Below are 50,570 nucleotides of genomic sequence, written 5' to 3' on the forward strand. Positions count from 1 at the left end.
CAAATGATGGAATGATTGCATTTTCACTGTGCTTAGGATGGATTCATCTTTAATGCTTATTTTCTATTCTTAAATAACAATGTTTTTCATGAGGATGTTGTGTTATATCCATAATCTAAATGTCACACGTTAGGTAAACCATATTATTATGTATCTCATTTGTTCCCTTTGTGTTACTCTAGGCTGGAGGCTATAGATTAATATTTCAGCCTTGAAACAGTGCAGGAGATTGTGGAGGCCACAATGACTTATGTTTCAGTTGCTTTTACCTCCAAATCTATGGCCATGTGGTGCTTTCCTTTTCATATAAATTTTAGTAAGCGGAAAATGGAATCTCAGCAATTTTCTCAAGATTTTCTTGAATTATGTTTCACCTTCCTTTGTACCACACAAGTTTATTGAATATTATATATTAGTGATCGAGTAACTATGTTACAAAGTTTCTAAAGTAATTAGGAATCTGTTTATGGCATAAAAATATATAGAAATGTACATTTAAGTCATTTTTTAATGTTCATATAGTTATCTGCATTTTCTGTTGAAATGCATCTTTTCTTCTGTGCAGGGCGCTAGAGCATGGCTTCTGGGCAACTTGGTTCAAAAGGTAATTACTTTACTGGTTGTTCAATTGGTTCTTATGTTTGATTGCAAAAGGAAAATAAATTCTTTTCTGCACTTTTTTTCCCCTAAAAATATTATCTTATAGTGGGATTCTTACTTGAGACCCTGCATGGTGTGTATTTCCCTAGAAAGCAATATGTCATTTTCTCCTTACATAAGTTAAGGTCATAGATACATTTTTTTTAGAAAATAAGGTCATAGATACATATGCATATATACGTATGCATTTTTTTTACTAGAGTACATATATGAGCTTTTGTATGTAAATATATAATCGGTTTACCACAGCTAATATACATTGACAAACCTTTTGTATTTACAATCAACTATAACATAGCATATATGTATTTGTCAAGTATTATGCATTTGAGTAAAACATTTTTCCCACAAATGGTGGGTTTATTCTGCTAGTCCCAACTCCCAACTTCAGTTCATGTGCTTATACTGACAATATTTTCTTATAGTGCAATTTATCTTTGACCTTTAGTTTGGCCTAAACAATATTTATTTGTATTTTTTTAGAAAATGGATTAAAATCCAGCCTCTGCATTCACAATGGATGTACATAGCCTATTTAGGGTTAATTGAATCCATGCTAACGTAAATATGCCAGATTAGAAAAATACCACTACCATTTACAATATCGACTACGTACGTTCCACTGAAATTTAAGGAAATTGGAACCATGCCCACTTTGTCACGTCTTCCAGCCACTTTCTGTCATCCCCGTTAATCTGGCTAACTCCGGCAGCGAGCGACGGAGCAAGAAGCTGCGGAAGGAAGCGGAGATGAGCAAGAGCGGAAGGAAGCGGCTGTGCAAAGGTGCTTAACTGCCGGAGGCTGTCGGACAAGGCGTGCACGCACGCGGCGGCGTTGGCGGGAGGGCACGCTGAGGCCACCGAGCTGCCGAGCAACAACGATGAGGTGGCGGCGTCAGCGGCCTTCTTCTCCGGGGCCGGTGGCTGCGGCCCGCCCTGGAGAAGAAGACTTGCTAACTAACTAAATTTATAATAATTTTAAGCTACATAAATAAACTAGATAAATACTTATCTTAGTTAACTTTAATATAGAGTAAAAATTGCCTTAATACAGAGTAAAAATTAAGGGATGTAGTGATAGTGATGTTGGGATAGGGGGTGTTGGCACCCTCCGCCGGTTGGCGTCGCGGAGGTGCTCGACCTGCGTCCACAGCTCGCTAAGCTGTCGCTGCTTGCGCTTCTGCGACCGCCGCGTCAACTCCTTGTTTGACACCATCTGCCGCCGCCGCCGCTGAAGCCATGCCCTGCAGGCCGTAGCTGCATCCTTCGGAGAGGGCTACGCGTCAGACGTCCGATGCTTTAGGGAAAAATCGGACGCTGACGTCATGCTGACGTTAGTGTCCGATTTACGTGCAAAACTACTTTTTAAACTGATTTTTCTCTTAAATTACTTATCTAAATCATGATCCGATTACACCATTAAATTCGTTGTAATTAAATCTTCAAAACAAGAACACACATGGATATATTCCGATGAAAAAAAATTTAGCTTATTATTGAATTATTTTTAAATGTTGCACGATGTTCCACCAGGTATATCGGAATTGTTTTACTAAGTACATCGAAAATGTTTCACTCGTTTAAATCTGGTGTTGTTTCACCTTATATAAAAACAATGTTTCAGCAAATAGCGAAAGAATGTTTCAGTTCACTGTAACATTAGATCTATACATAGTGAAACATTATAAGTACACTAGGTGGAACATTTTTCGGTGAAACAAAAAATGAAACGAATTCCCTTAATAGGAGGTTTCCAAAATATGTGGGTTTTTTGTTGCAATGAAATATTCCAGTTCACTGCAACATTAGATCTATATACAGTGGAACATTGTGAGTGCATTAGGTGAAACATTTTTTGCGAAACAAAAAATAAACCAAATTCCATTAATAGAGGGTTTCCAAAATATGTGAGTGATTTATTGCAACGGCGCGTTCCACTGCAACATTTGATCTGTACACAGTGAAACATCATGAGTACACTAGCTGAAACATTGTAAAACTACTGGTTGAAACATCAAAGGAGACCGCATGCAACATTAAAAAAATCAATAAAAAATTAAAATATTTTTTGTCGAAATATAATCATGTGTGGTCTTGTTATAAAGATTTAATTGTAACGAATTTAGTGGTGTAAACAGCTCGTAGATTAAATAAATAGTTTAGGATAAAAAATCTTTTGAAGAAATAAGAAAAGAAAAGATTCTTTGCATGCTGCAGTGACAGATAGCGTCCGATTTTTCTCCACCCCGCCGGTCGTCCGGGTGTGAGCATTTTCGGCATCCTTCCCCACCGTCAGAGCCTGAGCTAGGCGAGCCATTGCCGCCGCCACTGGAGCCAAGACGACCCGCGGCCGCTTCTTCCGAGATGCGCTCTAGCTCAAACACCGCCATCGCGGCGGCGTCGTCGTCGCTGGCGGCGAGCGGAGCCGTAGCTTCTTGGAACGGCGGCGCCGGCGCCGAAAAAGGGAGGGTTGGGAGGCGAGAGGAGGTGGAGGCTCGCCACCTCGCCATGGCCGCCATGGTGGTGGTACATGATGGGGTCAGCCGATCGATCTTGCTCTCTGTCTCTTCTTGGCTAATTAAAGCTGGCGCGGCTGCGGTCCAAGTCCGGGTCCGAGAAGGACGACATGGACCGCGTGGACAAGCAGCGGTTCCGCGTGCTCGCCGCCAGCGCGTCGCCGGGGGACGGACTGGAGCGTGGAGGGCCTGCCGTGTGCGGCGTCCAAGATCGCCACGCTGCGGATGAAGCTAGAGGAGGACGACCACGACTGACGACAGTGCCGGTGACGACGACGACTTCGTGCGCAAGCAGCAGGCCCCGACCGGCACGCAAGGATAGAAAATGACGGGGATGACAGAAAGTGGATGGAAAACAGAACGGAGTGGCACGATTCTAATTTCCCCAAATTTCAATAGCACATAGCTAATATCGTAGTGGTATTTTTTTAATTTGGCATATTTGTAGTGGCATATATACGGGCACACATTTGAAGTATTAAATGTAAACTAATAACAAAACAAATTACAAATTCCGCCGGTAAACTGGAGACGAATCTATTAAATCTAATTAATCCGTCATTAGCAAATGTTTACCGTAGCACCACATTGTCAAATCATGACGTAATTAGACTCAAAAGATTCGTCTCGCAATTTTACATGCAAATTGTGCAATTGGTTTTTTTTCCACATTTAATGCTTCATGTATGTATCCAAATATTTGATGTGACGGAATTTTTGGAAGTTTGAAGGGAACTAAATACGGCCTCTGTTTAGTATCCTCAATCGCAAAATCGCATATATATCATACTCTAACTACTAAAACCATAGTAGGGTTTTGGGATTCGATTGCATAAAAAATTCGGAGTCCACCGAAATGGACAAATTTCGGAAATTCCGGATGAAATTTGATCAAATTTGAACCAAATTCTACTAAATGCATTTTAGAACCTAGGATATAGATCAAACTGATGATCATATAGATCAAAAGCTCATGTACCAGATGCTAATATCCATAGGCACATTTAACAATGTCACTAATGAGAAAAATAAGACGTACAAATAAATATAGAGAAAATCCATAAAATGTAATCGACAAGCACCCTAATCCCAAAATGCCATTGACGAACGCAACTTCCATTCAATACCATCATACAAGACTTTTTCTCTCAAAAATACCATCGCCATCAACCTACCGTCGATGTACACCATTTATAATTGTTAGAATGACCGAATTACCCTCAGTTCATAATATATCCTCCCAATTCACACACTCGAAAAAAATAAAATGCAAAAAAAAAAAAAACACCACAGCGGCTCCTAACCCTAAGATCCAGCCGGCTCGCCCCGGCAGCGGCGCAGCTCTCCCGGTCGGCGGCGGCGATGCAGCTCTCCAAATCGGCGACGGCGGCGAGGCGGAGTCCACGGCAACAGCGCCGCAATGGCCAACGCGGTGGTCCCAGGTGGCGGCAGTGCACTGCGGCGTGACGGCTCTGGTGCGGGACAGGGTGCAACGCGCGGGAGGCCAAGAAGGCACGGTGGGGCCCGCCTAGTTGGTAGCGGCACGCGATCGGCGATGATGGAGGCGTAGTCCTGCTGTGGCGTGGTGGGGCGCGACCGTGCGGCGACGACGTTTCGTCACACAGCGGTCAGGCGCAAGCGCAGGCGGTGGCGACCGTGCTCCCGGCGCGAGCACCACGCGGCATAGGCGCAGGACACGACAGCTGAGCGCGTTTGCGGCAGCCCGGCGGCGCGGCGCGGGCGCGGTATCCTGGTGGTGCGGTGCGTGCTGCTTTCGATTTTCTTTATTTTTCTTTTTTTTTTTCGTCTTCTTCTTCTTCTTCTTCTTCTTCTTCTTCTTCTTCTTCTTCTTCTTGTTGCTCGCCATCGACGAAGGCTGCGGCCATGGAGGTGCAGTGCCCGGCGGATCGGCTACAAGGTGGACGGTTGGCGCTGCGGGCGCGCAGGTGGTCGGCCCGGTGTGCGGGCATGGCGCTTCTCCCTTTGCTGCCGGCTCCTGCAGCCCTCGCACCGGCGCCTGCGACCCCCGCGCCCTCACGTGCGACCGTCGCGCCATTTTTTTTCTTTTAGCATGGATTGGGAGGATATATTTTGGACTGAGGGTAATTTGGCCAAATTTATGGTTGTAACGGTGTGGAATGAATGGTAGGTTGATGGTGATGGTATTTCTGGGAGAAAAAGACGTATTGTATAATGGTATTTTCAGGAAGTTATATTTGTTGATGATATTTCTGGGATTAGGATGATTGTCGATGGCATTTCATAGATTTTCTCTAAAAAAAAAATTTGAAAAGTAACTAAACACGGCCAGAGTCGAATTCGACGTTTTCCTGGAGCTATGGGCTTATGGGGCTGGGCATGGCCTGGTCACTAGGCCGTTGTTGGGCCACACGGCACGCACATAGCCCTAGGCCTTCTCTTCCTCCTTTCCACCTCTCTTTCCCTCTCGTTCGCCGCCGGAAGCTAGCGCCGCCTCGACTTCTCCGGCGGCTGAAGTCAGTGGCCGAAGGAGCGGCGGGGTGTTTTCCCGCCTCGAAAGCTCACCGCCGGCAGATCAGGCGGGAGAGAAGGCAACCGCCGCCTCGGGAGCTCCGCGAGACGATCTCCGATGTCCGTGCCCTCCGTCAGTCTCCTCTTTCCCTCGTCGCTCCCGTCCACGCGAGCGGCGCCGCCTGTATCCTGCTGCTTCCTCGCTGCCGCATCCTCGCCCGTGACCACCCGTACGCATATCCTCGCCTTAACCTTCGTAGCAATTACAGTTTTGTTTCCGAAAATATCGGGGGTTCAACTGAGCCCCAATGCTTTTCGTGCTGCTACTGATGTGATTCCTTCATCCCTCCACTACCTTGGTCAATCCAGTTCTGCATCGGTGAATGTCTGGGATGGCGGATGGGTCATTTCTTGATCGGATGGTGTCTCAACTTCGGTCAGCATGCAGGTTAGTCATCTTTTCTTTGTTCTTGATATGGAATTTTTCGGCATGCCATGAATCTTTTATTTGGAGAAATTGAAGGCATTTTTGGAGAATAGTGACACCAGAAATTCGGGATAGAAAAAAGGACCTATAGAAGTAGAGACAACAATGACTGCCATTTCGGCAAGAGATGTTTGCCTCATCAAACATCATATAGGATCTGTGAAATAATAAGGACCTAATATCGAACTAAAAGTCACACCATCTTTTTTAATCATGTCTGTTTTGATGAAATGGCAGGTACTACACTGGATATCCCAAGGATCTCGGGCCATCAAGAATTATACCATTCACGTCAGAGCGTCAATTCGTGCAGCTGTTGCATGAAGGCCGTCCAGTAGTTGTTGCCTTTACCATTAAGTATATCTACCCTTCCTTTGTTTGTTCTTGATTAAGAAGCACTGGCTGGAATATTTAGTCTCATAATAGTTAGTAGATTTGCACATAGTACACATAGTAATCCTCAAAATTGCTTCTGTAGGTGCACTTATACTCATCACCTTGACAAGGTACTGGAGGAGGCTGCTGCTACATTTCATCCACACGTAAAGTTTGTTCGAGTAAGCTACTTTCTTTAATTCTGCGGCCTTAATGTTCAAACACCATTGAATTGTTGTTAGAACACTAGTAATGTCACTATTTAGTTGGAAAAGGTGGATAACTACATGTTTAAATAGCACTGAAAGCCTTGCAAGTATAAAATATCAATTGATTTATAATTGTCTGCACAACATAATCTAGTGTAACCTCTGTGGATGTCCAGACTCCAAAATCCATAGATAAACTTAAGAGTTTCAATCTATTACTTTGTTTCGTGTTCACTCGTGAAATCCCTGTGCTTTATTTCTTAACATGTTTCCATATTTCTGTTGATATATTTATGTCCTACTTTCTGTCTCATTCACAACACAAGCAGCTCTGTAGAGTGTTTAGATATGTAAATGGAATGAACCTTTATATAATTCTTGATTCTTGATAGATTTTATGAATAAAATATGCTTGATCAATTCAAAGATGAAACATAACGCCTAGAAATCTTCAACTAATACTGTTCCATAAGGTTTGTATCATTTGTCAAATCATTCGATCGATTTTTGATTTCCTGTTTACTTTGGATGCTTCTCTGTTTATATAATAGAATTTTCTAAGAAGTTAGATCATGCTGTTCATCCCGGTTATTACCATTTCATGGTGCTACTGCTGTCACCTGTTTTCTTTCCTTTTCTCTCAAGTTGAATATTTTTTCTGTGCTCAGGTTGAATGCCCAAAGTATCCCGGATTTTGCCTCACGAGGCAAAAGAATGAGTATCCGTTTATTGAAGTATTTTACAACCCAGAACAGGTTATAATTTGTGTACTTAACATTTTCTGGTTTCCATTTTGTCCTCTCAAATTTGTGGTGTACTTCTGTTTCATACTCTCGTCATTTTATTAACTTCCTCTGGCCATCTTAATGTGAGTCCGAGTGGCAATATGATAGATTATGGTGCTGATTATCTTGTTTTTTTTAGGAATATATAAACAAATTCAATGGAAATTGTTCATTTTGACTTGTTGGATCTTTAGTGTACCTTTTCCTACAGGATCTTTACTTGACATCTATATTCCATATCTCTTGTTTCTGAGCGAACAGTTTAAGCATGACCTAATATAGTTTGCTCTCTGTCTCTTTATTTTACTTGAGATAGTATCTCTATTTCCCGCACTGGAAACAGAGTAACCTCCCATGGCTAAACAAATTCGTAGTTTGTTCCTAGATTTTTAAATATGGATCATTTTCTAATTATGAAATGCTTAGCTGTGTATACGCTGGGGTGAGATCAGCTACACGTGTGATGGATCCAACAGACACAACTGTTGCTTTCAGGAGACAATCTGTTGCACAGATAATTGCGAACAATTTCTGACGTGATGTGGTTGGCTAAGGCTGATTTAGGGAAGTAACTGCGGTTAGTGGGTTCCAGTTGTATAGGAATATAGGATTCTATCCAGGCATATCTTATGGCACCAGGCATATCATAGGGCATATAATTAAGTCCATCTTGTTTATCCCTATGACTGAATTTTGTTTTACCTAAGCATCTTATTAGCCACTCCCTCCGTCCCAAAAATAAGCCAATCGAAGCAACGGGACGGAGGGAGTATGCATGAATAATTTTGACCTATGGTATTTGTAATGATTTGTTCTGCACTTTCTTAGGCTGCTAGCCCAGGAAAGGCGGTGGACCCTAATGTCACAAAGTACTCAGTGAAAGTTCTCCCTGTAAGTAAATTCCCAACTTATGGTACATAGTCCTTCAAATTTGAACTTTACTGCATGAGTGGTTTTAGTTACCGCAAAGAAGAGAATACTTGTCACTTGTCAGTCCTATGCTTCACAAACTGGCTGACGTTTTACAGTTGAACTGATGTGATGGTTTGTACTTTCTGCAGTTCAACTATGACCAGAGCGTGTATGGATTCCGGGAATACTTTAAGAAGCACGGATTCAAGTATTTTGAAACAAATTAGATCAACTATTGAAAATCGTTGTGATGAAACATGATACTAGTTAACAAACTATCTTTAGGACGTTCGTTCCGCCTGTACTAGAACGCTCCTGTTAAAAGCTTGTCTGTATGTGCCTATGTGGCATTACCATAAAATGCTTGCTAATCGGTTCTCAATGAAAGATGGCCAGGCAACTATCGATCTCCAGTCTGCAAAGACAATTAACACTGGATAGGTTCTATTTTGCTGCATGCCCATTTTTACTGTAATGACTAGGCTTTCAAATTCGGTTGTAAATTCAATGTCTTAATTAATGGCTTAGTATGCCTCAACCTTTGTTACATCCCTTGTGGAGTGCAGGGAAGCCGTTGAAGTCTATTAGTATTACATATTGGCATATTAGTCATGCAACAATGCCCACGTGTTTTTAGCATCGAATTGGACGTCGATTTTGATCAAGGGAATATTTAATAAGGGTGATTAAGGGAACATTTGCGTAACAAATACTCATCAGAAGTTAAGGGTGATTAGGGAAGATTTGCGCAACAAACACTACTCATCAGATCAGATGTAGCGAAGAGGATAAAGGGTGATTAAGGGAAGATGCCAGGTCTTTGGCAACCACCAAATAGAGTGAAGAAAATATACAGAAGCAGCGGCATCCATCAACCCAGCGGCGTGTTCACTTTGTTGCTCAAATCGACCTTATCAAATTTTGGTAATGCAAGTTTTGGTATAGTTTGGCACTACCAAATTTTGGTCGGGTTGGCTATGTTTTTAGTTTGATGTCTTTATCAAATTTTGGTACAGTTTTGAGAGGAATATTCTTTGATAGGGTACTAATGGTTGGAGTGTATTTAGTTTATTGCCCGACCAAATTTTTGTATTTTCAAATTAGGGCGCAGCTCCGTATGGGGCTCGTACTGCGGAGCTAGTCGGGGAGTCCTTTCCACTCATTGAGGATTCTATCTAAAAAAGAAGGTAAACGGGGGAGACTACAGTAGCTCGAACTCAGACTATCTACGAAAAAGGTAAAGTCGTCTTTCCTAGGGTTCGACCGAAAGGAGCTGTGTTCTATGGTTTGACGTTGTGGAGGTCCAGCACTCTTCTAAACGAAGAAAGAGGGGATTCCCTTGCCCCTCATTCTTTGAGAATCAGAAGGATCCTTTTCGAGTTTCCATTTCTTCATTTGGAATCTGGGCTCTTCTATCTTCGACTTATTTTTTTTTTGCTTTAGGGTACTAATGGTTGGAGTGTATTTAGTTTATTGCCCTACCAAATTTTTGTATTTTCAAATTTTGATAAGGTTCTAAGTGGCAACAAACTAAACATGCCCTTTTGTTTGTTCAGCCTAGACGTGGTGGGCCGATTCGAGCACGGCAAACTTTGAGAGTAGAACTTCTCGCTTCTGATTATCGGTCATATCGTCCTTGAGCTGAACATGCAGGGAATAACTCGTCGAGTTAACTTGAAAGAATGGTGTCCATGCGAACTGACTAAGGAGAAGGGTGTTTAACAAGTGGCTATACGGATTAAAAGTCCAATAATGAACCCCGGCTATATATAGCTTTTTTAAAAAAAACACAGACAGCAAAATATTTGTGGGATGTTTTTTTTTCTGACGAATCGACGAGCCGCCAATTTCATTGAATAGAGTAGAAGAAAAGTGTACAGGAACAAAATATTAAAAGCTTAGGACCGTGTCCCTATGCCCTTTGACTATTTACAGAGTTAGCCAAGTAGCGAGGTCTCTCGCACTCACCAGGCCTCATGTCTTTGCTTCCTCCTTGTGCTGATTTCATCTCCAAACTACTAGCACAGTCAGCGTGCATAGTGCCTTCTTTGGCGCTTCTCTTGTGTTTACCGTGGCCTCCCACCACTCTTGCACCATTGAGGCTGGTTGCCATAGAGTAGGGCTTAGGTGATCACATGTTGTCCAATGCGCAATTTCATCCCAAATTCTTCTTGTGTATCTGTACCCTGCTAGGAGGTGAAATGCCGTCTCGTGGGCATGGCGACATAGTGGGCAAGTGGAGCTATTTGGACAGCCTCTGATTGCTAGCCTGTCTGAAGTCCAAACTATGTTTTGGATAACTAGCCAGGCAAAGATCTTGCACTTACGTGGCACCTTGGGCTTCTAGATGAGGGCGTTGAAATTGGATGTTGTTGTCCCTAGGAGTTGCGCCTTGTAGACCGACGTCGTCGTGTATTCAACGTGGTTGCTTAGTTTCCATGTGATTTGCACTTCTTGTTCTGTGAACTGTATGTTCCGAACCGCGCTCCAGACGGTGATGAGTTGATCGATCATCTTCGTTGTCTAGCCCTCGCTGATTGGTAATTCAAGGTCAGCAGCCATTGGTCCACAAGAGCGGCCTGTTGGAGAGCAGTGCTCTTCTTCTTGGAAATCGCATAGACTAGCGGGGGCAATATCCTTCAGCCTTCTCCCTTGTAGCCAAGCGGAGTCCCAGAATTTCGCGTTTGCCCCATCACCAATTTGTATTGTTGCTGCTGCTACGAACAGTAGCTTGTCGGTGTCATCGCATGGCGTTTCAGATCCCATCCACGCTTTCTCCAGTGACTTCCATTCATGACAGAGCCACTGTAGCCGGAGAGCCCTTGCAAATTTCTCGAGACTTAGGATGCCGAGCCCTCCCGAGGCGATAGGGAGGCAGGTCCGTGTCCAATTGACTTTACACTTCCCCCTGTGAAGTTTTCATCCCCTGCCCATAAGACTCTGCTTGTCCAGCAATTCGAGAGATTCCTTGGATGCTCTCAAGCCCATCAACAGGAAGATTGGTTGGGATGTGAGTATGGATTTTACTAAGGTGGAGTGCTCCGCTAGGCCTATATGTCTCTCTCGCCACCTAGCCATGCGGCTCACTGATTTGTCATAGAGCGGCCGGAGGTTGCATCTGCGCAGCCTTCCGGTGGATAAGGGAAGTCCCAGATACTTCATTGGGAAGGCTGCTCTAGTAGCTGGTATGCCATCCAGAATGTTGTCGAGGTCTAGGTTATCACAACTGATTGGTGCAACCTGCAATTCCTGCAAATTCATGCATAACCCTATTATTTTGCCGAAACGGCGAAGGAGCTCTGAGAAGGCCCTCACGTCCCTTTTATCTGGATTTATGAAGACAGTCGCGTCGTAATGGACATGCGAAAACACACGGCTTGGCCTCGCAGTTTGTTGATTACACCTATCTCAGTGGCTTTGTCCAACAGGCGCTGTAGTGGGTCCATCACGAGGATGAAGAGGAGCTGGGATAGAGGATCACCCTGTCGCAGTCCCATGTCGTGGTTTATTGCCTCACGCGGGATTCTATTCAGAATAATCTTTGAGGTGGAGGTGGATAAGAGGCTCGTTATCCAGCTTTGCCATTTGCTGCAATCCTCTATTTGGAAGAAGGGCGAGGAGATAGTCCCATCTTACCGAGTCGAAGGCTTTGGAGATGTCCAGTTTAAAAAGCAAGATCGACTGTCTACTTTTTATGGTGTTTTCTCACCATGTTCCTGACATACAAGAAGTTATTATGGATAGTCCGACCATGGATAAAAGCGCTTTGATTTGCCAAGATCAGCAAGTGCATTAACGACCTTAGATTGATGGCTAGGACTTTGGAAAAGATTTTGGCAAAGCCGTGAATCAGGATTATCGACCTATAATCTCCAATCGCTTTGCCCCCTCTTTTTTTTTGGAACGAGGACCATGTTTGCTGAATTCAGCAGGTTTAGGTGAGTACTTCGAGCGTCATGCAAGGAGTTGAATGCCGCCACGATATCGTCCTTGATGATGTCCTAGCATGACTTGAAGAATTTCCTCGTGAAGTCGTCCAGATGTAGCACCTTATCAGATGGCATTTTGTTTATTGCCTTACAAATCTCTGCTTCTATGAAGGGGTCATCCAGACTAGACATCTCTGTCGGGGCGATCCCTATGGAAGACCAGTTGAGATTGTATGTCCATGGCTCCGGCCTGTCCATTACTTGGCAAAAGTGCTCCGTGACAGCAGACTCCTCTGCGTGTGTGACTGCCCACCCATTGTGCTTACAGAGCCAAAGGATGCGGTTCTTCCTTTTACACGCATTCATTTTGCGATGAAAGAATTTTGTGTTTGAATCAACTTCTTTGATGTTAGTTACGCTCACAGCCTGTTTCTTCCTAGCTTGCTCTATGACTCGGAGCCTTAACTTCGCTTGTGTTAGATGCCGGTTCTCTTGAGCCACGTTGAGCCGTTTAATTATGTCCAAAGCCATATGGTACTTGAGTCTCATTTCTGAGCATATGCTTCTTGCCCATCTTTTAAGAGCCAACACGGTACAACTCAATTTGTCAGCTAGGCAATGAAAGGGCTTGTGGTGTGTCGTCTAGCCTGACTCCATACAGCTTGCACCTCATTCTTGAAACCCGGTAGCTTTACCCAGCAGTTCTTGAATTTAAAGGTTTTTGGCCTTCGTGGCCCTGTCGGGTTTGAGAGCAAAAGCTGGCAATGGTCAGACGTTCCGGAGGATAAAGCATGGAGGATGTGATAGCCGAAAGCGAGGTCCCATTCCTCGTTACAGAAGAACCTATCCAGCTTTACTAGGGTTGGCCGGCGCCTTTCATTGCTCTAGGTGAATTTTCTGTTTTGGAGATAGATTTCTTTGAGCTCGTAATGGTTTAATGTCACTCAGAAACACCTCATTCGTCTTATATTGATGTTGATGTTGTTTTTGTCGCTGGCCCTGTAGATCATGTTGAAATCACCAATTAGTAGCCATGGCTCATCATCGTCCGGCTTTAATCTCCTAATCCGCTGAAGGAAGGCCTCTTTTTCCCTGTGCCTTGTGGGACCGTAGACTGCCATCAGGACAAAACTCTGTGTGCTGTTGAGCAGTGTGACCCTCGCTGTGATTGAGAAACGTCTTAACAACTTTATAGCACTCAACAAAATTTATACAAAATCTGTAGCACTCAACAATATCTACAACTTTGTAATAGAATACTTTTTCATTTGAGATCGTTTAGGGGGTCAAATATTAGTTTAGGGGGTCAAATATTAGTTAGTTCGGCACGATATACAAATTTGTAGTTGATGACATTTTTGTTTGATGTAATTTGTAGTTGATGACATTTTCATTTGATGTCATTTCTAGTGCAAAATATGTGTTGCAAGTTTTATGCAAGGTGAAATCCTATCCATAGCTCCTATCCTTAGCTTTGAATTACTTCATAGGTGAGATGGTAGGAGACCATGCGCGTAGTGTTCTCAGGCTCGAATCCTATATACCGCACGCGAGTGTAAAATTGCGTTACTTGCTACCCTTTTTTTGCACGTAAAATCACATGACACGGCACCGTGCATAGATGCCTACTACAAAAAAAATTTTGAGCTTTTCTACAACTAAAAAATAAAAAAAACTGAAAATTAATTTTCAAGGACGGGTCGTTAAGTTTCCACATGCTGTCGGAATTCTGCCCAAGTAAATATCACGATTTCCATAGGCCCTTGGAACTTGGTTGCAGGCAGGTCCAAAAACACCCATCTAAACCACTTATGAGCTGCATAGACAAAGTATTTTTAAGTAGTGCTTCCGTGTTTCTTAGTCATAACTCCATAAGTAAATATAAAATGTTTGCGGATGTTGAATAAATGCTTCAATAATAGCTTTTGCCAATTCCTTTATAGGTTTCCGAATTTTTCTATTAACTTTTTCTATTGTTGATGTTACACCACTAGCTCTTAAATTTCTGGAATTGGTTTGGGAAACATTTTCCATCATTTATTCAAAATGAAATGTGCGTGTTGCTCTAATAACTTTCACTGCCATCTCACAAGGTAAAAGTGCAGAAGCAAAGTTTATCCCCGGCCTGATGAAATTCGATAGCTAGATCATGCTGGTCCTAAATTATGGGACATGGTGGCCGTGACAGAGGTATGGCATGAGAATTCCGGCACTATTGATATGTTGTCTGGAGAAGTCAAATCCAATACGAGATAATTTGATTGATTCATTCTTGTACTCTGACACAACATGGCTTGAAAAAATATTTTCGAATTGAAGAAGGAATAAGCATCAGATCAAAACAGAAACACATTCATTTGTAAAAGAGAGGAACTCAAATTGAATCAGATAGCTAAATACCACCTTTTCAACTATAAAAAAACTGGAAAGCATCATGTTTCTGTCCAATTATACCGGTGAGCTTTGAATAGGGTTAACCACTGAAACTTTTTGCAGGAAAAACACACTTCATTGGTTGATGAGTATGTTATTTTTTTTTTCAGATAATGGATAGAAATCCAGCATGGATATCCACATTTGGATATAGTTATACGCAGCCAATCAATAGTATGCTAATTTAGCCTCTTATATATAATTTTATTTCATTATATTATTGTTTCTATAATCTGAAACTGGTCTAGAAAGATCAAAATGGAGCTTAAAATGTCATTGATTAGGCTCTGAATAAAGTACAATCAACCACTAGATAAACTTTAATTTGTCCTAGATACTACAGGTGAAAAATTTACCTCTCCATAGACACATAAGCTGAAGATACTAGAGTGTTTCTCAAATGTTTCATGGAAAAACAGTAACCCTTCTGATGTGATTGATCTTCATAAGATATGTGTTGGAATAATTTGAGTCTTCTTTTTGCTTAAGCTTCTTCGTGAGCTCTTTCGAAGCTCCTCGCATATATAATTCCTCTAGAGTTATGAGATGTTCAATGCCATCAGGGAGGGTCTTCAGCTCTGGACAATCAATGAGTGTTAATCGAATAAGGTTTTGCAATGCACTTTGTTCTATTACAACATCATTGAGCTCCGGAGCATCTGATATTGCTAGTAGTCGGAGCGATGGAAGTGACATGGCATTGAAATGCAGTTTCTTCCCTTCATAAGCCTTATCAAGCCAAATTCCCCGTAGACCATTTAACAGCAAGAGACAAGAAAATGAGTTCTCATCAAGTTTAGACAAGGCTAAGGTCAATAAGGTGAGGTTACCAAGATCTGAAAAGGATGAGACAATCCGAGGCATCGATTCCTTGTCCAGCTTCCCTCCTAATTCAAGCTTTGAAAGAGATGGGGGTAAACGGAGTCCATCCAATTCGAGTGTTTCCGTCTCATTTATAGCCATAATAGAAAGACTAGCAAGATGGTTCATGTTCATGATAGCATTGCACAAATCAGAACATTGTTCTCTCCTCACCTGGGTGATGGCAAAAGTTCTTAACTCTGTCAGAGCACCAAGATGACACAAAGTCTCTGAGTTAGCCTCAACAAGTTGTAATGCTTGCAAGCTTTTCAAGTTCCTTATGCCATTAGGCACCTGAATTCCAATCCAGGGAACAACTCCTTTAGTACCTTTCCTTGGATCAGTAGCTACGTAAAGATATCTCAACTTATGAAGATTTGCTATACTCTGTGGCAAACTGACTAGCCTCGCATTGAAAGCATCCAAGACTTCTAATTTTTGTAATCTTCCAACTGTTTCAGGGATATCTTCAACGAAAGTGTCTCTAAGACACAGAAAATGCAGATTGAACAAGTTAAAAAGCTCTTTCGGTAGCTTCCTGATTTGGGTACCTTGCAGATCCAGAGTTGATAGCAAGTTGAAAGATTTCAAGAAAAACTTCAGTGAATCACTAGTCACCAACTCATTGAAAGCATAGATTGCACGGAGATGGACCTCACTAGAAACAGTGAACTTCTCTATATCAGAACTTTGGATTGATAGACGACGTGTATTTTGTTTTGAAGTAGTTCTGGAGCCATCATAAACACTACAGAAGCTTTCCTCATTTGATTTGGTCAGAGCAAGAATACGAATGATATCATGCATTCGACAACTCCGCACTCGTCCACTTTCATTCCTCTCCACTACCTGCAATAAGCTTCGGTTTACAAGTTCATACAAATAACCCTCAGCCACATCCTCCATTGTCTTGTGTTCAGTAACTGCGATGAATCCCGCTGTGACCCAATGTCTAATCAGCCTTTTTCTCTTAATCAAATAGTCCTCCGGAAATATTGTGCAGTGTAAAAAGCAGTTTTTCAAAATATATGGAAGGTCGTCCAAACTGAGCTTTAGAACAATATTAACATCAAGAATCGCATTATTGCTCAGCTGTAACTCTAGTTCTTTGTATAAATTTTCCCATTCAGAGTAACATGGGCTTTTGCATGACAGCAAACGACCTATACATGCAATAGCAATAGGTAAACCATTGCATTTATCCACAAATCTTTGCGCCAAATTCTGTAGATCCAATGGGCATATTCTGTCCTCGTTTTTCCAAAATGCTTCTTTACAAAATAACTCCCAAGAATGGTGCGCTTCTAGGGGTTTCAACTCAATTTTATGATTTCCAGTTGCTATTAATGCTATGTCATGGACTCTTGAGGTGATAACAAATCGACCAATGCTATTGGCAGGAAAAGCCTCTCTAATCTTGAACCACATATCAACACCCCAGACATCATCCAGAACCAGCAGGAACCTTTTCCGTTTTAAATAATCGCGAATGATCTCAACCAGGGTCCTCTTTTCCATGTCAACAATGTCAACACGGAGTTCACTCTTTAGATCATTACTATTGAATCCCTTGATAATCTGCCTTAACAATTCCTCAACCTGATACGCTTTTGAAACAGTTATCCAAGCTGCACTGTCAAAGTCTACCTTCACATTGTTGTAAACATGGGCAACCAATGTGGTTTTGCCTACTCCTCCCATCCCACACACTGTGGTAATTACACTCTGCAGTTGCGAATCACACCTCAGCCAATTCATCAAAAGCTTTTTATTATCATCAATACCAACAAGATCTTCCTCAGTTGGAAAGTATGATGTATGATCAGTATATCTGCAATTAGCATCACTTTGTTCTGCATTTTTCACCAATCCTGTCATATCATATCGGACCTTTCTCCTATCAACATTCTCCAGCTTTAGTTTGATATCTTGAAATTTGAATGCTAGACGGTGCCAAGTTTTAATGTGACAAATCCTCTGCTTTATCTTTGAAGCCAACCCACCTTGTTTCACCTCCATCTTGGAGGTGAACTCGTCAACAACATCCTCAATCTCGAAAGCAATGCAACGGATCTTCTTGATGAAGTTGGCCGTGGTATTGTCAGTATCCTTGAACCTCTCGGCTCCTTGTAGGAAGGATTGCATGCTCTCCAACTCCTCCTTCATATCACGGATCTGACTAAAGATTCTAGCAAGGGCAGAAGCCTCATGGCAGAGCCAGTTTCTACCAACCCTACTTGTGTCTGTTGCCAAGGCTAAACCAAGCTTCAGAATTATAATTCCAACAACACCCTCTGCCATGGTAATATGTTATTAGACCTTGAGCCTTGACTTCTTAAACGGGGAAAATGTCTTCAACCTGAAAGAATAAGGGTGAAAACAAATCAATATAATGGAATGAAGAACTAAAACCATGCCTTAAACAAAGGGATAAATTAAAGTTTAATAATGATACCAGATGGCACAGATATATAGGCCATTGCCGACAGGGAAGTATAGACTACATAATATGCTCTTCAAAACTTAGTGTGGTTAACCTGTGGCCTGGTCGTTTAATAATGTGCTGCCACAGAGATTAAAAGTGCATTTAGTTCTCATCAACTCCATAGGGTTCCTCCCACACTCAACTCTAAGTGTTACTGTGGGTGAAGCTGCATTTTTGACACCCCTCATCTTTTTATGGAAACTCAAAAGACATACCTTCAACATATGGATTTTGTTTGCCATATGGGGTATACAAAAGTGCCATTTATAAAAGATAGAAGAATCAAGCGCGCTTGTACAATGGTAAAGTGCCCAAGTTGATGGGCAGCCGACCCAGGCTCGAACCTGGGTTTCACACAAAAAACTGCACTCGTGCATTGCAGGCCGTAGGAGAAGTGTGCTCCTATGTCAGGATTAGTGTGTCTGGTCACACACCACATTCGGGGGTTAGGGATGCAAGTGAGGCGGGCAAGCGGGTTTTTTTTTTTCCCGCTTATTCCACATCTAGTCTATTTTTTCTTCTAAATTTTGTACTACCATGTGGGAAATAAACTAGTACGCGGGTTTTATGCGGGTAGTGAGATTGCCCACTTGCATCCTTATTTGGGGGGATTTTGATTTAATTAAATGCAGCGGGACGTGTTAACCTAGTGGTCGATTTTTTATAAAAAAAAGTAGAGGAATACAAGAGCTTCAGCTTAGTGGAATACAAGAATTTAGAAACTTAGTATCACCAATCGCATGTTTTTTTTTTTTTTGAAAAATCTTCTTATCAACCCATAGCCCAGCCAACTGTACTGAGCAGAACATGAGAGACAAGAGGCAGAATAAACAAACACGCACAAGAACCGAACAACATAAAAACAACACACTAGATATTACAGAAAGTTTAACCATTCCCCATTCAAGTTTCAAAATACAACCTATATCCTCCTCTTCTTAGTCCCTCCCTCAAAGACTCTGCACCATAAACTTCAACGGATCTGAAAGCAAAAGCCAGGGCTACACAAAGCCGAACCTCTATATCTACTAGCTTCTCCAAATAAATTTTATCAGGCATAAGGGACTTAAGACTTGTGGCCTGAGGCTTAAACGATGTAAATCTTTGACAAAATAAAGTTACGTCAAAAGAAGCTACCCATCCCCTGATGCTCTCACACATGCAACTTGACACTACACGGGACCAAAAGTTCAAAAACATATAAGTAAACCAAGGCAATTAGTGATCAAATTGAGGCTACTAAGGCTCATGGTTATAAGATTAAATATCAACACACTTTGTACTTTTGATATACAATTTATTGTTTGCATGGTTAGTATAAATATTACTACTGCGTTGGACCATAAAACAAAAGTGTTAGGCCATTATATGTGTGTTTTTGCACTGTTTGTTTCTCGACCACTACATTTTCAGGGATTATAAACATGAAAATATATGCGTGGTGTAAAAAGAAATATCATATCTCTCCTCGTTCTAAACATATATTTTTTGAACTAATTGCATTTGTCAGATGAAAAAAGATGTCGATGTTTTGCACAAACTCAATTAAATATGCAGGCGGTGCTAATGTGGTAGATGCAGAAGGAACAGTCAAGTCAATCTATTTTCTCTTCAAATCTTCCAAAAGAAAAATATATATTTTTTTTGGAATAATCACCGGAGGGGAGAGGTTCCCCACCTGAATTTCCATTTTATAAAGGGAAGTTATAAGTTACATGTTTGAAGCATGGACAGCTGCCAGCGGCAGGTCATTGCAAATGTAGAAAAGACAGACTAGTTGTAAAAATTGTAGTCCAAGCAGTGCTAACTAATCTGTCTGGCCGTTTTAGTCGTTCTGCCCAAAGCGATGATTCTTCTCTGCATCTGTTGAGTAGCCTGCTGAGGGAAGGTTGCAGGTTGCGGAAGACGACCTCATGACAATGATTTCAGATGCTCCAAAAGCAGAGGAGGTAGAAGGTTTTGAAATGTTTCGATGGGACTGCTGTAGTAGGAGCTAGTACATGTAATTGAGAGACATCTGTCACATTCGGAGCAATCCTGATTAAGTTCCAAAAGCTTGATGTGAATGGGCAGTGTAGGAATAGATGGTTGGCATCCTCATCACCTAACAAGCAGACCTTGCATTGAGCGGATGGAATGATAGTTTTGGTGTGTAGATTTTTTGAGGTCGGCAGTCTGTCTTTTGCAAGGAGCCAAGCAAAGAATTGAACCTTATGGGGAGCTGAGTTGTCCCAGACAAAACCGCAATTTGGGTCTGAAAGTAGGGTAGGCATAGTGGCATTATAACTGAAAAATATATTTTGTCTTCAGAGAACCCACAGCACCCTGTTCCGCTGGAGAGGCTGTCACTGATCTCAAAAGTGAGTCTGTGGTTTGGAGCCAGTTGAGCCCCTCTGAATTAGTTGATACAGATGGGCATGCACCCAGAGGATTAAATCGGCAACCCGTGCCCGTGAGGTTCGCGAAGTTAGGGTGAATTCAGATTGCAGATGATGCTTAGCAACAATCTCATTCGTTTGGATACAACTATTTCTGCAGCCTAAGACTAGTGAACATTATGTTGCTGCTGGTTTCAGATCCATGGTTGTAGGCTTCGATATCTATGTAGCGAATAGAATTCCATTAGTACCAAGGATGCTGCTAAATCATAACATTATCTTGTTGAATCATAACGGGGATCGAATTTCATCCTATGGAATTCTTGTGGGAATTTATAACTTCATAACATGATCTAAATTATGCAACTATTCAGACACTATTCTGCACTTTTGATCCCCGTTATCCAATTGGGCCTCAGCTTACAAATTAACCACCAAGAATAACAATAAATGAAAAGGCTAACTTACTAAGTAAAGATGTATCACCAGACCCCAATAAACGCCCAAGCAAGTCAATAGGAGTTAATAGATAAAACTAACAAAGAATATTTTTTTTATTTTGCCTGAAACAACTCAGAAATTACTAGGGTTGAAGAATCTCGGATTGAACAAGAAAAGTGCGATTGGGTATAAAGTGGAGGACTAAAGAACTCACCTGCGGCGAAATCCAAGCTCCTGAAGCGGCTCCGGCAGCAGGAAGAGAGGGCCAGGTGAGGCTCCGGCCTCCGGGAGAGTGGTTCTTGAGTCTTGCGGTGGTCACTGCTCAGCCGCCATCGCCAGCCTGGGAAGTGGGAAGCAGGAGGAAATGAGGAGTGGAGACTAGCCAGTACACGGACTGAAAGTCAGCGGATTCCTTTCAGTTCCAATTTCTTAATTAATTGATACTCCCCCCGGTCCGAAAATATAATAATTTTTAATCTGATTTAATCTAAAATATAACAACTTCTTCACCAACATTCTATTCACAACCAATAACAACTCCCCACCATTCAATTTTCCTACCTACCTCCACTACTCATTTAATCACAACCCTCCACCATTTGCTTCTACATACTTTCTTAATAATTGTGTCCAAATGGAGGAACTACTTCCTCCATACCAAAATATAAGCATTTTAAGGTTGACACGGGTATTAAGAAAGTAGATAATAATGATTGAAGGAAGTAATAATTGGTTAAGAAGACAAAGTATATATGAAAGAGAATGATTGTGAATGATTGTGATTGATTGAGAAGAGAAAATATATGAAAGAGAATGATTTTGTTTTATTTTTAAAATTGTCAAAATTTTGCTTCATAAGCCACGTCAGATAAAGACCGGGTCAAAATATCCACGTAGGCGCCACGTCAACTAAAACCGCTGTCCAAACCGCCATGGGATCAATATTGCACCGGTTTTGATATTTGAGAGACTCGTTTTATCTTGTTTTTTCGGTTGAAGGATGAAAATCGGATTCGTTGACGAGTTAAGGGACATCATAACTAGGGCTGTGTTCATTACTCATGGTTCCAAACCCATCACCCTCTTTTTTTCGCACGCATGCTTTTCAAGTGGCTAAACGGTGTGTTTTTTATAAAAAAGAGTTTATATACGAAAGTTGCTTAAAAATTGTATTAATCTATTTTTTAAAAAAGAAAACCTAGTAATACTTAATTAATTATACGTTAATGGACTACTCCGTTTTCCGTGCGCAGGGCATTTGTTCCAACAAGGGAAAACGAACACAGCTCCGTTTCCCTTCCCTTGTTCCACTAAGGTGATCGGCTCAATTTGGCCTCGGCACATCTAAAGCAGGCCCGTGTTACGGCCCACAAGAGTTTGGGAAGCGGCCCATGTATTGTCTCCCTTCGCTTATGCTAGCTATGGAAACTTGCAGGAGTTTCTCTATTTTTTCTACGTGCTTGGTAATTACTACAATTTCTAATGTTTTATAAGACTATGATTACGGTAGTCAAGGCTTCAACTGTTTTATCTTTTTTTATCAAATTTTGTCATTCTGTTTTACAAACATCCATAAATTCAAATTTATTTCGTGTATTGGTCAGAATTTTGATCTTCTGTTAGAAAAAGGAAGGACTTTTATACATAAGAAATGAGGAAACGAGCATCAGAAAGATGTTACCGTTTAGAACAAGCTAGTGACTACATTTTCCTTTAATAATAGAATTCATTTCAGTCTTTGCTTTAAGTAAAATACAACTAATTATTACAAAGGTTACAAGAATGAGTGCGAATTATAAAATCATAGCATGATTAATGAAAAAAAAAGACCTACTTACTTCAAGTGACTTGATGTGACAGGAGTGGTGTTTTGCGAACTCGTTGGAAATTTGGGCGCATGCATTAAATATAATAAAAATGAAAACTAATTGCACAGTTTGCATGAAAATCGCGAGACGAATCTTTTGAGCCTAATTAGTCCATGATGAAAAAATAGGTGCTACAGTAACCCACATATGCTAATGACGGATTAATTAGGCTCAAAAGATTCGTCTCGCGGTTTCCACGCGAGTTATGAAATTAGTTTTTTCATTCGTGTCCGAAAACCCCTTCTGGCATCCGGTCAAACATTCGATGTGACACCCAAAAATTTTCTTTTCGCGAACTACACAAAGCCTAAGTAGGTTTATTGGGGCTCTGCCATTGCCGTGGACTAGATGTGTGACATGATCGTGTTTTACACCATTTCGGAAATTTGGGTGCATTAAAGTGGACCAAAATAATCAATGAATATGCATGAACATCCCATATTTCAGAATGCATGGACATTTTAGGGAGATGAAGTTCCAAAATTTTGGAATTTTTTTTTAAAAAAAAGATAAGGAAAAATCTGAAATTACAACCCCCCTCCCTCCCCCAAAATAATCACGGTCATCTGAATTACCCCTTAAATTCTAATACCAAATATATTGCACCCTCACCTATTCAAATCGGACAAAACAAACACCATAATCTATTTTAAGCTGGTTATCGTCCCACGTGGCAGCGGGGTTTGGCCCCATAACAGTTCAGATAACACAATAAAATTAAATTAATTGTAAGCCCCACATGTCAGTCTTATCAAGACCTCAGCCTCCCCTTCCTCCTTTTTCTCTTCTATTTACTCTCCCTAACGGCAGTTACCCAGCACACTGATGAGCTTTATCATGACAAGGTAGTGAGCTCGTCCATCTCTGCCTCAAGCTCGCCCAACGAGCTCTATTTCTTCCCCCATCTGCCTGGATGGAATGCCTAGGCTCCATCCAGCTTGTTGTTGACGAGCATGAGTATCGCTGCTAAGTGCATCTCCTCGAGGTTCATGGAGGATTTTACAAAAGGGGAACATAGAAGTTCAATGGAGGAGACAGATTGGATGCTTGAGCTCGGCCTCCGCGAGTTTGTGGAGGAGGAGGTGGAGCGACTTTGGGGCCCAAGGAGTCAGATCAGATCAAGATTAGCTCCAGGACTCCGCTGTCGGGCCTCCCCAATTGAACTCGAGGTCCACCGCTCACCGCCACCTCCACCGCACTCCTTGCCAAGAGAACATGGCCATGGATATGGAGGCCACTAGCTCTACCGCCCGAGCTACAAGCTGCCACAAAGCTCGCTCGGTTGGGGCGTTGGAGGTGACGTTCAGCAGCAGAGGGGCTCGCTTAGGGAGGGCACGATGATAGAGCTCAATCTTGCCTCAATGAGGCAGAGAGGCGGTGTATAGGGTGCCACGACGAAGCTGGGCTCTCAACTGGCAAACACCTCACATTCATCGGTGTCGCCATCGCTTCCGAGGCTAAAACCTAGAGAGATAGGAAGAGGGGTGGTGGCGGGGTCATTGTTGTTGTTCGCGGTTGCGAGGAAGAGGATCTGATAGGTGGGGCCCTACATAATGTTTAATAAAAAGAATGCCCCACATAATGTTTAATAAAAAGAATGCTGACTAAACTGTCACATAGGGTCAAAACCGCTCTCGATTAAGTCTAGGGGTTATTTATCCAACTTGAATAGTCGAGGATACAAAATATCTACTTTTTAATTCACGGTGGTGATTCAGATGATCGTGGTAGTTAGGGGGTAATTCTGACCTTTTTTTAAAAAAAATAAAGCCCAAATGAACGTTCACTGATTTTGAAAGATTTTTTGATTAAAAAATTGAAAATTTCAGCCTTAAGCGCATCCTACCAATATCTACCGCCGATAAATGTAAAAATTCAAGAATTCAAAAACTTTGGTCCAAAATTGTGAACCCTGATATCAAGAAAGTGAACATTTGAATGGTATTGTATAAACCAATCTTCTATAACATCCATGGGAATGCCTAATATTACCATTCCGGTAATTTTCTCTGGCATTAGTTGCTTTCTGACATATACTAATTCTCTCTTCCATAGCCTCGTCGTCTTGCAGTGAAATGCTATGTGATCGAGCTCTTCCACAGCTAGAGTTGCTACTCCAGTAGTACTCAGCTCCATATTTTAATGTATGATACCGTTGACTTTTTATCAACGTTTGACCATTCGTTTTATTCAAAATTTTAATGCAAATATGCAAATATTTATGTCATTCTTAAAGAACATTCGATGATGAATCAAGTCAGAATAAAATAAATAATAACTACATAAATTTTTTGAATAAGACGAATGGTCAAATGTTGGATAAAAATGCAACGGCGTCATACAGTAAAATATGGAGGTAGTACATACTAGCTCTGTTCGTTCCTGGCATTTCTTTCCCAAAGATATCAGAGGATAGGACGTTGCTTCGTCGTCCCTGGATACGGAGTACATATATACGTACTGTTCCATACGTACTTGCTGTCATTGCATGATCGATCACTGTACCATATGTATATACGTGCCAGCAATCGATCCATGCTGTAGTTGAAACCATGCACTGCTGCAACCATATTGTCAGTTCAGACTGTTGTGAAAGGAGTTCAGAGACCTCTCTACTGCCCTAGTGTTTAGATTGTGTTTAGACTTCAGAGTAGCTAGTTTACTTCAGTCTAGTTCAGTAGTATACTGTACAGGAGTATAGTGAGGCTGATGGGGCATGGACACGAGGTGCTCTGATGATAGCCCTGCACTACACTTACGTGCGCACATGTACTATACATATACGTATACGTACTAGTAGCAGGAGTACGTTGCGTGTGCCTGACATTTCTGAGTCAGTCAGTCCTGAATTATGACATCTCAAGTGCCAAAAGGACCAGATGCATATGTGCTCTTCATTCAGAGACAACCAGTCAATTGCATCTCTTCGATGGATGATGGTCTTATAGACTGTTTTTTCTCTTCATTGATGCAAAAGGCATGCAGATTTCCATATCAGGCAGCTGGTTCTTGAAATTACAAGAGTATAATAAGTTTGTAACTCGTGACTATTGCTTATGAGAGATCAGAGATGACATCGGAATAGCCAGTCTCTTTGTCTGCAAATACAGATTCAAATTATACATGCAGAAGCACCTGACGAGAGATCTTCAGAGTAGTACTCCTACTTCAGTTAATGTTGTACAGACATGTCGTAGGAAATCTCTGATACGATTTTTCAGAGAATGATCTAGCCTTTCTTTTGTCATGTCGAGGTACTACTGTACAATATTCTGGTTGCAAACTGATCTCACTGAAGACATGCAAGAGATGTTCAGATTCAGAGTTAGATGAGAGATTACAAATGGGAACCATCCTCTTGAAGTTCATCTGCATATATGATGTCATATATATATGATCCCAAATTAGACACAAGGACCTCGAGAGCCCTGATCAGAGTAGTTAATTTCTGTCTATAGACGTGCCATTGGAAATCTCTGCTCTGATCTTCAGAGAATGGTCTAGCTTTTCAAGTCATGTCGAGGCAGTACTACTATGTTTAGTTCACGTCAAAATTGAAAATTTAGTTGAAATTGGAACGATGTAACGGAAAAGTTGGAAGTTTGTGTGTAGGAAAGTTTTGATGTGATGGAAAAGTTGGAAGTTTGAAGAAAAACTTTGAAACTAAACACGGTCTATGTTTTTTTTACTACTCCATACTTTTTACTGGAGTACTGGTGTAGTAGATGGACGAATTGACTGTCCAGCTAAGTTTGATCCATATCACTACTCAGTCAATCAGTCCTGAATCACGACATGTCTTACGTGCATGTTCAAGTGCAAAATGGACCAGATGTTCTTCAGATGCAGAGATGACAACTGCTAGCTGCTGCTGCTGCTCATCTCTCTATGGATGGATGGTCTTGTAGGCTGTACTACTTCCTCTTCAATTGATGCAAAGACACGCCGATTTCACCTAATGCAAAGGTGGCAGATTTAATTTCCTACGCTTACCACTTTCGTTATCTAAAAAACCCATAAATTTACTCTATGTTCTTGAAATAATAAGACTATCAGTTTGTAAGTTGTGGAGCTTAAATTTTCAGGAGAGATGACCTCAAAGACACAGACACTTTTGAAGTTTGCCTGCAGTCACAGGAACCCCTGTAGGCGCAAAAACAGAACTCTTTGAGACTTTCGTAATGTTTGTCTGCAGATTGACTGACATGCATGCCAATGACATATGAAATCTCTGAATTTTCAGAGAATGGTCTAGCCTTTCATGTCATGTCGAGGTAGTACTGCAATATTACTTTGGTCGGCAGTTGCTACAGGATTAAATTGACTGTGAGAATGCAGATATACGAATTGACTGTTCACAATCACATGTGCAGCTGTACGCTACAGTACATTCAGCTAGTCAAGAGAAAATTATTTCCCTTTCTGAGTACTTCTGATGCGACCTTCAGTTTGCAAGATCTGATACTCTCCGGTGCAGGATAGGATTGGTGGAAAGATCACTCATGCTGAATTGCTGATCTCACTGAGATCACAAGCAAATAGTAGTTTTTTTTTTTGCTGTATTCTGACAATTTTCAACATTCCATTTGACACATGATCAAGGTTCTGGTATAGTACTGAACAGCAAAAGAAATTTGAGATTCAAACTTGTATGAAGATCTTCAGACAAAGTCATGCATTTTGCAGCCAAAAGGATATCTTTGCTGAGTGCTAACAGTCACAATATATGTGCCTACAAACATACAAAAAAAAATTGACATAGATAATAGTTCATTTTCAATTCAAATATCATTTGAGTGTGTACGTGCGCATAATATGTTCATTCTCTTCTATGTACTGGCATATCGTAGATTGGCAAAACAAAACAAAAAAAAAAAAGAAGAAGAAGACAGCTTCTGAAGTGTGTGAAAATATTATTAGTACTCTTCAGTGCTAATATTTATCTCCTCAATTAATTTCTGACAAAAAAATTGTGCTTCTCGATATTTATTTACCTCAGCACATCTGTAAGTAAATTTCCAATGATCTGACCTGTACATTTTTCAAAATGGAAGTTTTCCCTCCGCACATTGTTTGTTCTGTCACCTGCCTACCCAATTAGAACTCTTCATATCGAAAGATGAGCTCAAAGACAACATATTTGAAAGGGCGTGTTTTTGTTAATTTTGTACTTGGTGGAAACTAGTTGGTCTAGATTATTGGGATGGTGTAACTATATTTTAATTCTTCTGGATTTGACTTTTCCTGTCAAAATTAAGTACTCTAATTATAATGACACAATTTGTATGATAATGTGGGCCTCTTTAACAAAGTTTAGTTTACACTTCCATTTTTTTAATTAATTCCTTAGAATGTTTCTTAAGAAAGCGCGTGCCTGTTTTTTTATTCCTAGATTTGGGCTCCCTCATGCCCCCAATTCTGAGATTTATTTTGGGACCAGTGTACTTGGCACTACTGTTACTTCTCACAAATTTGAGTACCCGACCCTTGATTGGCTGCAAATCTTGACGATTTATAATTTTGTATGGTTCTAAAATGCAAATTTCACCACCACAAATAGATCATCAGTGCCGGTTCCCCGACCGACACAGATAGTGCCAATCTATCTATGTCAATTCTACAACTAGTATAACCGGTATAGACGGGGTAACCAAAGGAAAACAAAAGCCATCGAGCCAGCTCGATGCATCAATCAAGCCGATCCTCTGAGCTGCATGCCACAAATGGTACAAAGTTTCAATTATTCATCCACGAACTAACATATCATAGAATCATGTTAGAAACTGATTCTATAAGAGGGGGAGGGATCTGCCGTCATGCTAGGGAAGGGGGAGGGAGGCACCAGAGGGAGCTCCCACCGTAATCGATCTCGATGTAAATGGAGAAGGGAAGGGAGCCATCGTCTTAGTGGATCTGACCACCCCTAGGCTCGTGGCAGCCAAATCCGATGGCTCCTAAGCTCCAGGAGAGAGCGAGAGAGTGACTGAGGATAGAGAGGTCGTGGCTTCAAAAATCGACCGATGGCTCAGACTAGGCCATAAATCTGGTTCTTTTAGAAAAGCTGCACTAGTATCCAATACTAGAAGTTATGATTCTTATAATGAGCCAGTACTAATTAGGCGTTATATGTGCTGGTCTTAAATTTGACCATCATATATGTGGGGGCTCGGGAGGATGGGAAATATCCTACATGTGCCAGATTTAGATGAAACGGTATATATATATGAAGCATCATGTATTTGGTGTTATGTAACAGTGTTTGAGAACTAATTTTACAGCATCATACAAAAAAAGGCCTATTCGATTAGGACCTGCCAATAGTATATCATTATGTGAGCAAATTAAATATTGTTATAAAATACTCCCTCCATCTATTTTTGATAGGTATATTTTCAAATCTGAAAAATTTACTTTTGATAGGCATATTTCAATACAACCACCTATTCTCTTAATGACTTTCTCAGATTTAATACGTGACTCTCCATTCTTCTACATAAGATTGGCTACATGGACATCGAGAAATATAAATATTAATGAATCGCTTATTTATGAGGAATAACTAGCAGTATGTTTAAATGGATGATAAGTAGAATTACTTATCCTTGATCATTGTACCAAGATGAAATATTACTATCAAAAGTAGATGGAGGGAGTAGTATTATAACACTTCTGTTTAGAAGTCATACAGACAAAAGTGCTATTGATGCTAGCTCAAGTGTAAACTACAAAGAGATCATTGTATTTCTAGGATAGTTGACTACCATCTTGCGTAGACTTTTTAAACTGATTCTTCTTCTTCTTCTTCTCTTCTCTCTCATGTGACATCTTGGTACAGTAAATAATGTGACAAAACTCGGTTATCCATGGCAAAAAAAAATGTAGCATTGGAAGGATAGTAGTGCTGAAACTTTAGGAGGTAAGTAGGTCCTCCACATTAAAGTCACTGCCATATAATACTAGGGTGGAAGTTTTGTTTAGTCCAAAAAAAGTTGTTTCCCCCAGGTGTGGATCATTTATGAAGCTCTTGATTGGAGTATGATTTATATATACTTGGATGATTAAAATTAATTGACTTTTCTTCATGTGCATTACGTTTGTCCCTGAACATAATTAATATGATAATTCTTTTTATGTTGCACATATGTGAAATTTCAATAGTTAGAGAAAGGAGTAAACCATATTCTATACTTTAGTTCTTCATAATACAAGCTAAGGAACGGTTCATTTCATTCATTGTGTACCAAATTAGGAATAAAATAATTAACTTCCAGTATATATATCATGTCTGTTTTTTTTTTAAACAGAGCGTTATCAATAAATATTGTCTGTACTACCTTGTATGCTTTCTAGCACTATAGTACTTAATTTTGTTCTCATTGGACAAACCATAATCCAAATTATAAAATGAACTAGTGGACATGATAGGCTTGACTCTCTTTTCCATTACATGTTCCATGTCACTAGAGAAGCTAGCTGAGCTCTCTTCATTGTAATTTAATATAGATGGGGGCCCTTTGTTGCATTAGGATATGCAAAACAGATGTCTCCCCTGCTGCATCCTGGCAAACATCCTGTCATTAAAAACCTATTAACACATGCAGGATTTCTGGGAGAAGGATTCCAAGTCACTGAAAGCTATAGAAGGCACTGCAGTTTTTTTTTTTCAAAAAAAAAATGGGAATGGGATGAAACTAGCAGCTGCTACAAGGTCACAGTTGGTCACACCTCATACCACATCTTGATTTGGCGGTTCCAATGTGTTGAAAATGCACACGAGAGTACTAGAAGGGAGCTACTCTTTCCATTCAAAATTACTTGTTGTTCCAAGTCAAACGTTCATTATAATATATAATGATTTATAATCTATAATTCAAATGTTGTTAAACTACACGATTTTTGCTAATATTGATTCCCATTACATAAATGTTTGGCTTAAGACAAAACTATAATAACAAATAATTTAAAGAAAACTTTTATGTTTTTTTTAAAAAAAGAAAAAAGGAGGAAGCGTATATAAATAAGCTAATAAGGTAAACGGAAAAAATGAGGGGAAAAAACTGTTACTAGCGTATAATATAAGTTGTGAAAATATTTCGATATATATCTTGTTGTTATTGTGCTATTGTTAAACTAAGTAAAATCAACAAAAACAAAAGGCTATATATTAACTGACTCTTTCGTCCTTCATTTTGAGGAGAATTAAATTAAGATGATTTTATGATTTAATATAAGGAGGCAGGTCAAGTGTGACCGTACGTGTGGGGCTTTAATTTGAATGCTATCTTGGTCCTATTATCTTGAGTTCTTCAACGGGAGCTGTTGTTGTGTGGACAACCAGACAGATTGCTTGCTTCACTCATCCCAGTATTACATAAAAGCATGTATATTTCCATGCATGCCATGCATTCCATTTGGTTAAAAATGTCATCATTGTCAGGTAACTTGGAAACAAAGCCTTTGAATGCCCACTATATACTCCCTCCGTCCCATTATAAATACAACCATAAGTTTCCACGTCCAACTTTGATCGTTCGTCTTATTTGAAAGTTTTTTATAATTAATATTTTTATTGTTATGAGATGATAAAATATAAATAGTACTTTACTCGTGACTTATGTTTTTAAATTTTTTCAAATAAGACGGACGGTTAAAGTTGGGCGCGGAAAACCATGGCTGCACTTATAATGGGACGGAGGTAGTATATTCTTCCAGACCAGCAACAGTGATATATATAGCGTTCTCACCACAATATAATCTGCTCATGTTGTAACCACCATAAAAAAAATTGCCCTAATAGTGTACCCACTAAACCAGGACAAAGCCGGCCATCGGTACTGGTACTGATAACCCCCCCTCCCACTGTCTTTTCAACCGGCACTGGCACTGATGTGAGGGGCATATGTGGCTGTTTGAGCCACTAGACGGCACTGATAATGAACCCACACATCAGTGCTCGATCGGTTTGTCAAGACTGCATTTCTGGATCGATTTTTGCCCACCTAAAGCATGCATAGGTTGATCCGGAAGGCGGCAAATCCCTATGCGGTTTTTTTTTTTTGACCGAATTGATAAGACGTCACATTTAGTAGGTATTTTTTTTAATATGAGAGGTACTTTGGTCTTTACTCTCACCACTATTTTGTTAATTAGTTAATGGCTAAAAACCAAGTCCAACCCAAAAATTCTTATAAAATGTTTTTACCAGCATATATATATATATATATATATATATATATATATATATATATATATATATATATATATATATATATATATATAAAACCTCGTGTCGGAAGGATATGTACTTGGTACGTGTGCATCAAAGCTGATTAGATTATTGACGCACGCTTGCCTGAATTCTTTAACCATGCACACATGCATCGAGCTTCACTTGCACTTATGCGCTCACGTGCACGCGTTAATATTTGACCAACACAACTAACGTCAGTTGTGCAGCGCAATGAAGAGGCATCCATATATTGTATATATTCATACTGCACATGGATGCATATTTAATTTTACCCCCTACGTAAGACATTAACTGGTCCAGTAATATCCTTTTAACGAGAGCATTTTTTATTTCTTAAATAGAAAGACCAGTTTTTGGTATGGAAGGGCAAAGGGCATGAATTTTAATATTAATAGTGCATGCCGGGTAACTATAATCCATCTCCGGCCACATATTTTCGGAAATTCGGAAAATTTTCTTTATACGGCTTTTGAGAGAAACCTAACAAGTGTACAAGTTTTAGAGTTTATAAACGACAGATAAAAAGCTAGGAACTAAGCAAAATTAAAGAACCTGGCTAGCTCTCCATCAACTTGATCTAGCGAGATTTAGGAGACTTCACTACTACAGAGCGGCAAATAGAGGTCGGCACTATAGTTACCTCAGAAGTGGTATAACCAGCAACTATAGTGCTTTTGCTGTCTACGTGCCCACCAACCCGCCAAATCGCCAAGAACCGGCACCTTTTTTTTCCAAATAGGAGTCGAGTTTTAAATACAACGAGCATATATTCCCCCGTCAAAGAAATGTATCGGTTTTGTACTGAAATCTGGCACCTTTCTATTTGCCATCCCATTGGAGTGTGTCAGAGATAGGTGTCAAAGGTTCCGGCACACCCGTATCTCAATGACATATAGGACCCACATAAGTCAATGACATGTGGGTCTGGGTGGTATATCACAAATTTTACAAAATTTGTGTGGCATGGTTCAAATTGTCCCTTTAAACAACTACACTTACTTCTAATAAACATAAGTAACAAGAACAGAACACTTATAAAGCTTCCAGTCCGAACTAAACCATCACAAAGTTTGTGAATCATCAGGAATTAATATCAAAGTTCATCAGATAAAACGTTCATATGTCGAAGTTGAGTAGTCTTCTTTTGTAAGATTCTTCATCGCTACATCAGAGATTGAGCCTTGTAAATAAAATAACATCTCCGGCTGCTACCTTGTAAACATCTTTTGGAAAACTATTTCATACCAAATTTGAAAAATAAAATTTAAAGTTTAACATTTTAAAATGTTTTGATTGAAATGCATACAAGGGTTTCACTTATAAATTGATAACCAAAATTAACTCTGATTAGGTTTGAATTTTGGTGAAAAATATTGTACGGTTTGATTTGAAATTAATCCAAAAAATTATATTTCCGTTTTCAAAGTTATGGTCAAGTAATTATTATATATCCTTTTTTTTTACAAATGAACCTTTTGCACGTTGAGAATTATGTTTTTATGAGTACACAAGTGACAAGTGTAAGAGGGGGGTAAAATTTTTTCGAAACAATGCATAGTCGACTAACAGAATAGGTATATAAGGGATCAACGAAAAACTCATGCGCATGTAAGAGATGAGGCAAAGTTTTGGGGTAAAGAAGGGACTGAGTGACAATTCAGAGACACATAAAGATTTTCTTTTCTTATTTTTCTACACCTTATCAGTTATATACGCTTCACCAATCAGAGGCTTGGCATGTGGCTCAATGCTGACAGCCAAGTTAATCTGGTTGGCGATGACTACAGATAGGGAGAGAGAGACAGTCTAAATTTAAGGCTGAGTTTGATTTTGATTTGTGAGAGAATCAATAGTGCAAGCAAAGACCATATATACAACAAGCAAGTCCCTCTTTATAGTCTAGCTCACTGAAAATTGTGCATACATATCTTGTGGAGACACAGATCATCTACAGCGAATTAATACTCCCACCATTTCAAAATACAAAGCATACGTTTGTTTTGTTTGACCAACAATTACTTTACTAATATATCATTGCCTTTATAGAAAAAGGTCTAAATACCACCCTAAACTTTAGATGGAAGCTCGTCTAGCACACTGAACTTTAAAACCGAACATTCAAACCCCTGAACTTTGTCATACCATCCATATTACGTCCTAAGGTGGTTTTGGATGATGATTTTGCATATTTTGGAAGCTTAAACAAAAAATTTTGACTAACTAATATAACATATTTGCATATCATCAGTTATAAGTTATCACTCATTAGTGAGATCATACTATTATTATGTTGGTACTTATTTGTAAGTGAAAGCTAATAAGGAGCAAAAAGTAATATTTAAGTCAAAATTTTAATATATATGTCCAAAGTGTATGACATGTGATCAAACTCATCCAACTTATATAAAACTTAGATAAAAACCACTATGCAAAACCATCTTAGGCCTTATTCGGTTTGGAGGGGGTTGAAGGGGATTGGAGGGGTTTGAGGGGGAATAATTCCATATCACAATAGGTGTGGAATAAATCCCCTCCAATCCCCCCCCCCTCTCTTGGGAATTAACAGAACATATCCTCAGGGGGTTATATAAAACAGTATTGCAAAGTTTAGGGGGTTGAATGTCCGGTTTCAAAGTTCAGGGTGCTAGATGGACTTCCATCCAAAGTTTAGGGGGTTATTTGGACTTTTTCATTTATATAACAAACACAGAATTATAATCATAAGAAAGTACTTTGTTCGAAGTAAATAACTTTGGATAGGGCAACCCCACGTCACACATGCGCGAGCAGCTCGTGGGCAAACCATAGCCACCGCCTCGTCCCCCTTCCGCCTCTTTGTCACCTCGCCGACACCAGAGCGCACCACTAGATAACCAAGCAGCGAGCCAGGATGGTGGTAGCAGGTCGAAATCACAATGGTGCTCCATCTTTGGCATGGAAGAGATGGCACGGCACACAGCAAGCCTACGAGCTAGACGAGACGGTGGCCGGCGGCGCACCCCCGGCTAGGGAGGTTGCAGATCTAGAGCTGCCACAACTGGATCCGGTGCCCCCGCGGCTAGATCTGACATCTCCAAGTCGTATCGGCCTAGGGTCAGGTGACGGCAATGAGATGCGGGAAGGGGACAACGATAGTGGGAGGCTAGCATGGCCGGTAACACCGGAAGCTGATATGGCCAACAGGAGCAGGCGGTCAGTGATGGATGTGGCGGACAAGCAACTAGCGGTGGCCAGCTACACCAACAGCGTTTGACGCAGGCTACGCCAGAGGGATGCCAATGTGACTACGGCAATAGAACGGCCAACGTAGCTACAGCAGCTTGCGAGCGGTGCACATGATGGACGTGCAGCTATGGCAACAGGTGCCTGGTGTGCACTGTGGAGGGTGGAGGACAACGACGGGCATGGATGCTGACGGTGCCCAATTGCTCTGACATGGGCGATGACAGCCGAGATGGCGGCACAGTGAGCTACCGGAGGAGGCAGTGCTGTCGCGCGGGTGACCCGGCAAAGGCAGGTCTTGGTTAGCCGGCACGCCGTTGCGACTGACATGGTTCAGGTGGCAGGGCTCTGCGATGGCAACGACGGTAGTGGATGAGGGTGTCGCGAGCAAAAGCGAAGCTCAAGGTTCATTGAGCCAGCAATAATGTTGTTTTTTGGATGACGTGATCCCCTTGGAGTGTTGTTGAGATGCCACCCTCCCCCTCTCTGGCAGGATTCCCCAGGTGAAAACCCAGTCTAGATGGATGGGTGACAATGACGCCTAAGGCGTCATAACCTCCCTGGAGGCATTTTCTAGGAAGGTCTTCGTTCGTCGTCGTTGCCGCATCCTCTCATTTGGTCAGCGGCGGTTCTAGAACCTGATGTGAGGGTTGAGCGGATCTTATCCTTTCTTGCACTCTCCCTCCATCAACCCTTCTACATGAGGACAACCATGAGCTCATCAACAAACCTTTTTTGATGAGTCTGTGTTCGGCCGGCAATTGCAATATTGTAGGTCTAGCTACGATCGGTTAAGCTTAGCGATGACCAGCTTTGTGCTAGTCCTTCTCTTGGGTTGTGGGTGGAGCTGCTAACTTATGATGGTGGTGTCCTTATTTGTTTTTTTCCTGATTACAATTTTCCAGACTTGTAATCTTGTAATTTTTTTTCTTCTATATCAATATGAAACTTTGCACTTTCTGGTGTAGGTCGTTTCAAAATAAATAAGAAAGTAGCTTGACATGCAAATATAATAGCATGGACTTTTTGTTAATTTGTCATCGTTGTTCTTGGGGGAGGGGGGACAATGGCAAGTGCCAAATTGAGCTACATGAGGTCGGGGGCGGGGTGGCTAGATCTAGCGTAACCAGACCTCGGGAAGCCCGGATCTCGTGTCTTTGGGGCTCAGTGGCAACGGCAGTTGCCACTCGGGAATGGAGGCACCAATGGAGGGAGGGTACTCGGGGACGGAGGCGGAGGCCGCGGACGATGAGCACTCGGGGCTCACCGACTAGTGGAAGTCTGAATCGATGAAGGGGGAGGGAGAGAGAGATATAAGAGGACAAGATTTTTGTGGTCTCATCGTCTTGGTCAATTGGTACCGATCACGGTGGGAATCAGAAAAGAGGAGGTACGGTTGTCTCGGTTGTTACAGTAACGGGTAAAAAAAGGACCCGCTAGATATGGTTTCTCATTTTTTTTTTATCTTTGACGTGTTGTATTTATCATCCGATAAAAATGAGTGCCCTCATTGACACATCACAAATGAATTTTATCGTAGTGAATTTTCTATGACGGATCACTACTATCTACGACACATCACAAATGACACCACATCTATGATGGGTTATCCCTCATTGCCTCATTTTAAACGGGTATTTATTAGCCTTGGCAAAGATAAGATCATCTAGGACTGGTCACGTTCACCCATGAGTGATGCCTGGTCACCGATGACCGATTCTGTAGCAGTGAAAAACTAATATCCTATACCGATAAGTACATGATCCTGTCTCCTGAGTAGTCCATGTAGAAGATGAACGGTAGGATTGGGAGAGAAGAGGGGATATATATATGTAATGTGTTTTTTACTCTCTCGCAGCTTGTAACAATCATCCAGCATGCAAAACTCAAAGACAAGTCCAGGAAGATGATACATGGAATTGTCCCCCGGCCGGTGACTGTCAGTCGACCGCGCCGCTGGCCGCTGTTGCTGCATCCATGCACTCCCAAATGCGTACCTGTATTATATTGGAACATTTTACCACTTGTCACTTCCTTGTCCTCCTATCCTACGTACGTCTATTAAAGGTGCGGATCTATCCATTAGACGGGTTGGGTCGACCGACTCAGCTACGATTCGTGTCGCCCTACACTCTCAAGACCCCCTTATCCCTTTATAGTAGTCATGGACCATCAAAATTAGGTATAACAAGGTATAAACACCCAATAGATTGAGACACTTATACGAATAAACTATTAATATTAATATGATATGTGTTATATTCGATTGCTCTTATCGAGTGAACATCTCCGTTCTCCGCTCCATCTATATTTTATATTTTAAAGCTGCGTCTGCCACTGCATCTATATATCTATTGACAGTAAATACAATTAATAGATCGACTACAATCTCCCCCCCGAAAAAAAAAACAGATGTACACTCTCAACACACACAGTAGTACAAACGCACGCCTGATGCAAATGTCGTTCACACATGGAAACCATATCAGGTGCAAACTCCTAAGAGTGCAAGGACTAAATAATTAAAAGGGTGTTTTTACGGTGATCTGTATTGGTATTATTTTACCACCAAGTATTATTACTAGTAGGGGCAATCTCTCAACTAATTATTTTTTAGTTACGAGTACTACCGGCAAAAAAACAATTCTATAAATACTAATTGATATGGTGGTGCAAATATATATAATTCATTAGATTAGAAAAGATGAACGGCTATATTAATTCTACTACTGTAGAGACTATTGTAAAATATCTCAACTTAAAAGCCTCGTAGTGGGTTTGTGCATTACATACATGAATATCTAGTTACTTGGTGATAATCTTGGTGTACTATGCCGGAACATATTAAATAGGTTGGGACTAATTTCCAATCGGAGCACTTTCACAAGATAATGTTTATAATTAAGGAAGTACATGTATAAGTGCAAGGATGGTGGTATGCATATCATTCTTGTGCATATATAAACGCATAGGGACAAGGATGGTGGTAGTTAACGACCAACTTTGTCCTATTTTTTCAATATTTTGCGTATTTGACCCCGGTTTTCATATCGAACACTACTACAATACTGTCGAGGAGTGATCCTCTCTAGTGGGAGGTCGTTAGACCCCCCTTCTGTGAGTTCGGCCGGGGGATAAGGCGCAATGATCAAGAGCGTATCTTCGCCTAGGATCTGGCTAACTAGCTCGTTTGCCAACAAGTGCGAGAAGCGAGGGATTATACAGGTTCAGGCCGCTGGGAAGCATAACACCCTACTCCTGTGTGTGGAATTATGGTTGAGTTCTTACAAGAGATCTTGAGTTCCTGGGAAACCCTAGAGCCCAAGCTATCAAGAGTCGTCCCCTTTCTCGGTGGGTAAGGTCCTCCTTTTATAGTTCAAGGGGATACCACATGCACCGTCTTTACCTACTTCCCTATTGGAGGGGGCCCACATAGCCTGGGGCAAGCTACCGTCCATACCTTCAACCAGAAGCAAGGCGGTCGACCGCCCCTAGGTGGGGCCCAGCGCTGTTCCCCGCCTGACACGGGGGACATCCCTGTCATTCCCTCTTAATTCCATGGAGACTTTGGTGGATTCATCATGTACAAGGGCGCACTTGGCTGCGTGCCGATGGGACAGGGCATACTTGTCACACCCTGAAGTTCTCCTCCTAAGCCTAAAATCGAAATAATAAGAGACCCTAAGAAAATACCGGTGCAAAGCAAGAGTTAACCCTATTAAATCAATGCAAATAACAATCGGAATTGGCATCTGGAATTTTTTCTTGAGTTCTACATGTCGAATTCACTAACAAGATTTTTAGTGGAATTTTTAGAGCTCTCGAAATAATTTTAACCAATTAAAATCGAGCATGCAATATTTTAAATCCAGGGAAATTCTTTTCCTCCTTTTCTTTTTTTCCTTTTCCTTCCTTTTCCTCTTCTTGGGCCGTCGGCCCAGTCCACCCCGCCGCGCGCACGCCCTCCTCCTTGTGGGCCGGCCCAAGCCGCCCCTCCCTCTCTCCCCGGGACACCGATAGGTGGGCCCCACCTGTCGGGCCCGTCTCCTTCCTCCAGCCGGCGCCGCCGCGCCCGCAACCGCCGCCGCACCCACGCCTCCGCCTTCTCCGGGCCGCGTTGGCCACGCCCGCGCGTGCGCCGCATCTCCCGCACCCACTTCCCCCTCTCTCGCGTTCGCGCCCGCGCCCGAGATGGCCGGGATTCGATTTTCGAATCCCGCCTCTCTCTCCTCCCCCACTCCCCACGTTGGCCGGCAAAATCTCGCCCTAACGGCCACGTCCGGGGCTCCCCTCCCTTATTTAAGCTTCCCCGTCGCCCCCTCTCGCTTTTTCCCCATCTCGCCGAACTCCCTCGTGCTCCCCATCGCTCCCGCGCCGTGCAACCACTTGCCACCGCCGTTTTCGCCACTCCAGCCGCCGCTAGCCGCCGCTAGGGTCGCCGCCGCACCGCGCCGTCGCCGCCGTCGGGTTCGCGAGGCTAAGCTCCACCCCGGCCGCCCCTTCCCCGTCAGGATTCATCGTCGGAATTCGCATCCCCTCGCGCTCCGGTGAGTTCAACCTCTACCGCCGCCTTCGGCCATGAATGCCGGTCGCCGTGGTTCATCTCCCTCCCTCTAATCTCTCTCTTCTCCTTCCTTAGGGCACCCCGAATCCCGTCCGTCGGTTGCCGTTGTCCTCCCGTGGCTCGTCGTCGCCGTTCGCCGTCGTCTTCCTCCACGCCGGCCACCCTCGGTGAGGCATCCCTCCCCTCTTTTCCCCTTCCTCCCCTCCTAGTGCCGCGCCACCGCTTCAAGTCGCGCGCCGTCGCCTTCAGCCGCCGTGCCGCCTCCCGTGCCGCCGGTCGCCACCGCTATCGGCCGCGCGCCGTCGCCGCTAGCCTTGGCCGGCCGGCCGGCTTTGATGCCGAGCCGAGCCCGGCGGCCGCCTCTATCACCGCCCGTCCGATCGGCCCCGAGGGCGATCTGGGCCGTCGGTCCCGTGGACCGGCGGTGGACCACCCGCGTGGTCCCGGTCCACGGTGAATGTCACGCCCGGAATTTCTATCCAAAATTCCAAACGCTTACATGTGCGCGAACCCTCGTCCAGGAATCAGCCGAGGCACACAATAACAAATTGATAATAGAGTACAATTATTACTCTAATTAATAAGCGAATAAAATGTCATTACAGAGGTAGATAGTCCCTCTCAATCAATAAAGATCTAAGCAGCGGAAAATAAGATAAACGGCGCAGACGATTCCACTCCACAGGCAGCTTGACCAGGGCTACACCTAATCCTCCACACCATCAGCATCACTGTAGAACTCCTCCTCTGATGAATGATTGCAAGGTGAGTATATGACATACTCAGCAAGCCACGCAGCAAATATGCAAGTGCACAGGATAACAAAGGATGGCATAATAGGGTTTTATTTGTATAAACAGCATTTAATAAACATTTCAGAATTTAGTAAAACAGTTGAGTAATAATTAAACAATATTATTCCAACGCTATACAACATATCCTGTTGCATAGGCCCAACCATTCTGAACAACCAATCCCGGCTGCACAGTTCTATCTCCAGACCAGGAATATACCATTCCAAACCAGGAGTTAATCAAATTATTACCAGTCATAGTATCTTTTATTATGATGAGAGGTATGAGACTAATCACGAAAGACATTGTTAAACCCGCCCATAACCGCGGGCACGGCTATTCGAATAGTTTTACTCTGACCAGAGGTGTACCACTGTACCCACAAGACACAGCCCCACGACATGTCACCATGCGCCTTGATACCACCATGGTACCTCAGAAAGGAGCTGTGACAGTACCCCTCGCACAACACAATCCACCACAGCGCACCGTTCCTGGATCATAATCACCCCCTTATAAACAAGGCATGGACTCCCCAGCGACCCCCGTGGGCTTATCTCCGCCACTTCTCAGTCTGGTGCCCCGCAATGAACTATGCTATACAAAAGGTAAAGCCGTTGCCCACGCTGGCTTGTGGTTGGCACGGTTAATGTTTCACAACCGAAACTCGTGAACCGGTCCTTAATTGTCATGAGCACGACCATCAAAACCATGTGCTCACAACCCACCATTAACAGGTTTTAGTTGGCAAATTAATTAATTAACCAATCATGATTAACCATCATGAGTTATCATTAAGCCATCATTGAATAATAGTGAGTCATAAGTTATCCCAATAGTGTGCTAATGTTTCTAAGCATGGCTAAGCAACCACATCTAATATCTAGCTGAACCAATATAAAGCTCAACTAGTCAATTTATAAGAACCCAAGGTATCAAGGAATAAAGTAATCAAGAACAAAAGGGCTATAACAAACAATAGGTTAATTCCACCCAATGACATTCGAAAATAAATGCAATAGTTGAATAGAAACAATAGCTTTAAACGGGATCAACATGTTCAAAGGGTTATTTGGGATCTGTGTGACTTGCCTTGCTGGCCTTGGAACTCTTCAAATTCTTCTCCTGCGAAAACGGACTCTCCGGAAACGTCGGAATCTAAACAGAAAAGAGCAAAACACCAAAACAGCACATAAACAAGCATGAACAGTACATGTAGATATTTTTAACATGTAGATCTCAATTTTAGAAAAATTTAGAGACTTGAACCAACTAAATCCGAGCTAAGATGAATTAGTTATGAATTTTTAAAGATTAAATCGGATTAAAACACTTATATGGATTTTAATTGAATTATGACGCAATAATGAATTATTTTTGAAAAGGAAAAGAGGATTTATTGCGTCAGCGGCTAGGGTTAGCGGTGGACCGGGTGCACAGCGACGGTTCACGGGAACGGACGGCCGAGATCGATCCATCCAAAACGAACGGCCGAGATCGACCGGTCCACGGCCGGACCACGGCGGACGGCATCGATGACGTCGGCGATGACGTCATCTCCGGCGGCGACCGAACCGCGCGAGCTCGCCGGCGAACGACGGCGTGGCGGCGCGAACGGAGAGCACCTACGGGTAGCGGACGGCACGGCGAACTCACCGACGACCAAAGCGACGGCGGACGATGACCGGACGACGTCGGCGACGAGGAAGAAGCGGCGGCAACCTTCGGCTTGACGACGGCGACGGAGTTCCGGCGGTCGACAGCGACGACGAAGGGGCGGACGAGGACGGCGACGCGACGGCGACCACGACGGCGGCCTTCCCGAGCGACGGCGACGACTGGAGCGACGGCGGCGCACGGCTGGAGCGGCGGCGACGACGGCGGCGCGAGGACTCACGGCGCTAGGGCTCTACGGACGACGAGAGGCGAAGGCGAGGGTGGCGACGGGTAGCGGAGACACCGGGGATCCTTTTATAGGGGCAAGAACACGGCGGCGAAGGCCCACGGCGGCCGGCGACGAGAAGGAAAGTCTAGGGTTCGGAGGAGAGAGACCGATCCGATTCGAGATCGAATCCTCCGCTTTCCAAACGATTTTAGCCGAAGTTCCAAAAGGGAAAAGGTAGAGGAGATCGAGAAGATCATTTCCCCTCTATTGATTTCACCGGAAACGGAAAGGATCGGCCGGATTTGGAAAGAGACGGCGGCGGCGCGGCGCTAGGGTTTCGGGCGGCGGCGGCGCGAGGAAGACGACGAGTCTGACAGGCGGGCCCCACCTGTCAGCGGGCGGACGCGCGCGCGAGCGACGGCTGCGGCTGCGGACTGGGCCGACTTGGGCCGAGGAGGAGAGAGAGAAGGTTTTGGGCCGACTTTCGGCCCAAAGCCAAAAGAGACTTTTAAAAACCTTTTTCCATTTAAATTATTCATGAAATGCAATTCCATTTATTAAAAATACTTTCTTAGCTCAAATAAATCCCAGAAAAATCTAGGAATTATAGAATTAAGCAAAGTATTTAATAAAATTTTATCTAGCCCCATTTTATATTGGAATTTATTATTTAAAATTAGATCTTCTCTTCTGGGCTTTTAAAATCAATTCTAATAATTCCAATTAAACAACAATTTATATATTTGAAATTTTTAGGGTGTGACAAACCTACCCTCCTTAAACAGAATCTCGTCCTCGAAATTCGGAAGAACTGGCGAACAGATGCGGATGAGCTGACTTCAATTCATCTTCTCGTTCCCAAGTTGATTCTTCTTCTGAGTGATTACTCCATTGAACTTTACAAAAACGGATCACTCGATTCCTGGTTCTTCTCTCATCTGTTTCCAAGATACGGATCGGTTTCTCAATATAGGTCAGATCCTCTTGGACTTCTATCTGTTCAAGATTAGCTTCTTCGGTTGGTACCCTTAAACACTTTTTCAATTGCGACACATCGAACACATTATGGACTCCTATTAGAGATTGAGGTAACTCCAACTGATAAGCGACCTCTCCTCTTCTACTGACAATCTTGTAAGGTCCCACGAAACGCGGTGCCAATTTTCCTTTAGTGTGGAAGCGATGAACTCCTCGAAGAGGCGTGACACGAAGGTACACATAATCTCCTTCATCAAAACTTAGATCTCTACGACGACTGTCGGCATAACTCTTATGACGGGACTGGGCCACACGCAATCTTTCTTGAATGATTTTTACCTTTTCTTCTGCTTCCCTTAGAATATCAGTCCCAAAAACCTGACGTTCTCCCGTTTGATCCCACAAAAGCGGAGTGCGGCACTTCCGACCATACAGCGCTTCGTAAGGAGCCATCTGAAGACTAGCTTGATAACTGTTGTTGTACGAGAATTCTGCATAAGGTAAATTCTTATCCCAACTTCCACTGAAGTCTAAAGCACAAGCTCTCAACATGTCCTCCAAAATCTGATTTACCCTTTCGGTTTGTCCGTCTGTCTGCGGATGATAAGCAGTGCTAAAGTTCAGCTTAGAACCCATCTCTTCTTGAAGCTTCTTCCAAAACTGTGAAGTAAACTGACTACCTCGATCAGACACTATTTTCTTAGGGACACCATGCAAGCACACAATCCTTGCCATATACAATTCCGCCAACCGACTTCCGGAATATGTTGTCTTTACTGGGATGAAATGAGCCACTTTGGTAAGTCTGTCGACTATCACCCAAATAGAGTCGTGGCCTGATGATGTTCTGGGTAGACCAGTGATGAAATCCATACCGATTTCCTCCCACTTCCATTCAGGAATCTTCAAAGGCTGCAGCAAACCTGCGGGCTTCTGATGTTCTGCCTTGACTCGCTGACAAACATCACATACTGCTACGTATTCTGCGATTTCACGCTTCATACTTGCCCACCAAAATCTTTCCTTGAGATCCTGGTACATCTTGGTACTACCAGGGTGAATGGAGTACAAAGTATCATGAGCTTCCTTCAGGATTGCATCTTTTAAACCTTTGTTGTCTGGGACGCAGATTCTCTCGCCCAACCATACAGTTCCTTGCTCATCTTCCAAGAAACCGATAGCTTTTCCTCTTCTCATATTCTTCTTAATTTCTTGAATATCGGGGTCATTAATTTGAGCTTCTCTAACTTGATCAATTAGAGTAGGCTTTGCTTTTAAGGCTGCAACAAAACCTCTACTAACAATTCCCAAATTTAATCTTTCAAATTCCTTGCATAACTCCAATGGCAACTGTCGTCCTTCCGTAGCATTGCAATAACCTTTCCTGCTAAGAGCATCTGCTACAACATTAGCCTTTCCCGGGTGATAATGAATTCCCATGTCATAATCCTTAATTAATTCCAACCACCTCCGTTGTCTCATGTTCAGATCTGGCTGAGTGAAGATATACTTTAAACTCTTGTGATCGGTGTACACCTCTGTACGAGTACCGAAAAGATAATGACGCCAAATTTTCAATGCATGAACCACTGCAGCCAACTCAAGATCATGAGTAGGGTAGTTCTTCTCATGCGGGCGTAACTGACGAGATGCATAGGCAACCACCTTCCCATCTTGCATCAGAACACAACCTAAGCCAAGCTTAGATGCATCGCAATTCACTTGAAAACCCTTCTTTGAATCAGGTAAAATTAAAATAGGAGCTGATGTTAAGCGATTCTTCAGCTCTTGAAAACTCTGCTCACATTCTTCTGACCACTTGTACTTTACATCCTTCTGAAGCAGTCGTGTCATGGGCTTAGCAATCTTGGAGAAATTCTCTATGAACCTCCGGTAATAACCTGCAAGACCCAGGAAACTGCGAATCTCTGAAACTGTCTTCGGTTGTTTCCAGTTGGTTACGGATTCCACATTACTAGGATCAACGGCAACTCCTCCGGCTGATATGACGTGACCAAGGAACTTTACTTCAGACAACCAAAATTCACATTTGCTAAACTTGGCATACAACTGATGTTCTCGCAGCTTCTCTAGTGCAAGACGAAGATGTTCTTCATGCTCTTCTTTTGTTTGGGAGTAGATAAGAATGTCATCAATAAAGACCACCACGAACTTGTCTAGGTATTCCATAAACACCTTATTCATTAAGTTCATGAAGAAAGCGGGGGCATTGGTAAGTCCAAAAGACATAACAGTACATTCGAACAATCCATACCTAGTGGTAAAAGCCGTCTTAGGTATATCCTCTTCTTTAATCCTCAACTGGTGATACCCTGATCGAAGATCTATCTTGGAGAAAACGGTGGCACCTTTAAGCTGATCAAACAAGTCATCAATTCTGGGCAGCGGGTACTTATTCTTGATAGTCACATCATTTAATGCACGATAGTCCACACACATCCTCTGGGTATGATCTTTCTTTTCCACAAAAATAACTGGAGCTCCCCATGGAGATGAACTCGGTCTGATGTATCCCTTTTGAAGCAAATCGTCGACTTGCCTTTTGACTTCTACCAACTCATTGGCTGCCATTCTGTAAGGTCTCTTATGGATCGGAGTTGTTCCGGGTATCAGATCTATTCTGAATTCAATATCTCTCTTAGGCGGCATACCAGGTAAATCGTCCGGGAACACGTCCGGGTATTCCTGTACTACGGGAATCTCTTCCAAAGCTATTTGGTTCAGACTTGACCTTAAAGACTCAGAGGACAGTGCATGAACTGTTACAACTCGACCATCATTGCTGGTGAGAGTTACTTTTCTGTTGGCACAGTCTATCACACCTTTATACCTGACTAACCAGTCCATCCCTAGGATGACATCAAGATCTTTGGATTCTAACAAGATAAGGTTGGCCAGAAATGGCACTTCTTGAATTTCTATTCTGACAGAGGGGCTACGTTGCAAAGAGAGTACTTGATTACTCGGGGTACTAACCATCAAAGGACGTCTAAGATCTTCTACTTCCATCCCATGATTTCCCGCAAAACTCATAGATAAAAATGAATGTGTAGCACCAGAATCAAAAAGCACTATTGCAGGGACTGAGTTAACAAGGAACGTACCCAAAATTACATCTGGAGCACCTTGAGCTTCTGCAGCAGCAACATGATTGACACGAGCCTTTGGCGTAGGTGCGGTAAAGTTACTCTGGGTAGGGGCAACCTTCACGCGTCGGGGCTTCGGACACTTGTCAGAGTAATGTCCTGGTTCACCACAGTTGAAGCATACTCCGGGTTTGCTGCCTTGCTCCTTCTTGGCAGGCTGTTGTTGTGTTGGAGCTGCCACAGGACGTGGAGCTTGATTTCGGATGTTGTTGCCAGCATTGTTGTTGAAGAACTGACGCTGCGGACGAACAACAGACGAAGAACCTCCTTGTGGCATGGACTGGGGTCCTAAAGTAAGACGCGGCCTCTGACTATTCCCTTGTTGTGCCTTGAAGTGAGCAATCAGACGTTTCTTCTGCTCCATGCGGTTGTACTTGTCCTCCTGACGAATAGCCTTATCCACTAACTTCTGGAAATCATGGTAATCCCCAGTCATGAGTGGGTAAGAAAGCTCATCATTAAGTCCTTCCAAGAACCTCTCCTGGCGCTCTTCATCAGTGCGCACATCTTCTGGAGCATAACGAGCCAGACGATTGAACTCGTGCAGATACTCGGTGACCGTGCGAGACCCTTGGGTGAGCGACCTAAATTCTTTCTTCTTGAGAGACACCACTCCCGATGGTATATGCGTCTTCCGAAAAGCAGCGGTGAATTCAAGCCAAGTGATAGGTTCAGCAGTAGTCCTGTTAAGGCGGAAGTGATCCCACCACTCAGAGGCAGGGCCATGCAGTTGGTGTGATGCAAATGAGACCTTCTCCTGATCAGTGCACTGAAGCAAATCCAACTTCTTCTCTATGGCGTTCAACCAATCACCAGCTTCCACAGGATTAGTGGTGCTAGAGAAAGTGGGCGGCCTCACACGAAGAAATTCTGCTAACTTGTTCTGGGGAGGTGCGTGGTTATTTCCCTGATTCTGCTGGTTCTGGAGTTGCTGCATCATCATGTTCATAAGCTGTGCCTGTTGAGCCAGGACTTGAGCAAGTGTGGGATTCTCTCCATTGTTGTTGTTGTTGTTGTTGTTGTTGGGGCCATTCCCATTGCTGCGAGTGAGCACCATCTGGCACAGGCAAGAGCACAGGAAGAGAAACCGGGAAAAACTACTTAGGACAGAGAATTAATTTTTCCACTAACTTAACTTTTATTGATCTTAACTGAGTTTCATTATTACAAAACTGAAGACTCTCTCACACCACTAAACTCACCAACTACCTAACACTCGAAAGCAAACAAACGCATGCACTTACATCCCACCACTGATGTAAACCACATGCAGGACCCACACACACAACCAAACTTAAAACAAGCAAACTAACACAACGATCTAGGACAACGGCTTGACAAGGAACTCTAGGTCTTCCGGGCATCGGAGTTGATTGAAGGCTCGTTCGGCTCGTCTTCATCATCTTGAGTGGCTCCCCACTCGACCTTTGAATGGGTGCGCTTCGATTCTTCTCCTTCATCATCACTTATATTGACGACCGGAGGATCTGCTAGGGCTGGGGTAACTTCTTTCTCCACCACACGGACCTTTGGCGCCAATTGGTAGCGAGGGACGAATAGAGCTCTCTTCCTTGCGGTAAGACGAACCCTGGCCTTCTGCGGCGGTGCTTCCCCCTTCAATGCAGCTAGTTCTTTCTCCAAACGATCCACCTTGTCTTCTAGCTTGCAAATCTTTCCACGATTCCGGTCTTCACGATCTTGAGCTGCTAGCACAACCTCCGCGCGGGTCTCATCCATAGCCCACAGCATTTCAACCAAATGCCTTGTGGTAGCATCATTCTCAATCCCCTCAGTCTCAAGGTAGCTGCCACGGTCACTTCCCTGGGGTTGGCGAGGATGGTAGCGATACTCAGTGTCGGCCAACTGATCACTGTAGCGATCACGGAGCTCTCCTATGGCGATCCTTGCCACCTCCTGACATGCATGAATATAATTTCCCCCTCCAGCTTCGAACATCACTGATGGGATATCTTCACTATTACTGTTTAAGGTGGCTTTGACTCGACACTTCTCTTCATCCCGATCATGTGGAATCTGGGCATACATAGGGGCAGTCCCAAATCCTATGGCAAAGGACATCGTACGCAACTCCTGGACAAATCCCTCAACACCAAACAAGTACTCAGGCTTGTAGTGCGGCATCTAAAGACAAGTGAAAGGAGGGAGTTAAGACGTTTGTCCAATTAATAGCACAAGTTTTTGGATTAATTTGAATAAATTTAGAAAATCAAAGTAAAAGATAAGTAAATAAGGTAAACCAAGCTTGCAAGATAAGTTGAAACAGTTGGAAACAGGATCACAAATTTTGCACTTTTGAACAACAGGTTTCAACATAAAAGAAAAGTTATAAAATCAACCTGCTAAATTTATTTCATTGTAACAAGATAAAATAATGTTGTAAAACTTTTGCTGGTAAATGAGCCATTAGTACGGTAATAGATGTACGGTACTAATAGCACAGGATTAATAATAAATAAATTTTTAAATGAGAACAATTAAAGGAATTATAAACTGCATGTGCCATTTGTTTGGTTTAATTAAAAGAGAAAGAGAGGAGAATAGTTCTATTTTTCCAATATTTTTAGAGGGCTTCTATGGGTAACCATTTGGCATAACCTAGGGTCAAGGAGGCTCTGATACCAACTTGTCACGCCCGGAATTTCTATCCAAAATTCCAAACGCTTACATGTGCGCGAACCCTCGTCCAGGAATCAGCCGAGGCACACAATAACAAATTGATAATAGAGTACAATTATTACTCTAATTAATAAGCGAATAAAATGTCATTACAGAGGTAGATAGTCCCTCTCAATCAATAAAGATCTAAGCAGCGGAAAATAAGATAAACGGCGCAGACGATTCCACTCCACAGGCAGCTTGACCAGGGCTACACCTAATCCTCCACACCATCAGCATCACTGTAGAACTCCTCCTCTGATGAATGATTGCAAGGTGAGTATATGACATACTCAGCAAGCCACGCAGCAAATATGCAAGTGCACAGGATAACAAAGGATGGCATAATAGGGTTTTATTTGCATAAACAGCATTTAATAAACATTTCAGAATTTAGTAAAACAGTTGAGTAATAATTAAACAATATTATTCCAACGCTATACAACATATCCTGTTGCATAGGCCCAACCATTCTGAACAACCAATCCCGGCTGCACAGTTCTATCTCCAGACCAGGAATATACCATTCCAAACCAGGAGTTAATCAAATTATTACCAGTCATAGTATCTTTTATTATGATAAGAGGTATGAGACTAATCACGAAAGACATTGTTAAACCCGCCCATAACCGCGGGCACGGCTATTCGAATAGTTTTACTCTGACCAGAGGTGTACCACTGTACCCACAAGACACAGCCCCACGACATGTCACCATGCGCCTTGATACCACCACGGTACCTCAGAAAGGAGCTGTGACAGTACCCCTCGCACAACACAATCCACCACAGCGCACCGTTCCTGGATCATAATCACCCCCTTATAAACAAGGCATGGACTCCCCAGCGACCCCCGTGGGCTTATCTCCGCCACTTCTCAGTCTGGTGCCCCGCAATGAACTATGCTATACAAAAGGTAAAGCCGTTGCCCACGCTGGCTTGTGGTTGGCACGGTTAATGTTTCACAACCGAAACTCGTGAACCGGTCCTTAATTGTCATGAGCACGACCATCAAAACCATGTGCTCACAACCCACCATTAACAGGTTTTAGTTGGCAAATTAATTAATTAACCAATCATGATTAACCATCATGAGTTATCATTAAGCCATCATTGAATAATAGTGAGTCATAAGTTATCCCAATAGTGTGCTAATGTTTCTAAGCATGGCTAAGCAACCACATCTAATATCTAGCTGAACCAATATAA

General features: G+C 42.5%; 2 protein-coding genes across 3 annotated transcripts; one reads left to right on the forward strand and one right to left on the reverse strand.

Moving 5' to 3' along the window:
• Window positions 1-5,567: 5,567 nt before the first annotated feature.
• LOC127785989 (uncharacterized) lies at window positions 5,568-9,163 on the forward strand. Its single transcript, XM_052313309.1, has 7 exons — window positions 5,568-5,895; window positions 6,035-6,113; window positions 6,390-6,509; window positions 6,631-6,709; window positions 7,405-7,491; window positions 8,350-8,412; window positions 8,583-9,163. The coding sequence occupies exons 2-7, from the start codon at window positions 6,049-6,051 to the stop codon at window positions 8,658-8,660; spliced, it is 492 nt and encodes a 163-aa protein (XP_052169269.1). The 5' UTR covers window positions 5,568-5,895; window positions 6,035-6,048; the 3' UTR covers window positions 8,661-9,163.
• Window positions 9,164-13,723: 4,560 nt separating this feature from the next.
• LOC127753297 (disease resistance protein RPM1-like) lies at window positions 13,724-21,366 on the reverse strand. Of its 2 annotated transcripts, XM_052278779.1 has the most exons (3): window positions 21,175-21,366; window positions 15,152-18,015; window positions 13,724-14,178 (listed from the first exon to the last, which is right to left on the reverse strand). In XM_052278779.1, the coding sequence occupies exon 2, from the start codon at window positions 17,955-17,957 to the stop codon at window positions 15,201-15,203; it is 2,757 nt and encodes a 918-aa protein (XP_052134739.1). In that variant the 5' UTR covers window positions 17,958-18,015; window positions 21,175-21,366; the 3' UTR covers window positions 13,724-14,178; window positions 15,152-15,200. The 2 variants fall into 2 exon arrangements, with proteins under 2 accessions (XP_052134739.1, XP_052134737.1); XM_052278777.1 differs by lacking the exon at window positions 13,724-14,178 and having other exon boundaries at window positions 14,979-18,015; window positions 21,175-21,365.
• Between the last annotated feature and the right edge of the window lie 29,204 nt (window positions 21,367-50,570).

This window comes from Oryza glaberrima, chromosome 10 (genome assembly GCF_000147395.1).
Source record: "Oryza glaberrima chromosome 10, OglaRS2, whole genome shotgun sequence".
In the NCBI taxonomy this organism is placed as follows: Eukaryota; Viridiplantae; Streptophyta; class Magnoliopsida; order Poales; family Poaceae; genus Oryza; species Oryza glaberrima.

What these genes read in the sequence shown, in the direction of transcription:
- LOC127785989 (XM_052313309.1), top strand. Translation starts at nt 6,049, where the DNA reads ATGTCTGGGATGGCGGATGGGTCATTTCTTGATCGGATGGTGTCTCAA. An exon ending in CAACTTCGGTCAGCATGCAG is followed by an intron (nt 6,114 to 6,389) that starts GTTAGTCATCTT and finishes ATGAAATGGCAG; the next exon opens with GTACTACACTGGATATCCCA. An exon ending in CACACGTAAAGTTTGTTCGA is followed by an intron (nt 6,710 to 7,404) that starts GTAAGCTACTTT and finishes TTCTGTGCTCAG; the next exon opens with GTTGAATGCCCAAAGTATCC.
- LOC127753297 (XM_052278779.1), bottom strand. Translation starts at nt 17,957, where the DNA reads ATGGCAGAGGGTGTTGTTGGAATTATAATTCTGAAGCTTGGTTTAGCC.